The 60,948-nt window shown below is 42.6% G+C and overlaps 2 protein-coding genes across 8 annotated transcripts in view; one reads left to right on the top strand and one right to left on the bottom strand.

Moving 5' to 3' along the window:
- Positions 1-17,056: 17,056 nt before the first annotated feature.
- ANKRD66 (ankyrin repeat domain 66) lies at positions 17,057-30,526 on the bottom strand. The gene is made up of 4 exons (XM_029944910.1): positions 30,461-30,526; positions 25,325-25,498; positions 23,077-23,305; positions 17,057-18,349 (listed from the first exon to the last, which is right to left on the bottom strand). The coding sequence occupies exons 2-4, from the start codon at positions 25,485-25,487 to the stop codon at positions 18,148-18,150; spliced, it is 594 nt and encodes a 197-aa protein (XP_029800770.1). The 5' UTR covers positions 25,488-25,498; positions 30,461-30,526; the 3' UTR covers positions 17,057-18,147.
- Positions 30,527-42,303: 11,777 nt separating this feature from the next.
- PLA2G7 (phospholipase A2 group VII) overlaps positions 42,304-60,948 on the top strand; it is a 40,064-nt gene continuing 21,419 nt past the window's right edge. For 2 of the 7 annotated variants that reach the window (XM_029945668.1, XM_029945666.1), the window contains exon 1: positions 42,304-42,467. The gene's annotated coding sequence lies outside the window, so the exon portion shown is untranslated. Of the gene's footprint in view, positions 42,468-42,920; positions 43,088-44,828; positions 44,976-45,046; positions 45,193-60,948 lie in introns of those variants that run through there. The other 5 variants (XM_029945667.1, XM_029945665.1, XM_029945669.1 and 2 more) reach the window with 4 other exon arrangements.

Raw genomic sequence — 60,948 nt, 5'->3', positions numbered from 1 at the left:
TGGATAGATCACCCAGAAAACCAGTTAAGGAAACATTAGTCATAAATAACATATTAGAATAGACAGATTTAATAAATAAATACAGAATATTCCATCCCAAAGCAGCAGAAGGCATATCCTTCTCAAATGGATATGGAACATTCTCCAGGATAGATTACATGTTAGGCCACAAAACAAGTCTCAGTAAATTTAGGAGGATTGAAAACATATTAAGCCTCTTTTCCAACCATAATGATATGAAATGAGAAAACAATTACTAGAGAAAACTGGAAAAATCACAAATATGTAATTAAATAACATGCTACTGAGCAACCAATAGGTCAATAAAATCAGGAGAAATCAAAAAACCCCTTAAGATAAACAAAAACAGAAATACATAGTTATTATAATGTACATCTGAAACTAATATAACACTGTGTATTTACTAACTGGAATTAAAATAAAAACCTAAAAAAATTTTACAACACCCAAATATGGTTCATTAGAATCACTATACTTAATACTATGATTAAATCACAACAAAGACCATTAGAGCTCCTCTTTCCTATCCCAAACTTTAAATAGTGAACTAAGTGGGAGACTTTCAGTTGAACATCTCAACAAAAACTATCCAAGAAAAATGTTTAATACCATAAGTAATGCTATTTATCAACTGTTGTTAACAATTGGAAAATGATTCTCAGTTGCCTGTGTAATGAAAATCCCGTGGAGTTCTGGATCACAAACTCATTTGTTACGCTGCCAGAAGTTCCACTATTGGCGCACAAAGAGTTACTAGTGTCTATAATGTTGCACAGGATAAAACTGAAACTACCCAGGCTGTAAGACTCTGAAAAGGCCCAGCAATTATTATCGGATGTTTAGGTTGTAAAGCAGGCTTAAAAGACTATTCAGAATTTTTGTTTTTAAACAAGGAAGCATTGTTTTGAATTACTCATTTCTCTTATGGGTCTCTTTGGCTCAAAATGACTAAAAACGCAAAAAGAAAAAGAAAAGGAAAGGAAAGGAAAGGAAAGGAAAGGAAAGGAAGGGAAAGGGAAGTAAAGGAAAGAAAAGAAAAGAGAAAAAGAAAGAAGAGAAAAGAAAAAAGGGAAGGGAGGGAGGGAGGAAGGAAGGTAAGAAAAGAATGACAAGAAAGAAGAAAAAAGAGGAAAACAAAATAAATGTACTATGGTTTTGTGGCTTACAAAAGTGAAGAATATTAGGACTAACAGACAAACATAGACCTAGACAAAGCAAGGTCCATTCTTCCATTCTTCATTAGATGCTCCAATACAAGTAATAACATATTTAGCAAGAGTGGCAAAATGTGTTTCCTGTAGTAAATCCTACAAATGGAGTGACAAGTATGGGCACAATAGATATGACAGGTCTCTTAAGGGGCAAAAGAAGTCAACTTCTGTTATCTGTGTGTGGCAACTAGAACAGAGTCAGTTTTTAACATCAATATATTGCTTCATCTTCACTCAAGCCTTTGATATATGTGAATGTGTGTCCTTCACCACCACCATTACATTCAAATGCTGAAGCCCTAACCCCCAAAGTGGCTGTATTTGGAGATGGAGCCTCTAAAGAAGTAATTAAGGTTAGATGAAATCATAAGGGCGAGCCCCAAATCTTATAAGAGACATCGGAATTCACCCTCTTTCTGAATGCATGCATTGAGGAAAGTTCATGTGAAGAGAGAGGAAGAAGTTAATCAATCTAGGAAGAGAGTTCACACCAAAAGCCAAATTTTTCAGTATCTTGATCTTGGACTTCCCAGCTTCCAGATCTGTGAGAAAATAAATTTCCGTTATTTAAGCCCCCCTGCCGCACCCCAGTCTGTGCTATTTTGTTTTAACAGCCCCAAAAGGCTAATACTATATGGGTATCATCCCTATCTATGTTATCGTTGAGAAAATTTTGACCAAGAAAGGTTAATAATTTGTATGAGGTCACACAGTAAACCATAGCCAGCTTTTTCTTCTCAATTTTTATTAATTTTTATTTATTTTTGAGAGAAGCAGAGAGAGAGAAAGAGAGAGAGAGAGAGAGATGACACGAAAGAGACACACAGTCCAAAGCAGGCTCCAGGCTCCGAGCTGTTAGCACAGAGCCCAATGTGGGGCTTGAACCAACGAACCATGAGATCATGACTTGAACCGAAGTCAGATATTTAACCAACTGAGCCACCCAGGTGCCCTGACCCAACTTTTAAATTCACCTCTGGGGGCACCTGGGTGGCTCAGTCGGTTAGGCATCCGGCTTTGGCTCAGGTCATGATCTCACGGTTTGTGGGTTCTAGCCCTGCATCAAGCTCTGTGCTGACCGCTAGCTCAGAGCCTGGAGCCTGCTTCAGATTCTGTGTCTCCCTCTCTCTCTGACCTTCCTCTGTTCATACTGTCTCTCTCTTTCTCTCAAAAATAAATTTAAAAACATTTTTAAAAACAAATTCACCTCTGTCTAATGCCACAGTGCATATTCTATCTGTTTTATTCCCTTCACTCTAGGAGGGGGAAATGGTAATTAGTTCAAGTGTGATTTGAGACACTATATTCAGCCCTTCTGGGCCCCAAAACATGTTCTTTATCGGGTGTCTCAGTTCCTGAAAATCCACTATTAAACGATCTCTGTCCAATGTTCCAAAGTCTTCTCCTTTGCTCTTGCTCCTCTAGTACCTGCCTCTGTTACCACCCACCCAATGGCCCCAAACCAGAAAGTTAGGAACCATCCTTGCCTTTTCCTTCTCCCAGCAATCAATCTCAGTAAGTCTGTGGATTCGCCTCCATAAAACCAACTTCTCAAAGCCATCTGCTTCACACCCTTCCCAAGAGCCTCCACCCCATGTCAGGTGAGTCAACCACTCCCTTTCATGACTGGATCAGCCTCCTAACCTGCCTCCCCACCAATTCGCTCTATGTGGGGTGGGAAACATCAAGAATGTTTAAGCAATGCAGAACAGTAGGGTGTCAATAAAAATGTTTACATTTGCCATGCTACATATATGTATCTCTCTTGACATGTATGTCTATGTCTTTACTCAGCATGTTAAGGCTATTTTCATGAAAGGTCTTCAAATCTTGTAAGGACATTGGGCTTTGATGTTTTATGATTTGAGGACAAGTGACTTAACTTCCTTGAGCTTTGGCTTCCTTATCTATAAAATAATGTTATACCTCGATGACATAACCCCTCAAATTCTAAGGTTCTATGATGTCTTGAATAAACTTAATGATCTACTTTCAAAATTTTATTTTCTCTTATACTCCAATGCTAGGGATTTGGTGTGTGCTTTGGTGAAGGGTATCTATCCAGTTTAGACTGTAACTTCCAGACTGAACTCTGTCTTTGGTGATCTACAGTCCACCAGGGGGCGCTGGCTTTCACACAAATTGGACACATCAGCGCCTTGGCCTCACAGAAATCATCTAAATTTCAGGGAAATTACAGCCAGTACAGGATTACAAGCAATTTAAGAAACTGCACTTAGAACTTATTGAGATATGGGCAAAGATAATTGCTAGTACAAATTGATTCCAATATCTTAAGAAAGAGCATCTCCACAAATGGGTTGAACTTGATAGTTTTCCCAAAATATTGGAGTTATGAAATATATGAAATTTATAAGAAGTTGGACTGGAAGCTCTCTTCCAAACTCTAGCGAATCATCATTCCTTAGCCACATTCCTACTTAATGGCTGTGTTTCCCACTTATTTCTGTTTGATCTACCTTGGAGGGTTTCATGGAGATTAAGTAAAAAAATATGAAAATGGTTACCTACATGTATTGTTACTAGGCAACAGTTTATTGCTGAAAAATCAAGACTCATAATGTGTGTTAATTGTTTTAACTATAATGAGGTATTTCCATAAGAAAAAGTATTTCCAGAAGAAAAGAAAATGAAATCAGAACAAATCCAGGTGCTTTTTCTTCCCCTGGAAATGCATTTATTTGAAATCCCCATTGGATACAAGAAACGTATCCACATAAATAGCATGTCTGTATTCAGAAGCATCATATTTTTCATGCTGCTTGGTGGCTTCACCAATATAAGGACAATGAGTCAAACACTTTCATTATAAAAATGATTCTAGGTACAATTCTTCACAAAAACAACAAAATACTTTGGAGAGCAAATAAACAGTTTTGAACAAATAAACAATTGAAGATTCTTCTAACCATTGAGAGTGTGCACCAAAGTACACACTCAATCTCTTAGAAGATTCTTCTAACGATTGAGAGAAGTCAATGTTTATGGGCTTTAGGTAAATTATAATGGGGTCTGGGGTGGGATGTGGTAATGATGGAGGGGTGGGAGAAGTGGGTAGGGAAAAGGGAGGGGAAGAGAGAGGGGTGTGGAGACCAACTGGAGGGGGTCAGAGGAAGGTAAACAAACTAGTTGAAGGGACCCTGTAGGCAGGCAGACATTGTCGGTACTTCAGACACCAGAGGACAGCTCCCAAGCAACTGGACACAACAAGGACTCAAAAAGCAAAGCAGCCACCCAGGATGGGCGGGGCATCGGGAGAAGATAGGAGAGATGATGTCCACAGGACTTGTTATATGAGGTGGTGCAATTAGTTGAAAAATATGGGCTTTTTCAATATGGGTTTGAATGGCCTTGAGAACATTGATTAATATCTGGGAGCCGCAGTTTTTTCAACTGTAAAATGAGAATAAATAATACCCTCAGTGTTGTTGTAAGGATTTAATAAGTTAATACACTAAAGCTACACATGGTAAGTACTGCAAAAGCATCACCATTATCATGATCCTACTCTCTTTCTCTTTATCATCATTTTAACCTTTTTTTTTAAATAAGACAGACAAAGAGAGAGGGAGTGGGTTAGGGACAGAGGGAGAGAGAGAGAAAACGAGAGAGAGAGAGAATCTCAAGTTCATGCTCAGCATGGAGCCTGACCCAGGGCTTGATCCCACGACCCTGGGATCATTACCTGAGCTAAAATCAAGAGTTGGGCACTCACCTGACAGCACCATCCAGGTGCCCCCATAATTTTTATGTTTATCATTATCCCCACATATTGTTTTCCTTCTAAGGCCTATTGATGAAAGTCTTTTTTATTTTCCATTTTTTTTTTAATGTTTTTGATACAGAGAGAGACAGAGCATGAGAGGGGGAGGAGCAGAGAGAGAAGGAGACACAGAACAGGAAGCGGGCTCCAGGCTCTGAGCTAGCCTCAGCACAGAGCCTGATGCGGGGCTCGAACCCACAAATGTGAGATCTGACCTGAGCTGAAGTCGGAGGCTTAACCGACTGAGCCATCCAGGCGCCCCATTGATGAAAGTCTTTAAGTGGCTGTCCTATGTGCTTCCCATGCATGAAAACTAAATTGAATAAAGTACCAACACAATCGATACGGTAGATGAATCTCAAATACATCATGTTGAATGTGAAAAGCCAGATGCAAAATAAGGCATACTAATGATTTCCTTATATGACGTTGAATCTGCAACCTAGTTTATGGTGACAGATATCAGAACAGAGGTATAGGCAACAAGGACTAGGGTGGTGCAGGTGGACTGGAATTGTGCATGGGGACACTTTCCTGGGTGGTGAGAATGTTCTAATCCTGTTTATGGTGTAGATTTCACAGGTATACCCATTAAACAGTTCACGTAAGCTTTGTGCATTTGACACATGTAAATTCTACCTCAATAACACTGCAGTTCCTCAGAAAAAAAAAGACAAAACCAAACAAACAAGTCTATGGTATTTAGCCAAGAAGCTCTCACCAAGCAAAGCTGGCTACCAAGATCTAGGAAAGGCAGCACGTGTAGCGACAGCTTTCCTGGCAATCAGACAGAAGCATATAGTGATGAATAAAGCGAGAGCAACTTTCCAGAAGAGTGAGCACATCCACAGCCATTTGGAAAAACCGTCAGCTGACAGAGGCCACCCCAGCAAAAGGTTTCCCTGTGTGAAAGCTGAATTGTCATCAAGCACAATGGCAGTCTGTGAAAAGGGTTGGTGGGGCACATCCTGATCCTGAGGATTTGTCCATTGTCCATTAAAGTGTCTATTTACCCTACCACCCGGTCCTCCGCTTTCCCCCCAAGGTATGTCTGTAATCTGGCTGCTTCTCACAGCCTTCCCTACAGCCTGAGCCACCATCATCTCTGGCCTGATTACAATAAAGTCCGTTACTGGTGTCCCCACCTCCACTCTCGCCCCTCTACAACCAATTCTCAGCTGGGACTCAGAGATGTGGTTAAGACCCTGCAGTGGATTTCCGTGGCCCTTAAAATGAGATGCCCAGTGTTCACCCTGCCTCACAAGGTTCACATGAACCTGCCACTGATCACCTCTTCAACCTCAGCTCCTTCACTGAGGTGCCCCCCCACCAGCTTCCTGCTCTAGCCATAGTGGCTTCTTACTGTAGCTCAGATGTTCTGGACTTGCCCTATATACTTATTCTTCCCTCTACCTGGAATGAGCCACCTCCAAAGCATCTTGCTTTTAATTCATTTAGGTTACTGTTCAAATGGCTTCTCCTTGGAGATACCGTCCCTGACCCCTCTTTATAAAATGGTACTCCTACCTACTACCTTTCTTATTAATCCAGATGATGGTTAATTTTTACTGGGCCATGGGATGCCCAGGTACTTTGTTAAATATTATTCTGGGTCTTTCTGCAAAGGTGTTCTTGAATAAGATTAACATTTAAATTGATAGATTGAGTAAACAGATTGCCTTCCAGAATGTGGGTGGGCCTCATCCAATTAGTTGAAGACCTGAATAGAAGAAAAGGCTGACTCTCCTCCAAGTAAGAGAGAATTTTCCTACCTGATGGCCTTTTCACTGAGACATCCACTCTTCCTGGTACTACAACAGCTTTCCAACTTTTGAACTTGAATGTTAGTTCTGCAGATTTTGAATTTGACAACTTTTGTAATTATGTAAGGAATTTCTTTATTATTTTTCTCTCCCCACCCCCAATAACTATTACCCATCTGTATGTCTTCTTTGGAAAAATCCAAAGTTTTTAACCACATGGCTATGCTGCCTCCCAGTGGTATCTCTTGCCTAGGTTATTCCAGCACTTTTCTAGCTGGTCTTCCTGTCTGCATTCTTGCCCTGCTCCAGTCTGTTTGTGATGTCACATCTACCCCTGCCTAAACCTCCTCGGAGCATCCTTGTTGCCTTCTGAACACTATCTGATCATCACACCATGGCCAACTGTTACCTAGCTTTACATATCCTCCAAGACCAACCGCTATGGTCACCATGTCCCCTGACCTGCCCTGCTCCTTCACACACAATATATTTCAGCCTTGTCAAACCTGCTTTGGGCCCTTAGATTCAACATACATCCTCTGTATGTCTGGGCTGCATAGTTCTCTCCCAACTCTCTTGTTTACCACCAGCCTATTCTTGGGTCTTTCATTCATATGCCACTTCCTCCAAGAGGACTGCTCTGACTTTTCCAGACTACTTTATGAACTCCAGAGAGCATTCCCAGAGAGCCCTGGGCCTCCCCTTCCATAGACTATCAACTTTTCTTGGTTTTAGTTGTTTAACTTCTTGCCTTTCTAGATGGAGAGGAACTAGTCTGTTTCACTCACTTTAAGACAAGCAACTGGTATGCATAATACATATTGTTAAGTGGTTGATTAAGAAACCATCTACCCATTTGTATGCAATTTTCTAAAAAATGAAAATCTATAGAGAAAGAAAATAGATAAGCAGTTGCTGAGGGCTGGGAGTGGAAATGGAGAGTGCCTGCCTAACAGAGGGATCTCCTTGGTGGATAGAAATGTTGTCAAATTGGATTGGGGTGATAGTTGTACAACTGTAAGTTAACCAAAAATTATTAAGCAGTAGGAACACTTAAAATGAAAGCCATAACAATGGCATGTAAGTTATACCTCAATAAAAAAAAAAACCATTTTTTCTAAAAATACATCTAGGGGTGCCTGGGTGGTTTAGTTGGTTAAGCACCAGGCTCTTGATTTCAACTTAGGTCATGATCTCACACTTCCTGAGTTTGAGCCCCATGTTGGGCTCTGCACTGACAGTCTGGAGCCTGCCTAGGATGCTCTCTTTCCCTATCACTGCCCCTCCTCCCTCCTCAAAAAACATAAAAAAAAAAAAAAGAATGCATCCACTGTCTGCTGGCTCATTGCCAGCCAGTTCCAGAGATTTTTTTTTTTCAGATAACAGGAAAGATATCCCCAAATCTGATGTAGCTTAACATTTTCATGAAAACAATGATATCCACACCTCACATTTCATGGTTTCATACACAACTTTAACTTCTCTGTGGTAAGTATTTTCCTAATTTAGATTCTTCATGGTCTATAATCATCAAGTTTCATGGCAACCAATAAGGAAGCCCAGAATCATATTGCAGTGAGAGGTCCTGTACTGAACATTAAAGAAGAAATCTTTGTCGATTAATTTTCTCAAAGACCAGCGCGAGGTGTGCCTGGGTTAGATAAGGCTGGAGAAGTGCTCCAGTGTGAACAGGCCAGAGATAAGAGAATGACTCCGACAGTAGAAGCTGTTTTCTCCAATTTCCGAATTCTTGGTGGGATGTTGCTAAATAGTCATGTGGTTCTCGGAGTAGAAGTTCTTTGATTTCCCTTCTGCAAATTCAGCAAGAATTTGGAGTTTTCTAGCCCAATGTGGGAGAACATATGTGGGAACAGGCAGGCCATGGGACCCCAGTCATATTCCAGGAGAAGCTGCTTTTTTGCCCTGGTCTGGTCAAATGCGACAGGACAAGGAATGTTTGGGTAAAGGCTGTGGGGACACCTGTGAAGTTATCACGTGCCTTGTGCCCCAATGGGAGACCAACCCCTCCTGCTTCCCAGGCCCAAGATCCCTGGGGGGCTCAAAGCTAGAGCTCCAAAATCTCTTGATGCCATGGATGTGGGACCACCTGAGGGCAAATCAGCAAAGCCGGCAGGGGAAGAAGAGGACTCTACCATTCCCGCCTTGGGCTGTCCCTCACTGGGCATTTGCTCTTTTGGTAGGGATTACTTGATTACCATGGAGTTTATTCATGTAATTTTATAAGATTTAAGAAACTAGCCTCAGGAGAAAGAATGATTCAAGAGACGGATTATAGGACTGGAACACAGAAGATCTAGATTCAAATTTTGATTCTACAACTAACCAGCTATGTGACTTTGGGGAAATCCCTTTTCCCCTCCGAGCATCTGCTTGTCCATCTGTAAAATGTAGGTTTTGAGTTAGATGAGTTTTAAGTTTTTTTTGACTCTGATAATGGAATAATAATAACTTTAATTTCCTAACCATTTTCCTAATCATAGGACAAGTCAGACTAACAACATTGTTCAAGTTCAAAGTGCTTGGAAACAGAATTACTTGGACTTGCCCAAATCCGTCTACTCTACACTGGGCCCTAAACCCAACTACACAGCAGAATGTGAGGGAACTGTTCCTCATTTCCTGGCACTGTTGACATTTCCAAAGGCCACTTGCTGCAGAAAAGCCTCTAGATTATTTTCCCCAACACTGTATTTAGAAAACTTTTGAGCATACAGAAAGATTTTGGCAGAATTTTATAGTAAACACCCTTACACCGATTTTCTACGAGTTCTCACTGCTTACCTTGCCGCACATCAAGTCACCTAGCCATACATCCCTCTCTTCCTCCATCCATCTATCTTATGTTTTATGGAATCCTTCGATTTTGATTAATTTTGAGAAAGTTCTCTCCCATCAAATTTCCTCAGTCTTTTCTCTCTGGCCACGTACCATTCAATCATCACAAGAGCCAGTGTAGCAGGTACGATCCCGCCTTATGGATAAAGAATAAGGCTCATGAAGGTAAGCAGCTTGCTCGGTATCACTTAGCTAGGAAACAATAGAGTCTATGTCTCTCTCAGGCTAAAGGCTAGACTCTTACCCTTATGTTCTTACACCCTCTGACGCTACTTTTCCAAAAGTAGGCATTATGCCTTCACTTCGACCAAACTTTGCTCATTTCCACTAGGGATTTTTTTTTCATAGGCAGTTAACATCTTTTACAGCCAAATGAAACACAACAGCAACGATAAAAACACCTCATGGTTTATTCACTGTGCTATGACCACAACCTTAAATATAGTACCTTAGGGGCACCTGGGTGGCTCAGTAGGTTAAGCTGCTGACTCCAGCTCAGGTCATGATCTTGTGGTTCACGGGCTCAAGACCTGCATCAGGCTCTGTGTTGACAGCTCAAAGCCTGGAGCCTGCTTCAGATTCTGTGTGTCTGTGTGTCTCTCTTTCTGCCCCCCCGACTCGGCTCATGCTCCCTTTCCCTCTGTCTCTCAAAACTAAATAAACAGTAAATAATATATAAATAAATAAACATAGCATCTTAAAAGAGAATATACAAATTATGGGGCCCTTCTTCTATAGAGCTGAACATTTACAGTTTGACATGTGTTTACGTGTGTTTGTGTACTTGTGTGTATTCCATAATATCTGTTACTCTTACATACCTATGCCTTTGAACTCAGTTTGCAGCCTTGGCTGAGTTTTATTTATTTCTTTGTTTTGTTTTGTCCTGCTCTTGAAAGATTAGGAGAAAAACAGGTTTCATCAGGTGCATGTGCAGATGTATCAACACTTGCATGATATAGGATTGCTCAGATTTTGCTCAGCATGCCTCTCAAGCCCCAGGCTTCTTACCTTCAACTTGTCAACTTGTCTCAAACAAGTAAACCCTGGCCACCCTGATTGAGCAGAAGGGCGTTGTTTATCAGAAATACTTTAGATGACCCAAATGCAGTGACTGTTTGTATTTTGGACTAGTCTTCCCCTCTGCTTTTATTTAAAAATTGGTGTGTCTGCATTTACAGAAGCCATCATACTTCAAGAGTGCTTAAGTCTTTTGTGCCATGAGCCCCTTCAGTCATCTGGTGAAGCATTGGACCTCTTCTAGAGAAAATGTTTAAAAATTTTTTTAATGTTTTTTAAATTTATTTTTAAGAGAGAGAGGACTAGTGGGGGAGGGGCAGAGAGACAGCAGAGGGACAGAGGATCCAAAGCAGGCTCTGTGCTGACAGCAGTGAGCCCAAAGCATGGCTGGAACTCACTAACCATGAGATCATGACCTGAGCTGAAGTCCAAAGTTAACCAACTGAGCCACCCAGGCACCCCTAGAAAAAGTGTTTTTAAATTAATAAAATAAAATGTAAAAGACTATAAAGGAAACTAATTTTATTAAAATGCAACTGTCAAAATGCTAAAATACTAGCTTGTGGTATAATATGTATGCTTATTAATGTGTTATATAACTAGACACAGGATAATTCTAAAAATTTTTTTAATGTTTTTTAATTTATTTTTGAGACAGAGAGATTTAGAGAATGAGCAGGAAGGGGCAGAGAAAGAGGGAGACACAGAATCGGAAACAGGCTTCAGGCTCTGAGCTGTCAGCACAGAGCTCAACATGGGGCTCGAACCCACGAACATGAGACCATGACCTGAGCTGAAGTCGGAGGCTTAACTGACTGAGCCACCCAGGTGCCCCAGGATAATTCCAATAGTTATCATAATTTCCAACTAATGATGAGTGTTAATGTTATTTCAAGAGGTCTAACATCTCAAGATATTTAATAATCTGAAATACCATGATTTATACTATTATGTTAATAGGTAATGTAAATACATGAGTTGTCTGTGTGCAGTGAAGTCATAGAAACTGCTAATATTTGAGTTTTGTTACCCAAGTCATAGTTGAAGAAAATGCTAGATATCAGTATTAGTAAAAGTAAAGTTTTTTCCCCCAGAGAAGTTTACATATATCCTAAATTCTATGTGGTCATGGGAATGCTTAGTTTGGAAAAGACAGTAGTAATTATGTCTCAGGGGTTCTAAACCTAGACAGACTTCACAATAATTTAGTTAATACTGAAGAAATAGAAATTCCTGGGACTTTGGAATGACTTGACTTATTGAATTAGAATCTCTGAAGTAAAATCCATGTATATTTTTATAAATCCCAAAGGTGATTCTGTTGCACAGCCAATCAGGGATTTAATTGAACGCTTAGTATTTCCAAGGAATTTCTACAAAAATTTCTGATATATATACCTTTTCCACCCTTAGCTCTCATGGACATTGTACCTTGAGTGATTTATCTCAATGTATGAGTTAAGTAGTCATTAATTCCTTCCTACTTAAGGTGTCATTTACATACAGTAATATTCACACTTTTTAGTATATCGGATAATCATACAACAACTATCAAGACATGGAACAGTTACATCACCCCCTAAAACTTGCCTGTGCCTCTTTGTAGACAGCACTTTGCCCTCTCTTCAGTCCCTGCCAAGAGCTGATGTGTTTTCTGTCCTAGCTGTCTTTTCCAGATCTTCCTATAAATGACTCATACAGACCTTTGAATCTGGCTTCTTATATGTATCGTAATGGATTTGGGGTTCATGCATGTTGTTTCTGTATCAGCAGTTCATTCCCTTTTATTACTAAATAATACCTATTCCATGGGATGGACGCTAAGTTTGTTTATCCATTCACCACTTAAGGACATTTAGATAGACCCCATAAGTTCTGGCAAGTATGACGAAAGCTGCTACAAATACTTTCAGATTTTATATGAACGTAACTTTTGTTTCACTTGGGTACATACCCAGGATTGGAGTTAAATGTAAGTGTACATTTAACTATATAAGAACCTGCCAAATTATTTTCCAAAGTGGCTGTACCATTTTGCATTCACACACACGTGTGCACACACGTACCAAACATGTTCATAACAAAATGAGAAGGAATACTCATGGGAATCACAGTCTTTATCTATGTAACTGGTCATGTGGTCATAGCTGGTGTTTGTTACTGTCTACTTCCATTATTGACTCTATTTCCTTGCTCTTCAGGAAGCACCACAGCTGGTCATGCTTCTGAGAACACAAAGAATAAATGAGGGTAAACATTACTCAGAGGATTATTTAAGATGGAGGATGTTGAGAAAGTTCATGCCTTCTGTCTCAAATTCTCAGAACTGTTGCAAACAATTCTGTTAAAATTCAGTTAACAGGTGAGGGCTCTGGAGAAGTTGAGCAATTTGACTGAGATTCCAGAGCCTAAATGGTCTGAACTCCTTCCAGGGTGACTTTCAAGGCTCTATGGGTGTTAGCCAAGTGGTTTGGGGCAAGTCATGCAATCTCTCAGAATTTATGTTTGTGATGTCACAGGAAGATAGTAAGACCTGCCTTGCAAGTGAGTCACGCAGATTAGATACAACACATGCTTAGTACAGAATCCACATTACAACAAAGTCTACAAAGTCCTCTTCCTATTGCCCTCATTTACTATACACAAGCTCTTCTTTCTAGTGCCTCAATGAGATTAACAATGAAAGAGGGACTCAGCAAGGACGCTGGGAGGCCATGGGGTTATAGCCATGGCAAAGGACCCTGAGAACGTTTCTTAGTTTGGTCCGGGTCTATGGAGCTAATGGATCCATGCCGTGAAACTAGACCAGGCATGTTTATGGACTGGAAAATGGAGAGCCTCAACTGACCCATACAACACATTATTCCTAGACCCCTTTGGGATTCTCAGGAGAAAACTGAGCTCACTCCTATAGGAACATAATAGCCATCACATGGACCTCTTACAGAGTGCCAGTGCCAGCATTAGGCCACACATCTCATTTCATTCTCACTGCAACCCCAAGACGTAAGGATTCTTTTGCCTATTTCATAGAGGAGGATATACACCTAAATCTACTTGAGTCCTAAGCCCATGACCTTATAATATGGTACTTTTTAGAAAAGATTGCTGGTAAAAAACAGACAGAGGGAGAGAGAGAGAGAGAGAGAGATATGGAGGTAGGGATCAACTCAATATACTGTCAGCAAAAGAGGAAATATTATTATGAAAGTAGTATTTCACAGATTTCCTAAGTAAGAAACCAGAACTGGAAACTAGAAAGCTGTGCATGTGGGTGCGTGTTCCCACTGCACCCCACCCCCCACCCCACTCCCACTCTCATCCCCCTATACCCCACACCCACCATCTTTTGCCTCAGTCTTTTCTTTCTCTCTGTGGAGCACCTCCGGCCACTTCTTCAGCCCTATGTGGAATTAGCCACTCCACAGTTCTGAGGTTATAGGCTACTGGTCCATCCTTTCATGGAGATTTCTCTTCAAGTTACCAGGAGAAGAATCTTTTGAGTACGTATGTATGTATGTATGTATGTACGTACATATGTACATATGTATGTATGTATTTATGACCCAGTTGTGAAATCCGATAGGTGTGAAATTTGAGCAGGGCCACAGAAATTCCCGAGTCCAGCCTACTCCTATATGAGAGTCTCGTATATCCCCACAGTGTCTCATCTGTCTGTTTGGACACCTCCAGGACAGCCAGCTTAATTGTGGGAGTCCTGGGTGTTCAAATATCCTCCTTTATACTGCTCTTGTCTCTATTAATTCTCCTTTAAGGGGCCTACCAAAGCTGAGGCGACAGTCCTGGGAGGCGCCTCAGTCCCATGGTTTCCCAGTTCCTCCCACCCCAGCCCGTGGGCCACAAGCTCTGGCCATCAGTGCTCCTCTGAAACAGGCACCTGACCACACCAGGCGAGACTGTCACCCTCAAGCTCCAACCTCTGGGCAAGATTTCCCCACTGTTCTTCAGCCCAGCATGAAGTGGCTGGTGTCAGGAGGACATACTGCTCCAGAGGAAGACCCATTGTGAGATGCTCAGGGGCCAGTGGCGATGTTGAGGGAGAAGGTGGTAGTGGAGACTCTTCTGCTCCTGAGGACTCACAGGCTGGTAGGGGTTCCGAGAAGGCCCAGTCAAGAGGGGAGGTGCAGAATGCAACCCCGACCATGGCCAGCTCAGTCACAGGCTCTGGCTGCAATTTTTCTGAAGGTGTGGCCAGGGCTGAGGGTGGAGGGGAAATTGTGGAGAGGGGATTTTTTGAGGGGGTTGAGGGCTCTGAAATGGAGGGGGCTTAGTGAGGGGAATGAGGGTTCAATGAGGGAGGGAGCTCATTCGTGAAGGGTCTATCAGTGGTGACAGTGGGGGAGGTGGGGGGAACTAGTGAGAAGACCGGATCTTAGGATAAGGGATGAGTGATGACAGAGAACTACAGGCCTTTCTTTTTCCCACTTTGGGGAGGTGGGGAGGACTCTGTGTTATGGCCTGGGAATTTTTCCACCCTACCTCCACTCCCTCCACCTACAATCCTCTGCATGTGTTGTGGCTCACGATGGGAAAAGTGTGAACTCGAGAGACAGAGAGGATGGGCTCTGCACAGACATCAAGGACAGTGGTGGAGGGAGAGGTGAGGTGGTGTCAGGACAGAGTCAGAGACACTACTCCACCCAGAGCTTAGTCTCATACCCCAGAACTAGCTGGCCCAGGGCCTCCCTTTTGACACTCCCAGGAAAAGAATCTTATTGGACCAGCTTGAGTCAGGTGTCTTCTAAAGTTCATACTGGTTGAGGACCAACAGGAACAATGTGAGCAGGAACCTCTGTGCACCTCTGTGCACCTCTGAGCAAGAAGAAAGGAAACTGACTCTCAGGATGGAATAAACACAAGAAAGGGTGTCCTTCATGGCTGTACTACTTTCCTATAAGATGTCCAAGCACTTATTCATTTCAGGTAACTCAAACCAAGCATGGCCTGTATTAACATAAACCTTAACTGAGGAATGTGTAATGAAGATGTTAGATCCCTAGAGACATTGAGTTAGGTAGAGAAACTAGTAAATCTAGAATGTAGAGTGGCCAATTGGAGTGCATTGGGCCATCTGCCTGGTGGAAGCTGTAAATATTTTCTGGATTCTACTGCAGTGCAGTCTGATACGGGGGAGGGAAGGCAAGCCACCTATGTAATTGTAAACATTCTAGCAACCACATATTTTCTTTTTTTTCTAATTTATCTTTGAGAGAGAGAACGCACATGGGGTGAGAAGAGACAGAGACGGGGAGAGAGTGAATCCAAGCAGGTTCTATGCAGTTAGCACTTAGCCAGATGCAGAGCTCCAACTGAACTCACATGCCAGGAGGTCATGACCTGAGTCCTTAGCCAAAATCATAAGTCAGACACTTAAGTGACTAAGTCACCCAGGCACCCACAGGCAGCCACATAGTTTAAAAAGCAGAAGGAAAAAGGCAAAATTCATGTTAATAATACATTTTATTTTATTTAACTTAATGTCTAAAATATTATCATTTCAACATGTAATCAATAATATTATTGAGATGTTTTACATTTTTTCTGAGGATTCAAAAACCTGATATGCATTTTACATTTGGAGCAGATCTCAATTTAGATGCAATATTTTCATTGGACACACCTGATCTGCATTAGAGTTCCTAAAACGTACATTGCACTGCCAGAGTCCAGCTCCAGCAGGTCCAGGGTGCCCTGAAAGGATGGACGGTGTCGGCAAAAGGGAGTGAGAGAGCCTTACGTTTCTTTCTGATCACCAGGCTCTGCTCTGTTGGTTTTTGTGTCTTTATTTATAGGTTAAGTGATAACAGGACATCAGCAGGTGGAACTTTTACAATGAATAAATCTCTGTGATAGGAGGCTTTGAAAAGTGTACAGACACAAGTTTTACAGAGGCGTTCTGGCAAAACAATCCTAATTACAGTGAACTAGTAAATTCTACACCTAAGAGGAAAACAGGATGTTCTAAGTGAAAAGCAGATAACATATACATTTGTTTGAACTGGTAGTAAATCTCACAACTAAGAAGACAACAGGATGTTCCCAGTGAAAAGCAGATAACACGTACATTTGTTTATATCAGTAATGCTAAGGTTAAGTCATAGGTTGAGTGATATATAGACCGGCTAGGAGGCATCTTGTCTGGTTTCCAAGAGGAAGAATGTATTTGGACTGCTTAGTAGATTGCTTGTGTGAACCCTTTTGTTTGATACTGAGGGTGCAAATACCATAAGGACCCTAAATGTGTCAACCTTCATATATGGGTTTATGTTTTAGTTACTCTTACCCATCCTCATTATCCATCCTCATTATGGATGTCAGTGTAAGGGAAGGTATTTGTGGCTCCAATTAGCAAAGGTGTATGTAGCAACTTACGTCCGGTCCTTGTCTGTTTCTTATCTCTAAGTGAGGCTCTTCTTCTCCGGGCCAGAGTTAATTGTAACTCTTGTGTTCTTAACCTCCCTTATAACTTATGTCTCAGATCTGGAAGGCTCATTAGAAGAACCTTTTGGCAAACATCTACAGTGCTTTGATCTAAAATCTCTTATGTAGGGGCAAGAATATGCTCTTTCTTATGGGGTAACTGTGTGGGGAACATCAGTCTGATTTGGAACACTGTGAGCCCTAATTAATGACAATAGGCTTATTTTCAACATGAGCAGTAGTAGCAGAAGGAGATACCAGTTTCGCTTCTCATGGCAGGAGCTGTGCAAATGTCTGCCATTTCCTCACCATGACTATGTCATCCAGAGAGGCCAATGCGGCTCCCAGCAACGCACAGATAGAGGGGTAATCCCATGGTTCACTCTTTATGCTACATCTCATTTCTTATATGGGATGAAATTAATTCTTTTCAGGCTTTCCAGTTATTGCTAACCCAGACTGTTTTTCTTAGGTAGTGAACACTGGTAAAAATGACCAAGCTGAGATTGTGAGACTCTACTCTACAAAGGAAAAAGAAATAGCTGAAAACTGGGAGCCAACCTCTTTGGTTGGTTTACATAAGAACAAGAACAAATACATTTTTCTCCCAGAGACTGATTCAACTGAGTAGGTTGGATATTTCTGACATTTTATTGCTACTTTTTTTTATTGAGACAATCAAATTTCCTTAGGGAGAGCTCCTTTTTTGCCCCCTGTAATTCTATAATCACATATAAGGGGTCAAGGGATGCTGACAGTGCAAAGGACTGGTGGCCAAATGCAAGCAGCTAATGCTTGTCCCTTTGTCTCTTTCTGGCAATATGTGTAGATAGCAGGATCAGGAGGCAGCAGCTCCTGTAGGGAACACCCAGCAAGGTTTTGGATTGAATGACAGGTCAGGGGACATCGGTAGAAGGCCGGTCTTCAGAAAGGTCTTACAGAGTGGTCTCTAGAATCAGGTAAAAACAGCACAGATCTAACCACTCCTAGTCTGGTGCCAGGGAAGGTTACTCTACAGAAAACATGAGTGCCAGAACCGTCAACACTGTCCTCACACTCTCCTCTCCTTGGGATTGCTCAGCCTGGCAGGGCCTCGAATTTTTTTAATCTTTTTCTTATTAGTGTTTTGATTCGAGGAGGGAAGAGACAGCTCCAGCGCCCTTTTCTTGGCATCCCAGTCTTCATCCCTCTCGTCCAGAGGTAGCCCCTTCTGCCTGGCAGTGCAACGGTGGTCCCGGCACTCAGGCTCAGCCCTGGAGAGGGGCAAGATGGCAGCTCTCAGTACCCGCATGGGAGAGGCTATGCAGGCAAGATGGCGTCTCTCAGTCCCTGGATGGGAGGGCCTGTGCTGGAGTCAGTCTGGGGGTCTCTTCCTGCCCTCTGCGGGCAACCTGGCCACTTCAGTAGGGCAGGTGGGAAGGAAGGAGACCAAGGTAAAGTATCTCTAAGTGTACTCTTAGGGACCTCAGACACTAAAGAAGCTACTGAGGTGGAGAAAAATGGCTTGCCTGGAGTGGGAAGTTCACAGAAGCAAGGATGGGTGCTGAGCATGAAGGCACTGATAATGCTTAAGTGCTCACATTTACAGAGGTACTAGCGTATTACTAGGACGCTGTTTTCCTTTGTTTCTTTTTCACTTGTATTTTTTCCTAATTATAAAACCATGTCTGTTTGTTGTATAAGATTTTATATTTTTATTAAAATTTTTAAAAATATTATTTATTTATTTTTGAGAGATTGAGACAGGGCACATGCAGGGGAGGGACAGATGGAAAGAGAGACATAGGATCCATAGCAGGCTCCAGGTTCAGCTGTCAGCACAGAGCCCCACGCAGGGATCCAACCCAAAACTGAGAGATCATGACCTGAGCCATAGCTGGTGCCTAACCAACTGAGCCACTAGGACACCCCTGTTGTATAAGAATTTAAAACATGGAGACATTTGAAAAGGAAATAAAATTATTCATAAGCACATATGTATTATATGTATGGAAGGATTTGTAAAAAGAATACTTACATGATATGCAGATGGGGGATAGTTACAGCACAAAAGGATAGATAGAAGAGAAATAGGTGAATAGGTCTTCACACACACACACATGGATGAAGGAAAGCATGCAACAGTATGGATTGAAGTAGTTCAAGTACAAAGCTTTATGAAAAGCACAGTTCAGTAAGAAGATAGCAAACCTGCTTGTCTCCTTAACAAGAAGTGACCGCTCCGTACCTAAACTACATAGCCTCCTTCCTCTGCCCTGCTTTTATTTAAGCTTCTTACTTTCTATCCCATAGTAGTGCTATTATTTAAACAAGTGTCTCCTCTCTCACACAGGGAACTTACTGTCCAGCACTGTATCTGATTTTACTGTAAATCCTTTTTGGTATCTAGATCAAAGCCATGGTCATGGTAGGGCTACAAAATATTTGTTGAATGAGAGAGATTTACTACTTACAGGAAACTGAATCAAAAGTTGAATTGTTTCATTAGGACCCCCTAGGATATTCAGAAAGTTGTTAAATATTGTCTAGGCTTCTGAAATTCCCTAATATCCTTTCTTTTCATTATCCTATCCCAGAAGCGAACCTGCTCACAACATGAGGCATTAAGAAATTTCTCGGTTATCTCCCTCCTTATAGTCTAAGTGCCTCCAATCCTAGTTGCACCCCACCACTGCTGTCTCTTCCCTTACAGAAGAAACTTCATTAGAGCATCTGTTTCATCTTGTTCACACTCATCTGCTTGCTCATCCCACAATGGTCACCCACCCACCCAGCCTTATTCTCCACTTCTCTCTAGCATGAATGGTGTACTTAGCCAGGCCACTCACTCATCCTCCACTTCCTCACATGTACACACAACCTCTGCGTACTTTCAACTTCATGCCCTTCTCTCCAAATTAACAATTTTTCTCCCTCCTCCATGAGTTAGGCCTTCATTATCTTTCAAGATCCAGATTAATTTCCTCTTAACTAGGATTCCTTCTCTCTGAACCCTCTTAACCCTCAAAAGGGAAGTTTCTAATGCAAGATGACAATAACTAAACATGACTTACATGTGATGTGGCTGATCTTTGCTGTTTTTGTCTGCTCAGCACTGCCTGCCAACCTTTCCTGGTAATAGCAACCCCCTCCCAAAGCTTTTTGGAGGAACCACCCATCCACCACTTCAGTTATGCTGGGATCATGTATCATGCTTATCCACCTACTGGTCACTAGGGAGGGATGAGATTATGCAGAGAGGTTCAGCAGAGGACAGCCAAGGATAAGATCCTGAAGAATTCCAGCATCTAAAAGGCATGCAAGAGTAAGAGCTCAAGAAAATCATGAGAAGAAATGGTCAGATAGGTAAAAGGAGAAATAGAAGACAGTAGCATCAGAGAAGAGAAAAAATTATCCAAGGAGACATGCCAAAAGTGAACAGCAGTCAAATACCAAATTAAGTAGAGGTAAGATGAGAAGTGATAAGAGATCACTGATTTAGCAACAGGGACCTCCCTGAAGAGCACTGATTCAGTACTAGTGCAAAGGTGGGTGAGGAAGTAGGGCCGGTTACATACATGAACATTCAAGTAGCACAGAAATGCAGGAAGAGAAAATAAACAGCAGACAGTAGAAGGACCTCTAACTGTGTGTTTGTTCAGTAAGATCTATTTGAACATGTTCAAAGGCCAATGAGGACTGAAGGAAAGAATAGAAAAAAAGCTAAAAATGAAGAAGAGAGAATAAAAGATGCAACAGAGAATATGGAAACGATGACCTTGTAGGAGGTATAAGGTTTGGGCCAGGGCCTATACGAAAGGATAACACCTCTCCCAGAAGAATAGACAGGAAGGTAAGAAGGAACAAATGTAGGTGTATATACCAGATGTAGGTGTAAGAGGTTGAAATACATATGGTCTTGGCTTCAATCTTCTCTATGAAGGAGAAAGCCTGCTCTCTGAGGAGTAGGTGGAGGTATGATGGGGACCTGAGTTGTCAAGAAAGGAGCAGGACAAGAGATAGTCAAACTGTTCTGAGGACTAGGCTGGAGACAGAAATCCCAGAATTTCTGATGGTGTCTTGTGTGCTTCTCCGTGGGCTTTTCTCCACTACGCACAGGAATGGAGAAGACAGACACTGACTCAACGGAGGGAATTCTGGGTCAAATGGTACAGAAGGCCAAATGATTAGAAACCTAAGGATTATGGGAACAGAGTGGAATAAATGGTGTATCGTGGTGTCCAGACAGGCAGACAGATGGAAGATTGTGGAACCTTCAGCAGGTGATGGATCGGGGTGGGGAGCGGGGCGGGGGGGGGGGGAGAAAAAATTGAATGAGAAGAGGTCTGGATGCACTTAAATCCCCGGGGGGGTGACCCAGGAACTGGCAAAATGAAGAGAGGGAACTATGGTTGCATAGTGATATTTTAGAGTTTTTAAAAATTCAGAGGCTGGAGCTGTAGATGCTGAGGTCCAAAATGGATGAAGGTCACTGAAGGTAGGAGATGACGCAGGATTGGGTAGAGTCAAGTTCAAGTCAGGCCTTAAGGTTCTGCCTCTTTACCCCCCAAATCACCTTAATTATGATTTTGAATATTTTTTAATCTTTTTATTTTATTTATTTGTTTGTTTATTTTTGAGAGAGAGAAAGAGAGACAGAGCACAAATGTGTGTATATGTGGGATAGGGCAGAGAGAAGGGAGGGAGAGACAGAGAGAGAGAGAGAGAGAGAGAGAGAGAGAGAGAGAGACAGACTCCCAAGCAGGCTCATGCTCAGCACAGAGCCCAACACAGGGCTTGATCCCACAATCCTGGGATTGTGACCTGAGCCAAAATCAAGAGCCAGGCGCTTAACCGACTGAGCCACCAGGCAGTCCTTGAACATTTTTTAATGTGGAACACGTTCTTAAGAGAAAGTCTCTTTCATTACTTCTACAGATATCTAACCTCATTGTAAGCAACTATTTTACTTTACAGAAGATAACTTTATTTTCAAGTTCTTAGAAGGGCATTTCACGGTCATCCCCCCACCCCACCATGAACTGCCCTGCCCTAGAGACAGATTTGCTCTGAATCTTATTTTGGTTACTGCCTCTTATATGAATTATTTATTAACCGAGCCAGATCATAAATTCTTAAATTTTATTTCCAACCCTCCCATACTCCCAATTACTGTCACGTGTGTAATTGATACTTAATTCTTTAAAAAAAATTTTTTATGTCTTTATTTTATTTTGAGAGACAGAGACAGAGAGTGAGCAGGGAGGGGCAGAAAGAGGGAGACACAGAATTTGAAGCAGGTTCCAGGCTCTGAGCTGTCAGCACAGAGCCTGACACAAGCTCAAATCCTTGGACTGTGAGATCATAACCTGAGCCAAAGTCTGACACTTAACCGACTGAGCCACCCAGGCGCCCTAATGGATAGTTAATTCTATTTGAATGCATGGGTGAGAGAAAAGATTCACAAATGCTAGAAAAGTCATCTTTGGGGAGTACGAGAATAGATAGAAGGGACCTTACAGCAGATAGCCTAATTCACCAAGTTCATTTTTAATGAGAAAACTGAGCCAGCAAGGTGACTTAACTTGCCCAAGGCCACGGAGCTAGTATGAATACCTTTCAGAGACCTGAAGGAGCTCCATGAATCTTGTACCATGTCTCATTTTCAAACTTGGTGTCTCACCTCTCTTATCTGAAATAATTTGTGTATAATCTAAAATAGTAATTACAATAATTATATATTGCTGTTAACATTAGTGTAGGTATGTAGCATTAAAATAATTATAATTTTGGTACAATATAAAAAATAATAGATTTCACATAATCTAAAGCAATATAGCTTCCCCCAAAACCAGTCATTTCTGAAAAATTAATAAAAACAACCCAAACAACAGTCAGCTGGATTTGCTTATTCATTTCCATGACCCCGAGACCACTGACTTGGCAAATATCTTGACCACAGGCTCTGCCATTTCTCTAGCTGGAAATAAATGAAACTCACTTCTCCAGAAACGCCACACAGGCGGTCTGCCCGTAGATCTGTGCAATCCTCCTTGGCGTGTCTCCAAAGAAGTCGGGGGCGTCGATGGCGGCGTGCAACGCATGGAGAATTCTGAGCACATTCACATGGCCTGACTCAGCTGCGAAATGAGCTGGGGTCCAGCCCACATCAGTTACCAGGCAGGGCCTGGCTCCGTATTCGAGAAGGAGCTGCATCACCTCCACATGCCCTTCGATGTAAAAGGAAGAAAGAGGTCGAGGTTAAGATTAAAATGTCTCTGCCCTCCCTGAGGCCAGAACTAGCCTAGGGAGTACAAAAGAAAGGACGACATTCGCCTGGAGGCACCTCCCGTTTTCTAGTGTCATCTTCACCCCCACCTGCTCCCCTTCCCAGTCTTCTTACCAGAGACTCAGTTCACCACCTTACCCCATGCACCTTGCCCCACCAGAGGCCTGGGTCCTCCAAGTATTCCCTCTACTCCACCCTTCAGGGCTTTCCCTCCCCAGCCCTCTCCATTCTTAGGCATCTGCTTTCCCTCCTAAATCACTGTATGCATGCTGTAGGGCACTTGTCAGGCTCACTGTTTTTGGCAGTCTCAACGGTGACTCAAAAACAAATATTTAGGGGTGCCTCAGTGGCTCAGTCCATTGAGCGTCCAACTTTGGCTCAGGTCATGATCTCATGGTTTGTGGGTTCGAACCCAGCATCGGGCTCTGTGCTGACTGCTAGCTCAGAGCCTAGAGCCTGCTTCAGTCTCTTTCTGTCTCTGCACCCCCCCTTGTTCACTCTGTCTCTCAAAAACAAATAAGTGTAAAAAAAAAAAAAAGATTTAAAAAACATTTTGCAACAACACGGATGGACCTTGAGGGCATTACACTAAGTGAAGTCAGATAGAGAAAAAGAAATACCGTATGATCTCACTTGTATGTCAGATCTAAAACAACAACAGCAATAATAAAAACAGCAAAAACCAGGCACACACAAGAAACACACCCATATCATCGGTACGGTGAACAAATTGGTGGTTGCCAGAGGTGGGGGGTAAGGGGTTGGAAAAATGAGTAAAGACTGGCAAAAGGTACAGTTCTAAATAAGTCCTGAGGACGTAATGCACCACACGGTGACTATAGCTAATAAAACTGTTGTGCATATTTGAAAGCTGCCAAGAGAGTAGATCCTAAAAGTTACCACAAGAAAACTTTTTGGTAACTACAAGTGGTGACAAATTTTAACTTCATTTACTGTGATGGTCATTTTACAATACATACAAAACTTTACTTGCTGTGTTGTACATCTGAAACTTATACAATGCTGTATGTCAATTATACCTCAATATAACTGTCCCACTGACTTTATGGTTAGCACAGATGAAGAGCACAGGTCTTTAGGGAAGATAGATGTGGGCTCATTCCTGCCGGTGAGTAACAGCTGCTAACTACGGCGTCCCAGACAAGAAACAAAGGTCTGAAGTTCAGTTTCCTCATTTGTAAATTAAGAATATTATCACTTCCCCCCTCACTGAATTCTCGTGAAGTACAAATGAAATCACAGACATAACATAAAACATAGTGCCCAGGATACAGCCAGTGTTCACTAAAAGGTGCTTCAGTATAGCTACCATCTCTTTGTACTTAAATTTCTGCAAAGTTCTACCAACTGATTTGTCTGCGTCCTCTAGTCTTGCTTCCTACCAATCCATTCGCCATACAGAAGTCATAACAAAATTTTAAAAAGCAAAATTGAGTATAATACTCTCTTACTTGACATTCTTCAATGGTGTTTGATTGCTGAAGGCCTTGACAAGCCCACTGGCTGAGTTTTTAGCACTATCCTCCTTGAATTCTATAACTGAGCCACGTGAGGCATGCAGGATACAGCAATGAACAAGACAGAGTCCCTGTCCAGCAACAAAGAGTCCCTGTCCAACAAGAAAGGGATGCTTTCTTGTTGGAGGTCAAGAGGTCAGAAAACTAATATCGAGAGCAAATTATGTGCTAGGCACTGTACACTCATTATCTTAGTGAATCCTCACCACAAGATTCCAAGGTAGCACCAATGTTCCCATTATATAGATGAATAAATTAAGGTCCAGAGACATTAAATACTTTGCTTAAAGTACTACAGCCAGTACGCGGTGGTGCGAGGGTTAAAGTGTTCCATTTTGCTCTCAAGAAATGTTCCTTCCACTAGCCCACACAGACCAGTAAGTTCACAAATAATGGCTTCTACCCAGGCACTGCCCACTCACCTTTGATTGCAGCCCAGTGAAGTGGAGTTCGGTCATTCCAGTCCACATCCTTGTAGTTTGGGTCACAGAGACCTTTCTTCAAAATCTTCTTCACTAAACTGTAATCGCCTGCAGCCACAGCTTGGTGGAGCTTTGTCATGTCTGACATTTTGGTCAATTCCATGACTAAAATAACTGGGAAAAACATGCCACTTAGGAAGTCCTCTACAATTCTTTGTTCTCAGTAAGTGATTCAACAGGACTATCATTTACTTTCCTGCTCACCTCACAAATGTGCATGTGTGTGCTCTGCTGAGGGTATCTTTGGATCTCAGCTGCTGTGGTTAGTACATGCAGGTCCACTACCTAAGAACTATCAATGGCTCCCCTCTGCCTGCAGGAATATAGACTTACCTCATGGGCTGGCATTTTCTATTTGGCCTCAAACCACTTTCCAGTGCTATTTCCAGTTCCTGTTCCAACATGCTGGTAGTGTGATTCCAAATGAGTTGTGTGATTCTGTGTCTTACCTTTCTCGTCTGTAACATGGATATAACTGCCAGAGTTGTTGTGAAGGCATGATGACAATCCATGTGAAAGGTTTACTGACTGGATACAGAGGAGGTACTCCATAGAAATTGAATGCTATTGGCACACCAGTTCAGATGGACAAGATATAAACATGCAAGTAATATGGCTGCAAGTTATTTACAACATGAATATATAAACCCAACAGTGCTCAAACTATAGTTTCCAGATGCTTAGGAATCTCTAGGACTCTTTCAGGGGCTCCATGAGGTCAAAACTATTCTCATTATCATATGAAAATGTCATTGGCCTTGTTCACTGTGCTGACATTTGTGCTGATGGTTGAAAAGCAATGCTATAGAATACTGCTGGTGCCTTAGCACGAAGCAAGGCGGTGGCAGTGACACCAAACTAGACTAGCAGTCGTGGTGTTCTTCACCATCACACACATGGAATTAAAAAAAAAAAAAAAAAGCTAGTTTCAATAAAGAAACTATGGGGCACACCTGGGTGGCTCAGTCTGTTAAGCCTCCAACTCTGACTTTAGCTCAGGTCACGATCTCACCATTTGTGGGTTTGAGTCCTGCATTGGACTCTGTGCTGACAGCTCAGAGCCAGGAGCCTGCTTCAGATTCTGTCTCTCCCTCTCTCTGTGCCCCTCCCCTGCTCGCACTCTGTCTCTCTGTCTCTCAAAAATAAATAAAAATTTTAAAAAATAATCTACAGTAGTAAGAATTATAAATGTTGACCCTTAATTCCATAACTTAATAAAAGTGATTTTAAAATATTCTGTAACAAAATTTGTCAACATTTGGAAAGTCTGCACAACCCTATGAACTGATATTTTCAAAATGACCAGTGTATGATGTTACAAAATCATGCATGGGTAAAGAGTACCATTTAAGATAGAGTCAGTCAGACACATTTTGGCCCAGTAGCAGCAGCACACAAGAATTTATTAGAGATGTGAATTATTGAGACTCATATCAGACCTACTAATGTAGGCTGAAATATGAGAACAGCCCTACAGGGAGAAAGAAGTGCATAACATTATTAACATGCAATGTTCTAAATGTTATAATGGCAATGATTTTCTGGGGACAGAAGGAAGGGACCATTCTTCAGGACCAGGAAGTGAAAGGGACTTTTTTTCTGAAAGTGACCTAAGTCACATCCCAAAAAGATGAATAAGAGTCTTCTTGGGCATGGCAGTGGTGGAAGATCCAATTCCTGCAGCCATGCAGCTGTGGTGAGGAAGAAGGCACATTCAAGTGGCTCCAATTTTGATGTATAGACCAAGGACCCACAAATGTTTCCTATAAAGGACTGGATAGGAACTATTTTAGCCTTTGTAGGCCAAGAAGCAAAAATCAAGACTATTATTTAACATTGCGTAACTATTATGTAACAAGAGTAAAACTCCTGCCAGGGGCGGCCATCTCGGAATAGGAAGGATTGGTAGGAGTGGTGGGTGAGCGTGTTTTGTGCTTAGTACCTCAGGATAAAAAGCAACTAGTCCAGGGCAGAGGGATCTGGCTGGAAGGGGTCACTTTTTCCTGTTCCCCAGTGATGACCACATCCCAGCATGCCCTCTCTCCTCTCCAAGAGCCCAACCATTTGAAGTTGACAGCTCGTGGGAGACAAGGTAACTTGACTGGACTACTTCTACTGCTCAAAGCCCAGAAACTGCCTACAGCAGAGTCTCCAAAATGTAGGTGCTGACCATCAGGGTCCTGGGCAGAGACTAGGCACAGCAGTGAGCTCAGGAGACAAGTGCTAAGAGTAGACAAGGTAGCAGTTGTCTCTCCAAAGCTCACCGTGCTTGCCCACTGAGAGCCACCAACATAAGTGGTGACCACGTGCCTAAAAAAATGGAATGAGCCACCATTGGCCTGTAGACCATAGTTTACCAACCTCTGGTCCCTATAAAGCATCTGGGATCTTGTTAAAATTCAGATTCTGATTCAGTAGGTCTAGAGGAGACCTGTGTGCCTGCCTTTGTAACAAGTCATCACAACAACTTCCAGTTCACAGACCACACCGAGTAGCAATATGTCTCTGGCTACAGGCAGAGGAGAGAGCTGAAGTAAGGGAGAAGCAGTAAGGATGCCGCCGTTGTTCTTCGTTGAGGGACTGCGTGACAATTACTGGTGAGTTTTAAAAAATAGATGCCGGGACCTCAGCCTGAGGTGCTTCCGAATCATTAGATGCGTCGGACAAGGACATGCCTTTTTGCACGAAGTGAGCACTCAGTGTATGTTAGGTAAGAGAAGATGGCATGGGATGTGTTTTACCTTGTTGGCTTGTTTGGTTTAGTAGAAAACCCTTTTCTGGAGCATTTGATCAATGACAAAATCAGTAAACAGAAGTACTAGAGGATTTCTAATCTGCAGGCGTCACAAAAAGCCAAACCGTTTCTAGAGTCAGTGTCGGGAAGGCCCGGCTTACACTGCACACAAACCTTTAAGCAGGTTTAGCCTTAAATCAACCCTGTTAGTTTCACATTTGTGTCCACACCAAGGAAACTCCACAACTTCCCACAGATAAGTTGCAACTCAAGTAGAAATTTCCAACGAGTAGCTACATTTATTTGCAGAGAAATTGATAAACTACTCCTAAAACTTCAGATGGAAATGCCAAAGACTCAGATGAGGCAAAACAATCTTGCCAAAAAACAAAGCAGGAAGACTCAAACTTCCCCATTTCTAAAATTACTATAAAGCTACAATAACCAAAAAGTGTGATACAAATTACATTGCGTGGGGTAAAGATAAATTTAGAGGGAGAAAGGGGCCAGAGTTGAGAGTCCAGGAATAAACGCTTACATTATGGTCAATTGCTTTTCAGCAAAGGTTCCTGGAAAATTCAATGAGGAATACGTAGTTTTTCCAAATGGTTCTGACACAGTTGGGTATTCACATAGTCCAGAATGCAGTTCATCTTCTCCCTCATGCCACACACAAAACTTAACTTAAAACGGGTTACAGACTAAAACATTTAGAAGAAAACATGGGAGTGAATCTTCATTACATTGGGTAAGGCAATGGTTCAGAGACAGGACGACAAAAGCACAAGAAACAAAAGAAAATAAATAAATAAATTGGATTTCACCGAAATTAAAAACTTTTTTCTATAAACAATACCTTCAGAAAAGTGTAAAAGCAAATACGGAATGGGAAAAAAAATCTTTGTAAATTATATACCTGGTGAGAGATTTGTATCCAGAATATATACAGAACTCTTACAATTCAACAATTTAAAAAAGCTTAGTTAAAAACAGTCAAGGAATATAATCTGAAATTTATCCAAAAGAATATACACATGAAAAAATGCACAAAATAATAAGCACCTGAAATGATGCTCAGCATCAGTAGTCATGACAGAGATGCAAATCAGAACCATACTCAAACACCATTCACACCCTCTAGAAAACTGTGATCAACAAGACAGACAATACCAACTGTCACTGATGATGTGGGAAAATTGAAACCCTCATAGATGTGGTAGGGATACAAAATAGTGCAGCTGCTTCTGAAAGCAGTTTGGTAGTTCTTCAAAAGGTTAAACGTAGATTTATCATATTACCCATAACTCCACACTTAGGTATTTACCTAATGAAATGAAAATATATGTCCACACAAAAACATGTTACACAAATGTTTATAGCAGCATTATTCATAATAGCCAAAAAGTGGAAACAACCCAAATGTCCATTAGTAGATGAGTGCATGAGTAAAATGTGGGAGTTCCTACAATGTATTTGACAAAGAAAAGGAATAGAGTTCTGACACCTGCTACCACATGAATGACCCTTGAAACCATGGTAAATGAAAGAAGCCAGGCACAAGAGTCCACACATTGCACAATGCCATTTATGTGAGCTGTCCAGGATGGGCAAATCCACAGAGACAGAGAGTAGCTTATTGATTGCCTGGACTGAGATGAAGCAGTGGTAGGAATTGACTACTAATGGGGATAGGATTTCTTTGGGGAGTGATGAAACATTCTAAAATTAGACAGTGGTGAGTGATGCTTTCATAACTTGAACCTATTAAAAACCACTGAATCATGTACTATAAATAATGAATTTTATGGTATGTGAATTACATTTCAATGAAGCTGTTTAAGAAAAATGAGGGGCACCTTGGTGGCTTGGTCGGTTTAAGTGTCTGACTTCAGTTGAAGTCGATTTCATGGTTCGTGAGTTTGAGCCCCACGTCGAGCTCTGTGCTGACAGCTTGGAGTTTGTTTAAGATTCTGTGTCTCCCTTTCTCTGCCCCTCCTCCGTTCATGCTCTGTCTCTCTCTCTCTTTGCCCCTCAAAAATAAATAAACTTAAAAAAATGTTTTAAAGAATAAAACATTTAAAAAATGATATTGCTAGAGGCTTTCTTTAAAAAATAATTTATTTGTAGAAAATGTCCGACTCACTAGCCTGCAACTGACTACTGAAATTTAGCAAACTTTCCTTCACATGAATCTTCATACATTTCATTGAGTGCACCTGAATTTCTGTCTTTCTGGTACGGGTGTCCAAATGTAAAGAAGTAGCCAGTAAATGTAAGTGTGATCTATAATAAGTGTAGCAAAGAGTTGAAGGCAGGAGTAATAAAAAAAAAAAAATACTTACTATCTTGCTTGAGATCTGAGGCGTTCAGCACTGGCAGGCTTCATAGGGGCCAGAGCTTTGTTGTGTTCGCACCGTGGAAACTAGCCCCTCCTTCACCATTAAAGCCTGTCAATCAACGTCAGCTTCCGGGAGGTGGTGCCCACTGGAAGAGATAGGGCTGCCCTTTACTTTCACTGACGTTGGTCAGCGGTCCCAGCCTGTTTCTGTAGAACCAGTATGGTCCATGACAGCTTCTCTTCAAATAGTATTTCGTCAAAATGTATGAAAATTGAAACAGATTGCCAGTCCACCAGCGCACTGTGAAGGAGATACGCTGCTTGGTAGCCACCTGGGGTGGTGGAGAGGCCGTGCACCCCTCACTTTCAGAACCAGCTTGAGATCTTGGGCAAGCCCCTTAACTTTACTGAAACTCAATTCCCACCAATAAAATGAAGTTTTAACACGTTTCTCATGAGGCAACGAAAGATGAGTAGCTGAAATAATTTATAAAGCATCTTTTACAGGGTGGAGGAAAGGGAAAACCTTCACATGATTTCTCCTTGCCTCCTCTTTTTTGATCCTTTACTCTATCTTTATAGTGATGCTAGTCTAACAGGCCTTCCTGTCCCCTTCTTCTCTCTCTCTCTCCCTCCTTTCCTTCCTTTCTTCTTCCTCCCCCTCTTCCTTTATCTCTCTCTCCCTCCCTCTCTCTTCCTTCCTCTTTTATTCTTTTCGTTCTTTCTCCTTCCATTTGTTTACTACTTTCCATCCCACATGTATTTCTAGGAATGCCTTACATACTGTACTAGGCTCTGTGGAGAACGAGATTCATGTTCCTTTCTTCTTTGAGCTGAGCGTCCAAAGTAAAAGACAGACAATATTGAAAGCATTTACTACACAAATTCAGTATCCCGTTAGCAGATTCTATTTCTTGCAGTGTACAAAGAATATTTTTGAAAGATCAGAATTTATCTTTATCTTATTTTTATAAAAGCCTTGTGTGCTATTTCTATCAAAATGTTAGTTTTTTTAGATTGTGACTGGATGAATGGCTTCATCTGGAGTTAATGTCAAAAATCTACCCTCAAGGGTCTCTTGCTTATACAGTGATAGACCACAGAGGCCACCAAGCAATGTCTGTGGGCCAGACATTTATCTTGGGTCACACTGTCTCAAGCACTGGGACTAACATTTCTGGCTAAAGTGATTGCTTTTAAGTATTTTCTCCAAAGAAGCCATTTTTAGATTAGGAAGGAACTCTAGAAATCGTGATTCAAAAATTCATTTAGAGATGAGAATGTTGAGCTCTGTTGACATTATGTGATTTGATTAATTCATACAGCTACTGTGTGTTAATGCACCTCTTACCATCTCCCCCTGTCACAGACTTTGAGTCTGGAGTTTCCTCTTGTCCAGCAAAAGAGCGGACACAGAATTAAAATTCGAGAGAGGCTAATGTCCAGGAGGAGACAGGAGTCCCGAGTAAAGGTCCTTGCTCCATTTTTATTAGGATCAGAAGGCTTACAAATGTGATGAGCCTGCAGAAAGAGACAAAGAAACCGTGAACATTAACTCGTGTGTGTGAGAGAAAGGGGGTTTTGAAGACATCCTGGGTTAGGAGTTTGGGTCAATACAAAACAAAATCCAGGCAGGCACTGGGCAGATGGTTGTTTACCGCAAGCCTGAGGAGAGCCATCTGTTTATCTTAGCTAGCCTAGGGGATAAGACAGATTGAGCATGCCACCTCAGGGTCAACAAGGCACCTTCCCTTTGCTAATTAGCAATTTCTGCTCCAAGCAATTTCTCCCTGCTGAAGTCCACAGCCCACTTTATCTGTTTACCTATTCTGGACCTTCCTTCCCGTGAAAACAGCTTTCTGCTTTTGTACTATGTTGGGGACGCTTTCCACCCTCTTCACCTAATCCCCAGTCTTTTCATCCTAAGCCTTCTTAACCCATTGGTGCAAGTGCAGGGAATTCCTAAATTTATTCACCACATCCCCCACCCTAACGAAGCGCAGGATATAGAAGAGAAGCGCAGGATATAGAAGAGATTCGCAGTGACCACAGGTTCAAGGGTGGGCTGGACCACTTTGTCACTCCATTGCATATTTACTGTTTACTGTTGACATCTGCTCAGAACACCGTGACTTGTTGTAACAACAAGCCTATATCAGACTTTGTGCTCAAAGCAAAACTTGTGAGGAGACAATACAGTGAGGTGGACAGAATGGTGATCTGGCATCTGGGAGTGACAGGAAAGAAGGAGATGTTTGTTGAATGCCTTTGTACCTCAGGCATTATTCTAGGTGTTTGGGATATTACTTATCAGTCATTTTTTTAAAGTTTATTTATTTATTTTGAGAGAAAGAGAGAGAGACAGAGAAAAAGAGCAAGCTTGCACTCGAGCAAGCAGGGGAGGTGCAGAGAAAGAAGGAGAGAGAGAATTCCAAGCAGGCTTTGAACCCACAGCATAGAGCCCAATGCCAGGCTTGAACTCATGAACCATGAGATCATGACCTGAGCCAGAATTAAGAGTTGAAGCCTGACGGTAATTACCCTCCTCTCTCTTGTCTTTCAACCCACTCAGGTAATCAGTATTTTTCAGTTCTTCTTGGTTATTCATGTTATATATGTATGTGTGTATGTTTATATGTGAATTATCTTTCCTACATGAATTGCAACTTGTTCTGTGTATTTATATATATGAATTATCTTACCTACTGGGATTGTGAGTAACTTGTTCTGCAAGTGTTCCACAAGATGGGCAAACATTTCTAATATATTTTAACTTGATAAAGGAGCAATGTCTTGCAATACGAGTAGGATGTGATGCCGAATGTCACATGATCATAACCGAGCCAATGGTTCATTTCTCTCTCACTGTGAGATTGTGTGATTGTGGAATCTTCTCCCATGCTCAGATGCTCTGTCTTAGGCCACGGTGTTTGGCAGAAATCTGGCTTTTCGGAACATTTGGAAGGTGCCTGTAACTGGCACTAGTGTATTTTTTGTCACTTCAAAACACTTACATGGACAGTCCTTTGCTTTTCCATACAAGAGGAAGCTTAGGAATGCTTTGCTTCATCCTAGGTCAGGCTGCCTGAAGATATAGACCCTTTCCTCTGCTGCCTTATTGCCAGTTACATTAAATACAGTATATGACAAGAGTTTATTAATACTGTACTGCCGTAACCGGAGCTCAGGGCGTTACTTTACTGAGCCCCGCGTTGAGGCACCAATTGTCGTAACCGGAAGGCCGGGGCCAGTCGTCCCCGGCGATTGGCGATACCTGTTTCGACCGCCCCAACCGGCGGGGCGGAGAATCGTCGCGGGTCCTTCTCCTGAGGGAGGGAGAGAAAAAGGGGGCAGGAGAGGGAGACGCAGAGAGTAAAGACAGAACTCACGGTTCTCCGATCAGGCGAAAGAGCGCGTTTATTCAAAGAACTGTTCTTTATATAGTCTTCAGGGGGGGAAGACAAGGCAAGCTGACCTAGGCAGGCTACAGAGTGGAATGCATATCAAAGAAGCGCCCCGACTTTGCCTCAGCAATCTTGGGGGATGGAGAACTAACATTGAATACGGTTTTGATCTCTTGTGCGCCTTGGCCACTCACGTCTAGCTCAGCAAGACAGACGCCAAAAGTTCTTTTGACCAGGAAATGGCAATCTCCAGCCTCCAGATGCAAATCTTGTTTACTGGCTCACTCAACGTAGTGATAATCTTTGCCTGAGGCAGACAGAAAACTTGGCGGCCCGACGCTGTACTATAGTCAACATCCGTGAGAGCGTATACATGGACCCTATGCAGAAAAGAAAGATGGTAAGAGGAAGGAGGTGATTACGGTGGAAGTTAAAAAGGAAATCATTGAGAAGTACAATGAGGTAAGTGAATGGCTGAAATTGAAAGATTTTATAAGAAGTCTACATCTGTGTCTTGTCTGCAGAGGAGGAGAAAAAGGCAGAGGAATCCCTCACTTCAAATGAGATTAGGGAGATGTAAAATGTGGGAAATAGTACAAAATTTTGTAGGAAAGCACCACCCAAAAAAGGCTGTACCAGTGCAAGTGATGAATCTCTTTAAAGATAATGCAATGTCACATTTTTGTGAAATCCTAAAAGGGAGACAAAAGCAAGTGTCGTTGGATAAGTTCCTTGTCAACGTTGCACAAAAAGAAAAAGATTCCACTGAGTCAATAGATAGAAGTGATTCTGTTAGTGATAGTGAACATCGTCCTACATAATAACTCTCCTCTCTTGTCTCCCTCACACCAGCCAGGAAGGCTTTCAAAGGTAAGTGCAGGTTAATTTGTTTATTTTCCTTAATATTTTGTATTTTCTTTATTATTTTATATTACATTACAGCATTGTAATCATTTTATATGAATATTTTTTGGTTGTGGGATGAAACATCTGAGTTTCTATTATTTCTTGTTGGGAAATTTGCTTTTGATACACAAGTGCTTTGGATTACAAGCATGTTTCTGAAATGAATTATGCTCCTGAACCAAGATCTTACTCTAAGTATATATGTATAGTGTGTATGTGTACAGATATACACATTTCAAATGTTCACTCTGCTTGCCTAGTATTGTTCTAAGGAATTTACATGCATTATCCCTTTCAGCTTTTACTGCAGTCCTGTGATATAAACGCTATTATTATTTCTATTTTACGGATTGGGAAATTGAGGGGTTAAAAGACTATGCGACTTGCCAAAGTCCTTTAGAGCTAGTAAAGGTAGAACTGGATTCGAGCCTAGGTCTGTCTGACTCAGCCCTCTTAGTTACTGCACTATGTCTGGGAACATGTCAGGAAGATATGCACCAAATGTTAAATAATTACTTAATGAAGCTGGGGTTGGGTGACCCCCCATTTTCTATGTTTGCTCTTTTGTTTAGATTTCTAACAACAGGAAGGTATTACATCTTAACTAGGAAAAAAATCTCTTTTCAAATTACCATCAATTCCCTTATTTTCTTTGCCTTTGGCCAATCTGCTGTCCAATTTCTCAAGACCAGATACACCTCCACTCTGGCCTTGTTCCTGGAATAGCCAACATCATACGGGACTGCTCATCACCCGACAGACTGACTCCATGACTAAGGAGTGAATTCCAGCCATCATGGTGCTCAGAAAGCTTCAAATAGCCTCAGGCAGAGCCCAGAACTACCTTCCACATTATCAGTCTCTTCGTGCTTTACTCTTACCCAAGTTGCACCCGTATCTCCTTCCTTTTCTTCACCATCAAATATCTTAAAAGTAGGTACACTCATTGTCATTGCATCTCCATGTCTACTCCTTTCAGACTCTGACTTCACCCTTCTATTATGATACTATTAGTTTAGGGGTCACCACGCCTTCCTAATTGCTAAGCCTCATGACCCTTTCCTCAGCCTCCTTTCATTCTATCTAATCAAGAGTGTTGGTCATACTTACCTTTTAAAACTTCTTTTCTCTCTTGATGTTCACAGAGTTTCTCTTTCTCATTTTCTATCCTCACTTTGACTAGCCTCTCTCAACTTAATTCACCAGCTTCTCCTCCTACTATCCATGAGTGTGATGTTCTTTAGAATTCTTCTACCTCTGCTCTTTCTGCAAACCCTTGATGGCCAACCCCATGAGTTCTCAGCATTTTCACTTTCAAATAAATGTCCTCTGCCCAGGCTTGAGACTAAGTTTTGGACATGCGTAACTAATGAGATGGTTCCACCCAGATGTGCTAGCTCACTGGAAGAAAGGATCATTTTGTAGTGTTTGCTGATTTCTGTGACATGAAGCCCCCCTTTGGCTGATCTCAAGCTACCAGAGTGAAGTCACTGAATACAGAGCTGGAAAGAAATGTGTATGGGCAGTGGTTGAATGAATAAGTCAACTTCACACACCTACTTGTTCTGCCTGGTATCCAAAGGCAAAGCCTCTCAAACATTGTATTTTAACACGTGGTAGAAAATACTCTATGTTAGTTACCTACTTACGTATACAATGGAACAAAGCTTCTGTGAAACAACATAACCTTATCACATGTGATATACTTTGAAATCTATCATGTTCCATTTCATTAAAAAGTATTTGCCTCAACTCACCAAGCACATTTAATAAGCCATTAATGGTTCAACACTCATAATTAATTTTTTAATTTTATTTAAAAAAATGTTTAATGTTTATTTTTGAGAGAGAAAGAGAAGGTGGGGGAGGATCAGAGAAAGAGGGAGACACATAATCTGAAGCAGGCTCCAGGCTCTGAGCTATCATCACAGAGCCGGACATGGGGCTTGAACTCATGAACTATGAGATCATGACATGAGCCGAAGTCAGACACTTAACCGACTGGGCCACCCAGGCGCCCCAAGACTCACAATTTAAAAATACCATCTTAGGGTCTTTCAAACTCAATTGTACAGAATTGTGTTTATTATCTCACTTTTAACAACCTGTTCCTTTTCCTGCTTTTCCTTTCTCAATTAATGGCTCCGTCACCTACGTGGTCTCCCTGCTAGAAATCTCGGGGCCATTTTGGACTCATCCCTCTGCTTTATCCTTTACGCCTTGCTAATATCTCTTAAGTAGATCTTCCTGTCTCAGTTCCCACTGTCTCACTATCCCAGTTTATAGCACCACCTTTTGCCCCAGTTTCCCAATTCATCCCGTTTTCAATTTCTCCAATCTCATTTTTTTTTAGTTAAATATTTTCCAAAAATCAGTAATGCTACTGTTCTGCTTACAAATGTTGGTGGTTACCCATTGCCTCAAGATGTTTTTCATTCATTTAAATATTTGGGGGGGGCAACTAGTGCATTCTAGGCTCCATACTGGATGCAGGGGAATACAAATGACAGAATCCTTGTCTTTAAGGAGTTCACACTCTACACAGCATTGCATTACTCAGAAGGTTCTTAGAGTAAGCCCAGCTTATCTTGTCATTCTTACCTTCCGGACCACCCCATCTATACACCTGTTGCTTGCCACGGTGGGGAACTTGACCTTCCCAAGGAATATCATTCACTTTTAGTTTCCTATGCCTTTGCTCATACAGTTCGGCATTCTGTTCCAGCATTCTATGTGCTCTTGCTTTCTTTCTTCCAGATGCTATGGTTTCTTCCAGACAGCCTCCCACTCATTCACAAAAGCCACTATCTGCGAAGCCTTCTTTTTGAAAAATTCCCAGCTTAGGGGCACCTGCATGGCTCAGTCAGTTAAACTTCCGACTTCAGCTCAGATCATGATCTTGTGGTTGGTGAATTCAAGTCCCGCATGAGGCTCTGTGCTGACAGCTCAGAGCCTGGAGCCTGCCTCAGATTCTGTGTCTCCCTCTCTCTCTCTCTCAAAAATAAATAAACATTAAAAAACTTTTTAAAAAAGAAAAATTCCTATTTTATTAGGGTTTACATATTTATTCAATGTAATCATGCACAAATTTCAAATAGTTAAGTTGTTCTAAAGTACTAGAGCAGAAAAGCCAGACTCTCCCACCTCAGCCCATCCCAAACCCATTCCAATTCCCCAAAGATAATCAATCTTAACAGTGTTTCTTGTTGGATTTCTGGTGATCATCAGGTGTTTCCAAAATAATATGTGATACTATTACTTCTTAGTGGATCATCTCAGGCACTATCTATCTGATTTCTACTAAGAGAATGAGCATTAGCTCACAAACACACTGGCCCCATCTTTTCTCTCCCCTGAGCCTCCTGATAGAACTATTTCTGTACACTCATGCCCTCCACTGCTCTCTCCTGCAGTTAGTGTACATCCAGACCTTTGCTTCTGTCCTAGCAACTGTAGACAGTATCTCTCAGTTTTTTTAAAATGAGACCCTTTGTAACCTAACCTTCTTTCTAACCTGCTCCCCACTTCTACCCCCTTCTACCTACCTACCTTTACTTTTACATTTAAAAATTTTATCTATTTACATTTTCTTGTATATTCAGTTTATTCTACTTTGGTTTGTTTATAAGGTGATTCTAGAAGTTGAAAGCCAATAAGCAATGTTCCCATAATTAGACTATCTGAATATTGTCTCCAATAGTCTAATGGAGTGTCCTGATCATACATTTCCCCCCCCCCTGGGCCATTCAGAGAAGTATACTCTTGGATTTATTATTTTTTCTATGTTTTTCTTTAAAAAAATTTTTTTGAGAAAGCGAGAGAGACAGCATGAGCAGGGGAAGGTCAGAGAGGGAGGGAGACACAGAATCCAAAAACAGCCTCCCGGCTCTGAGCTACCTGTCAGCACAGAGCCCGACGTGGGGCTTGAACTCATGAACCAGGAGATCATGACTTGAGCTGAAGTCTGAAACTTAACTGAGTCACCTAGGTGCCCTTACTCTTGGATTTCTGGTTTAAATATAGTATTTAAACCACTGTGTTTAGACACCACCCAGTAGTTAAGAATCAATTTGTTGTAAGCTGTGTCACAGTAGCATTAGGACTTTCCTGGACATTTCCTCCCTTGGAGCTCCTACTTTTAATTTATTTTTAAAAGTTTATTTAAATCCAAGTTAGTTAACATATAGTGTAATAATGATTTCAGGAGTAGAATGTAGTAATTCATCACTTACATATAACACCCAATGCTCATCCCAACAAGTGCCTCCTTAATGCCCATCACACATTTAGCCCATCCCCCCCACCTGTCCAGTAACCCCTAGTTTGTTCTCTGTATTTAAGAGTCTATGATGTGCTAAGCGAAATAAGTCAGGCAGAGAAGGACAGAAATCATATGTTTGCACTCATCGGTCTAACAGGAGAACAGGAGAAACCTAATGGAGGACCAGGGGGAGGGAAAGAGGGAAAGAGAGTTGGGGAGAGAGCGGGACACAAAACTTGAGAGACTATTGAATACTGAAAAGGAACTGAGAGTTGAAGGGGAAGGGGGAGGGGGGAAAAGAGGTGGCGGTGATGGCACTTGTGGGGAAGAACACTGGGTGTTGTATGGAAACCAATTTGACAATAAACTATTTAATAAAAAAGAATTATAATGCTGAAAAAAAAGAGTCTATGATGGTTTGCCTCCCTCTCTATTTTGATCTTATTTTTCCTTCCCATCCCCTATGTTCATCTGTTTTTTTTAATTCCACACATCAATGAAATCATATATTTATCTTTCTCTGACTGACTTATTTCACTTAGCATAATATATTCTAGTTATATCAACATTGTGGCAAATCGCAAGATTTCATTCTTGTCGATCACTGAGTAATAGTCCATCTTCTTTATCCATCTTCTTTATCCATTCATCAGTTGATGGACATTTGAATTCCTTCCATAATTTGGTTATTGTTGATAGTGCTACTGTAAACATTGGGGTGCATGTGCCCCTTTGAGTCAACATTTATGCACTGCTAGGTATTTATCCAAATGATATGGCCAACAGGCACGTGAAACAATGCTCAGCATCACTCATCATCAGGGAAATACAAATCAAAGCCACACTGAGATACCACTTCACATGGTCAGAGTCGCTAAAATGAACAAATCAAGAGACTATAGATGCTGGCGAGGGTGTGGAGAGACGGGCACCCTCCTACATTGTTGGTGGGAATGTAAACTGGTACAGCCGCTCTGGAAAACAGTGTGGAGGCTCCTCAAAAAACTATTGATAGAACTCCCCTATGACCCAGCAATAGCACTGCTAGGGATTTACTCAAAGGATACAAGAGTGCTGATGCATAGGAGCACATGTACCCCAATGTTCATAGCAGCATTTTCTACAATAGCCAAATCATGGAAAGAGCCTAAATGTCCATCACCTGATGAATGGATCAAGAAGATGTGGTATATATATACAATGGAGTACTACATGGCAATGAGAAAGAATGATATATGGCCATTTGTAGCAAAGTGGATGGACCTTGAGGATGTCATACTAAGTGAAATAAGTCAGGCAGAGAAGGACAGATACCATATGTTTGTACTCATAGGTCTAACAGGAGAAACCTAACAGAGGACCATAGGGAGAGTAAGGGGGAAAGAGAGCTGGGGAGAGTGAGGGACACAAATCATGAGAGACTACTGAATACTGAAAAGAAACCATGGACTGAAGGGGGAGGGGGAGAGGGGAAGTGGGTGATGGTCATGGAGGGGGGCACTTGTGGGGAGAAGCACTGGGTGTTATATGGAAACTAATTTGAAAATAAACTATTAAAAAATTTTAATTTAATTTTCTTTTAATTTGTTTTCATTCTGTCACCATCTACGAGCCTCAAGGGTTTCCAAGTTCCCAATCATACCTTCAGTTTTATTGAATCCCATTTCCTCCTCTAGTTTATTATTTTCATCAGGATGGGTTGGTTTCCAGGCTCGGCCTAGCTGTCATCCAGCGACTCCCTTTCTCTGCTCATTTATTTCCACGTTCCCATGGAACCTACTTATACATATATATAAAGCTTTTTAGCTTCTGTTGTTTATCTGAAATTCAATTTAATTGAGTATCCTGTTTTTTTGTTTCTAAATCTGGATATTTCTCAGGGTATTCACCTGCAAAATGCCTACCACTGTCATCCCATCAGAGAATCTGGTCTGATTATAATGGGAAAGGCATAGAGTTGACATTGAAAGAAACAAATAAAATATTTCATACTTGCCTTCCAGACCTGCTTTCAAAGCCTTTTCAGTTGTGGCGTTGAGTTTACTTGAGGTCAAAGGGAGGAGGTCCTTAGCAATCTCTTATGTAGAGAAAATGTACTCTTTTTTTTTTAATATAGTTTATTGTCAAGTTGGTTTTCATTTAACACCCAGTGCTCATCCCCACAAGTGAAATGTACCCTTTGACATGAATATTCTGGGGCAGTTTGTTTCACAGGAGGTCAGCTCAGGATGCACGGGAAAATGTCATTAAGCTGATAAAGTTAAATTTAAATTATCATTTATTGTTAGATTTAAATAAGTCCCAGCTTCCTTAAAGATACAGATAGGAGATAACAGCTGACTGTTTTCCACGTGACTGCTCTGTCCTTGCATTTCACATGCACATGCATTTGTCTTCCAAGAGGCTCCAACTGATGTATTTGGCTTATCTCCATTTTACTGATGAGGAAACTGAGAAGCAGAAGGAATTAAAAAAAAAAAAAAAACTTGCCCAAAGTCATGCCACTAAGTGTGAAAAATAAGTTATTATCTATGTCTTGTTACTACAGAATCCTCAATAAAAATAAAATAAATTCCGTCTACAGTTCCATCACCTCACCAAAACCCCAAAATCACAATTCTAAAAATGCAGAACTTTAATAACACCACGCAGGAATTTCAAACTATTTCCCCCGAGTCTCTAAATGAAGTTTTAAATGAGTGTGTTTTCTTTCATTAGAGTGGATTGAGGAGAAGGCATTGAGAAACGGAGGAAATTTCAGTTAAACCCCAAATAACTGGATAAAACTGAGTTAAGAGCTTGGCGCTTCTGGCAGCATTTCTCGTCGCAAATGCTCCTCTGATAGGCCTCCGCTGCTTCTCCCCGCAGAAATGAAACCGACCCTGGGGCAGGCCTTGCAAACCTGAGCGTAGCCCACGCATTTCTCGGTTGGAGTCTAACGCACAGGGTTGGGAAATGAGGAACGCGCAGGATATTTCAGATTACAGATGAAAGCCGAGTAACTGGAAAGTCAGTCAGTAGGACAAACAAGGTTGGCTTGAAGCGGAGTAAAGCCGCGAGCGGATCTGATCAGAATCGAGTCTGAGAACAGAAATTGGGGGGCACAGGCACCCCCCCTAGGCACGTCTGGGTCCATCCCCGGGGCGTGTTATCCAGCGGGTGCGAGATTCGGGCCCTGGGGCCCCGGAGAGGGTGCTGGCTGCGCCCGGATGCGCTGGCTTCCCACGTGCCTCTGCCAGCTGGAGGCCGGCGGCCACACGCTCCGCCCCGTCCCTCCCCACCCCCCTACCGCGCCGGGGCAGACTGAGGGCCCAGCCGGCGCAGCCCACCCTGCCGCCGCGTGCGCCCCGGGTGACTGCGGCTGGCGGCGGCCCGCAGCGCTGGCGGCGAGGAGCGGACGGGGCTCCTGGTCCGGACGAGCAGCTCACCGCAGCGCCCAGGTGAGGAGCGATCGCGGGGCGCTGCGGGACGACGGGGATCGCGGTGCGCTCCGGGCTCGGGCCTGACCCTCGCGGCCTTGGCGCTGGAGACCGAGGATCCCGGAGCGGCCACGGGCGTCGGGGGAAGCGGGGGAACCACACCGCGTCCTGCCCGGGGCCGGCTCGCAGTCTCTCTCCCCCTCGCCACTGCGCTGGGATCTGGGATCTTTGCGGGGAGGGTCACGGAATTCGAGCCCAGCTCTCCCACTCCTTTTCCCCCTGGAGGAGGCGACCGTAACCTAGGAATAAGGTGCCGAGAGGGAGCCAGGGAACGCGGGGAGGCTTCTTATCTCCGGGTCTCCTGTGCTGGGACAAAACGGACACCTCTCTTTGGGGGCGTGTGCCGTTTTCCGGAGCCCAGTTCCGAGTAACTGTTGAACCACTAGAATAATAAAAACAGAGCTCACACGCTCCGCACCTCCCAGAGCTCCACCCCCTGCCGGTCAGATAGGATCGCGCTGGCTCTACTCGGGGTCAAAGGGAAGCTTTGAAAAAGTCAAACAAAACCAGGCGGCGAACATTCTTCTTCCATCATACTCCGGAGCTTCTGGTAGAAGTTTCTGGCTCCATAAAACGAAAAGGTCAGTCTTTCTTTCAGGTCTTTGGTGCCTGCAGTTGCTGCAGAGGTGATGAGGCAGGCAGGAGGAGGGAGAGGTGTGTGGGGCTCATAAAGGGGACCTTACCATTTTTGGAGGACACGCGAGCCCAGGTTTGTTCCCACAAATCAGTCTTGTGCAAATTACCTTTAACCCAGGCGAAAATCCTGAACTCAGAGACTGGTATGGAAGTAGGAGCTGGAAAGTGTTGACAATCCAAAAGGCTCAGGGCCAAATCTTGGGCTACCCTTGAACTCAAGAGACCAGGGGATTAGGTATTGGCTACCATAAGGGACTGGTGAGCTGCCAGCATGTGGCAGATTTCCTTATGGAGGGAATTCTGGTGGCCCCCTAGAAGCTGGTGAGAACCTATCTTCTTGGATTTCCCAGCTTCCATTCATTGCACGTGGGCAATGAAGGTTCTCTCCCTTCCCGGGACATTTGAGCCAGGGCTGCTGCTATGGATGGCATGGAGATGCTCTTCGTTGAACTGGACCCTTTGTACTCAATGCTGGCATCATGAGTTGTGAGGATATTAATCTGGTTCAGCCATTCATTCTACAGTTGAGAAATCCTTTCTGAGGTGTCAAAGGGGTTGCCCAGCATTCCAAGGCTTTCCTGTAAACAGAACCCTGAACAGCTGGTTCCTCATTTCTTCTCCATTGTATGTCTTGCACCCTTTGAACTTCAGTAGTGAGGAATCTGCCTTCCCTACCCAGTTAGCTTTTACCATCCTTTTGAGATTCTCATCAGAAAGCATTAAGACAAGTGCTAACTAGGTACCTGAGCACCACGAGTGGAACCTTTGGGAATGTCACCCAGAGCTTAGGAATCTGTATTTCTTTCCGTGACACCCCATAAAATGGATATTTCCTGGAAAGAAAGGTTATCCTCAAGTTATTTGTCTTAATTCATCTGAAGGCTAATGACCCTTTTTTTCTTCTTCCCAAGATCCATGATAATTGGCTAGACTGACCTCTTGAGATATTGAGAAATTTACATGAAAGTGAAGCATTGAAGAAAAACCATTGCGTGAAGAGCAATTTTAGGGGAACATCTAATTCTAAAATTGCATTGTCCCAGAATTCTGAGGAATCTTTGTGCTTTGAAGGGACGGGTCACGGATTCTTACTCCCTCTCATTCTTACTGCCTCTCTCTTTGAAGCCAAGTCCTTATTATTATTATCACTGTCACTTTGCTCCACGTTACAAGTATGACTCCACACACTAACCAAAACAGTCTAATATATATGGGTTTGTAGTTTTTTAAGAAAGAAACTTAGTTGAGAAAGAAAACAATCAACTGTAAAAATCAATACTGATTGGATTAAATGGCTAGTTGATTCCTCATACAAGTTTGTGCATGCTTTCCTTGACTTCAAGAAATATTTATAGAACACCTACTATGTGCCTGGCAGTGAGTATAGAACAGTGAATAAGACAGATGCGGTCTCTGTTCTTATGGAGTTCACATTCTAGAATCGAGAGATGAGCAAGGAAAATTCAGATTCCACTAGACATTTTGAAGTAAAGGAAACAGAGTGCTGTGGTAGAGTACTGTGATGAGTGTGTGTGTGGGGGTGAGAAAGAGAGAGAGAGAGGGAGAGGGGGAGAGAGAGAGATGGTGGGAGAGGCCCAGCTTCTTAGATTGAGTTTTAAGGAGAGATTTTTCTGAGAGATGGATGGCCTCGAGATGAGTTCCCAGAACATTGACAGATTGTTCTGGTGCAAGGAACCACACCCACACAGCCCTGACTACAGGCTCAGTGCATTCCAGATGTAGTTGGAGGACAGTGTGGCTGGCAGAGGTGAGGGAGGAGAACGAAGGAGTCATGCTGAGGGCCAGGGGCCAGGTCATGCAGAGTCTCTTAAGGTAAGGTAAACTGTCTGGATTCAGGTACAGCGGGAAGCCAAAAGCAGAAGCATGCCATAATAGACTTGTATGTCATCAGAGGTTGCTCGAGGTGCCGTGTGAAGAATGGATGGATTCCAGGGAGAGAAGGGCAGGAGACTAGCCCCAGGCTTTTAATGGTGACCCAGTAGCCGATGGTAGCTGTAGGTGGACAGAAGCTGTTTGGGGAGGTAGAGTGGTAAGTTCCTTAATGTTTGTCTCTCTAACTTCCCTTCTTCTTGGTGGGGATGACATTGCTACATCTGGTCCTCTTAGCCTGTAAAATAAATAAGCTAGTGATTATGCTCTTAAGGGTAAGCTAAGATTTTATTACTATTCTTATTTGCCAGTAGTGCGTTACTTTGAATTTTCTGTGCTTCGTTTTCAAAAATTTTACAATACATTTCATTCTTCTCACTTATTTTATTTTTTACAATAAATTATGTATATTATATATAAAAATACTTTGATCTGCTCAGAAGATTGGGATATCTTAACAAAGAGTTACCAATAAAATGTGCCATCTTAGAGTGGAGTCAAAGAATGCTACCATAATAGCTGATTTACTTTTCGAAGTTGAATGTGATCGGGTAAAGTTCAAAACAGAGTGTCTAAATCTGAAAACAAAGTTCAAAGGAAAGTTAGCAGATTTGCCTTTGTCCCGAATATGGCTGTATGCAGATATCTGAGTGCAAAGATCTGTTGATAATTGAAAATCTATATGTGGCAGCAGAATTTCTGGAGAGGGCTGTGAACCATAGTTGAATAGGATCATTTCCCTTAGTGAAGCATTCTCTCTGAGAGGGGGGCTCTTGAACTTTCCCTGATTGATCACTGTCTAAATTTTAGAGGGCCAGGGAGGGGTTTCAAAGTTGTTTACGTACTGGGATAAGGATGACCTTCTCAGGGACGGGACAACTAACTGCCCCAGTGAGGCAACCCTATTTCTCTTTCCTGCCTCATTTTGACATGCGACTTACTAAGAGGAGATACATCTGTTTAGAAGGAAATAGAAGTCCTTCCTCCTTTACATTGTGTATAGGGGAAGCTTCTGCTCTTGCAATGGGCTCTCTCTGCTATCTTAATTTGCCAGACTCCATTAATAATTTTTTTAATATTTATTTATTTTTGAGAGAGAGAGAGACAGACAGAGTGTGAGCCGGAGAGGGGCAGAACGAGAGGGAGACACAGAATTCGAAACAGGCTCCAGGCTCTGAGCTGTCAACACAGAGCCCAACGAAGGGCTTGAACTCACTAACTGTGAGATCATGACCTGAGCAGAAGCTGAACGCTTAACAGACTTAGCCACCCAGGCGCCCCAGACCCCGTTAATTATTTATTGACCAGTGCGTCTGATTTCAGCTTGAAGTGGGGAAAGTTGGGTGATTCGAACTGTAGATAAAATATGACAGTAGTTGTGGGATCTGTATCTCCCCTTGGGGTTGGGAGTAATCAGGGAGTGTTTAATCTTTAAGGGAGAGGTTACAGTTTCTCCTAGAGACGACTAAGTATTCTGTTTGACTTCTGTAAGGTTTTGAAATGTTCAATTCACTGCTATTCTTTTAAAAATCAGAGTCAGTAGACTGTACATACAAATATCGTTTTCCAGCTTTTCTTGAAAAAAAAATCTAGTTCCATGGAGCTCTCAACCCTACATGACAGCAATCAGCTGGAACAGGGTGGTAGTGTCCTTTTTCAGATGGGCTTGTTTGCCACTGTCCCCACCATGGTTTTTTTTTTTTTTTTAATTCTTTATCGCACATGTCCTGTTTAGCTCATCTGAGTTACCTGGCTGGCCCTTACAGGTTTCTGATCCTAAATCTCAGATTCAGGGCCACCTAGCCTAGCCTGTCCATCCCATTTCTACCCTTAGCCAATGCAAGAGTTCCTTTTTCAGTATCTTTGCTAGGAGTCCCAAGACCTGCATTTAAATTCCTCCCCTGATGGAATATGGTAATTGTGGAAAGGCTGCTGCTGCAGAGTTCTCCAGTTTGGGTTTACATACATGTCCTCCTTCCACAGAACTGTGGCGGCCATGTGCCATCTGGGTCCTCCCCAGAATAAACGTCCCTGGTCCCTTGAACAGCTCCTCATAGGACGTGTTGCCTTATTCCCTCATCCATCTGGTTAATGTTCAGTGATTGTCCTTTTGAATAAACTTTGATTTGCTGAAGCTTAAAATCTGACCAGCTCAGTGAGATGTGGTATAACAGGCGTGGGATATATAGATATATAGATATATGTTAATATATAGATATATATAGATATATGTTAATATTTATGGCCTTAAAGCTATGTAGGACAGGGCTCCTAGGTGGTTCAGTCACTTAAGTGTCCGCCTTTGCCTCAGGTCATGATCTCGTGGTTCCTGGGTTTGAGCCCTGCGTCAAGCTCTGTCCTGACAGCTCAGAGCCTGGCGCCTGCTTCGGATTCTGTGTCTCCCTCTATCTCTGACCCTCCCCTGCTCGTGCTGTCTCTCTCTCTCTCAAAAATAAAAACAACAGGGGTGCCTGGGTGGCTCAGTCGGTTAAGCGTCCAGCTTTAGCTCAGGTCATGATCTCACGGTTTGTGGTTTCGAGCCCCGTGTTGGGCTCTGTGCTGACAGCTAGCTCAGAGCCCGGAGCCTGCTTCAGATTCTGTGTCTCCCTCTCTCTCTGACCCTCCCCTGCTCGTGCTGTCTATCTCTCTCAAAAATAAATTAAAAACATTAAAAAATTAAATAAAATAAAAACAATAAAACATTTTTAAAAAAAGCTATGTAGGACACCAAACATTTGGAAACTAGATGCAGATAAGTTTGCATTTTCAACATGAAAGTAGAATTAATTTATTTTATTTTATTTGCAGCTGTCAAGTGTTTACACTTACCAGTGTTTATTAGATCACTCCCACAATGGGAAGTGCTTCTTATCTTTTTTTTTTTTTAATCTATGGCTTTTCTTAGGTTGTGAAATGATTACACAAGAGTTGTATCTGCTGTGCCCATGATATGACGCTTTAGACCCTTTGCAGAAGTCACTTGAGAGTCCTGCATTTGAAATAATGTCCAGATGAAGCTTTGATTCCCTTAGCTAATACGGTAGTACAGAAATAATATTCATAAAGTTGTACTATCTTTTCTCGAGTTTCAATATTAGCAAGTCTGAGGCAAGAACTTTTTCTGGTGCTTTTAAAAGGAGTCCTATATCTTAAAAGAGGATGGAAGCTTGGAGTCCAGCCAGACCAGGACATCCATCCCTTTTGCAGCGCCCCCAGCAGGGGGCCAGTTAGCAGTGCTTGACCCTATAGATAACTATACCTTACTGATAAGGAAACAAAATTTACTTCATTCTGAAATAGGCTAACCATCATTCCAGAGCAGCGACTCTCAACTGGGGCACCCAGAAGATACTTGGCAATGTCTGGAGACATTTTTGGTTGTCACAACTGGGAGGGGACTGCTCCTGGTATCTGGTAGGATGAGGTCAGGGATGCCAACAAACATCCTACAGTGTGTGAAACAGATACCACAACCTAAATATCCGCTCCAGCGAATGCCTGGGTGGCTCAGTCAGTTAAGCGTCTTGACTTCGGCTCAGGTCATGAACTCACGGTTCATGGGTTCGAGCCCCCTGTCAGGGTTGGACCATATCTATATGCTATATGCTAACTGATTTAGCATATAAATGGGTAAGGGGCATTAAGGAATCTACTCCTGAAATCACTGTTGCACTATATGCTAACTAATTTGGCTATATACTAAAAAATAAATGCTAAAAAAAAAAAAAGAACTAAAGAAACCTGGGGGAGAAAAAGAAAAGAAAAATACATGAGGTCATTCATTAGATCCTGAGCAGGGAAAGGAATGGGTGTGTAAAGTTACAGACATTTGGACTTTCAAAATCACATCTTTCCATAATTTTTGAATGTTTAAAGCTGAATATGTATCACTATTATAAAATAACAACATAATATACTGCAATTAAAAAAAAAGTACTAGATTGCATAGAAATCAGGGCTGGAAAATTGACGGTCTCCTGCCTTCACCCTACCGTAAAAGATCCAAAGCAGAAGATTTTATCTTCAATCGTTGAGTTTGATATTGGGTCGATTTTGAGATATTTAAAGCACTTTTTTTTTTAACTTTAATTGAAAGTGAAAGAGCCTATGTTTGTTCTCTGCTTTCATTCTGTAGCTTTATAGGCTCTGAGAGTTTTCTATTGCTGCGGTAATGATTTATCACAAATGTATTGGTTGAAAGCAACACAGCCTTATTATCTTACAGTTCCATAGGTCGGAAATCAAACGTGACCTCCCTGGGCCAACAGCAAGGTGTCTTTAAGGTTTCATTCCTTTCTGGAGGCTCAAGGGGAAAACCGGCCTCCTTATCTCTTCCAGACTCTAGAAGCTGCCCGTATTCTCTGTCTCATGACTCCCTTCCTCCGTCTTCAAAGCCACCAGTTGTGGGCTCAGTCCTCACATCTCATCACTCTGACTTCCTCCTCTGCCAGCCTGTCCCACTTCTATTATTTTTTTCAGATTTCAAATACCATCTTATTCTCTTAATAATGAAATGGAAAGTCAAAAAGATGAAGCAGTTCTAGATTAACTATTCCCAGCTGATGAAATATTTCTAGCAAAGCCATGCCATCTGTACTGGAAATGCTCTGAATGCAAGATTGTTAATTTGTAGTTGTCTAGCATCTCTTCTTTCAAAGGAGATCATGTCAAAATTCCCTTCACAGCATGTCTGCTTTCCCACTGAAGAGCAGTAAAAGTTCTTCAAAACGTTTTTTTATGTTTTATTTATTTTTGAGAGCAAGAGAGACAGTGATGAGCAGGGGAGGGACAGAGAGAGAGGGAGACACAGAATCCGAAGCAGGCTCCAGGCTCTGAGCTGTCAGCACAGAGCCTGACGTGAGGCTCGAACTCAGAGACCTCGAGATCTTGACCTGAGCTGAAGTCGGGTGTCTAACAGACTGAGCCAGCCAGGCACCCCAAAAGTAGTAAGAGTTCATAAAGGCACATGCTACCCATTCATCTGGCCGTGTGGTTAAATACTTCCTGGGAATACCAGAAACAATATCCTGAGACACAGTTTCTATAAACTGCCGAGCATCTTTCTTTTTTTTTTTTTTTAACATTTTTTTTTTAGTAATCTCTACACCCGGTGTGGGGCTCAAACTCACAATCCCGAGATCATCCTGGCTTTACCGACTGAGCCAGGCAAGTGTCCCATAAAGTGCCTGATGTCTTTTTAGCGTTCACGGGCAACATGAGATGGCAGTGGGTCTCGGACCCTGAGAAGCGTTCAAGTTTATGGCCAGGGGTATGACTTGTGCACATGTCACGGGGCTGAGGGGTGTTAGCTCTCAAATATGATGGAGGAAATGTGTGGCACCAGTTATGCTGTGAGTTCACTAAACTGAGCAGTGTTAGTAATGGCGATGATGATAACTGTCAGCAAAGCCCAAGGAGGCCCAGTCCCCTCACCGGTTCTTCCACTGGACCTGGTCCCCCAACTGACCTGTTTGTTTGGTGTAAGCAGTCTTTGGCCACCTCAAACAGGCCCAGCTGCATGTTGGGAATGGGATTGATGGAACCACAAACCAGGAACACCAGTAGGATTTGGTTCATCATCTTGTTGGGCCCAGCCACACCCACTGCAGTGGTCACCCTGCCCATGTGTCTCGGACATCCACAGAGGTACTTGGAGAGCCTCAGGGGACTGCCAGTGACTGGGGAATTAGCTGTGCCAAACCCAGGGTTCTTGGCCCTTAAGGTGGCTCTGCACCCAGACCACACAGCATGGTACCTGGTCTTGAGACCCAAGGCCTTCTTTGGCCACCGTCCCTCTTTCATTTTTAAAAACATATGATTACATTGGGCCCACCTCGATAATCCAGAATAATCTATTTTTTAAAATGTTTGTTTATTTTTGAGAGAGAGAGTGTGAGTGGGGGAAGGGCAGAGAGCAAGAGAGACACAGAATCTGAAGTAGGTTCAGGCTCCATGCTGTCAGCACAGAGCCCAAGGCAGGGCTCGAACCCATGAACTGTAAGATTATGACCTGAGTTGAAGTTGGACACTTAACCAACTGAGCCACCCAGGCGCCCACAGGATAATCTATTTCAGAGTCAACTGATTAGCCACCTTAATTCCATCTGTAACCTTCATTCCCCTTTTCCGTGTGACAATATATTTACGTGTTCTGGGGAGCAAGATGTGGAAACTGGGGTGGGGGAAGTGTCATTATTCTGTCTGCTGTATACTCCCATTCCAGAAATTCATTAGAAGGAATGTGGGGAACAGAGTACTGGTACTTATGAAAGAGCCATTTCTTTTCTCTTTCCCAAGAACAGTAGAGTTAAGGCATATGCCCTAATTTCTCGTCAGGATTGGAATTTACATAAGTTTACTCATCAGCTCTTGACACACATTCTGGACTCAAAAGTGGACATTTTGCTTACTATTTTGGTTCATCTTTTGTTTCAAAAAGGGAAATGATGCCTGAAAAGAATTTACTAGTGATGGGGGACAGAGGGTCAACAGAGGTCTTAGCATTATATAGAGATCTCAACTGAGATTCGAAGAACAAGTAGGGAATTGTGGCTTAAGGGGTAGACAAAAGTACAGAAGAAAAGACAGCATCCACTTCTTTTTTAGAAAAGTAATCTCTGCATCCAACGTGGTGCTTGCAGCCATGACTCCCGAGGTCAAGAGGCTCTACCCACTAAGCCAGCCACGTGCCTCTGGAAGGTATTCACTTTTAAATGGATTTAAAAAGAATGTGTTCTTTGAGCTCTCTTTAAAAGGTCTTCTTGATCTACCAGTAGGACATTTTATGTAGTGATCAGGGAGTCAAAACTGAAGAAAATGCTTCTCAGGTTTTATTGTTTTAAAAGTACTGATTTCTTAGAGTAAATTCTCATTGATTTAAAATATTGGCCAAGAGAAAAGTAGAAAGGATAGAAAATTACCTTCAATTTTTGGCTATACCAACTCTTCTTTTATTTATTTTAAGTCTTCTTATTGTCCCTTCCCCACTCCTTCTCCCTCTTTTATGTATCTGAGATCATGAGTAATCCTCTTTATTCTCCACATGTTTATGTAATGTTAAACATAAACACTTTCCATGGTCATATCAATTCTACTAAATGTTCTTTTAAAATTATTTGTTAGGAGGCACTTGGGTGGCTCCATTGGTTAAGCATCTGACCTTTGATTTGGGCTCAGGTCACGATCACACCATTTGTAAGTAGGAGCCCTCGTTGGGCTCTGGGCTGGCATCGTGGCGCCTGCTTGGGGTTCTCTCTGCCTCTCTCCCACTTGGTCTCTCTCTCTCTCTCTCTCTCTCTGTCTCTCTCTCTCTCTCTCAAAAATAAATGAATCAACTTTAGAAAAAATTAAATTGTTACTAGTAAAGCAATATGTTTTATTGTAAAAGAACATGAGAAACTTTATGGGAAAATCACATGATTCTTTCACCCTTATTGCTTTAATAGTTTTTTTAGTGTGAATTTTTACACAGCAACATTTTATAATCTCTTTTCCATTGAAATTGCATTGTAAACAGTTTCCTAAGTCATAATGAATTGTTTTGTAAATATCTTGTTAATAACCGAATAAAACCCCATTGATGATATTCCCACATTGTTTGAAGTCTGTAGGGAACTTCTGTAGGGTTTTCCTGTGTGGATGTGTGTGTTGCCTCTCATAAATGGAATAGGAATAAACACCACAGTGCATTATATTTTTAGGGTTTTCCTTCCCTGTGAATAAGATTTTTTGTGTGTGCTGATCTCAGCAATGAAGTGAAAGGGTCTAAGAATATGGACAACTTAAAGCTTGTCAAATCGCTGCCTATTAACACTTGCGCTAGAACTGCTGACTCGGCTCTGGCGAATTTCGCAGTGTTAAAGAAAAAGGTAACTGTGTTCTCCAGCCTCTGGCTCACCGGTTACTGCTCTGCCAGACCAGGCGCAGCTTTGTCAATGAAAATTTTGTGTTGGCTGGTGCTGCTAGCGATGAATCTGTAGTAGATTAGCAAGGTTACAGGGTCAAAGGTATTAGTGTCGTCACCTTGGATTCTCGTTATAAATGTCCAGAGTCAATATTCGACTTTTCAGGGGCCCTCATTTTCAAATGTAAATACACTTCTAGTTCACTGAAAGCCTTCGGTTGGGAAGAAGGTTCTTTTCTGTGGAAAAAGAACCATGAGTGCTAATAGACTTATTCTAAATTATGCCTCTGTGTTTGGATTCAGAGGCCTCCCAAGTCCTCTCCTCAGACATCTCAATGGCCATCCAAAGATAAAAGAAGCCAGTGTTTGAGGAAGCCTGAGACTTGTAGCCGGTGATAGTAGCCCTTTGTTCAGAAAAGCAAGAAGCACTTTTTTTTTTTCTTGGCGCTTTTCATGTTAATAGTATGGGAACTGTTACGTCATATTGATCTAAAATGGGTAATACCTCCATAGAGGATTGGTAGTTGCTTATGATAAAATCACACAAAGCAACAAAGCAGCTCACGTAAGAAATAAAGCTAGAGAAATGGATTAGAAACCAAAAGAATGTATTGTAAAGGTCCATAAAACTGTGTCAAATTTGAAAAGGTGAAAGATTTTGGACCGTTTCAGAAGCAGCTTCAATCTGTCTGGGGGAAGAAAATGGACACGATTTGTTTTTAAGTTTTTTTAAATGTCTGTTTATCATTGAGAGACAGAAAGATATAAAGCATGATCATGGGAGGTGCAGAGAGAGGGGGAGACACAGAATCAGAAATGGGCTCCAGACTCTGAGCTGTCAGCACAGAGCCTGACGCAGGGCTTGAACTCACAAACCATGAGATCATGGCCTGAACCAAAGTCGGATGCTCAACCGACTGAGCCACCCACGTGTTACAAAGTGACACGTGAATTAGCTGCACAGTAATGGTGTAGAGTGAGCATGGTTTTGGGGTGCTGAGCAGGTAGTGAGGGAGCAGATGTTACATCAAGGAGCTCAGATTCCCTTGAGAGGAGGAGTGAGGCCAGAGCCGGGGACTGAGAGGGTGAGCCGAGGTCAGGAATTGAACTGAAGGCAAAAAGAAAGCCTTCGGAGGGAACGTCATCCTGGTGTTTCTGTTTTCCTTGGCGAAGAAGCTTTCACGTCTTCAATTGTAGGGAACAGGAAGGCAGGGGGAAGGAGAGCACATCCATTTAAGGAGCCAAGATTTTCACCTAACAGGCAGAGGTGAACTATAGAGTAAAGAAGGGGATGCCATGACATCATGGGGACACAAGTTGTAGACGAAGCTGTGGCCTGGGGACACAGCTGTGTTCAGTGGATGTGCTGAGGCTCTAGAGCTCTGTTCTTTACATCCCGTTCTTTGCATCCCCTGTAAACCCCACACACACACATGCACATGCATACACACATGCACATGCATACACACATCACTGGGCTAAGGACACACGGACAGCCTTGTGCACTGCCGAAGTCATTCCTGTGTTAATTTGGCACATCTTCATTGGACACCTGCTGGTTGAAAGGCCCTCACTGCTAGGCATGTCGGGAAATATCACTACCTGTAGGACGAAAGTCCACATTAGATGTACTGTTGTAAGGGTCTCTGTGCGCTGGCCCTGCTCTTGCCTCTGATCTCCTACCATCTTCTACACCTCACTGATTCCCAGGCTGCATCCCTACACTACCTTTGCATATCGCCTTCTCTGGGGGAAATGCCTTCCTTCTCCTCACCAATCCGTGTCAGTCTGCTACGGGCTCTCCTCTTGGGAGCATTGGCTCCAGCGTGACCTCTTCTTCTAGGGCTTTCCACACCTTCCGGCACCACCCACCCCCTGGAATTGACCCTCCTCCTTTGTGTCCGCACTGAACCCACTTTTATCAAAACATCTCAAACTCCAAATGGTATTTAAAAAATTCCGTGGCTGTCTCTGTGCCTCCTCCGCCAAAGCAGGGTTAATACCTTTAGAAGCTACAAGTGTTGTGAAAACACTGTAGTGTCCCTGTCCTCCACGTGTAATGCAAAAAGAAGACTATCCTAAGCCAAAATTAACACATAAAACCCATGTATATATTAATTTAGAATAATTCATGTATAGATTTTTTTATTGAAATATTCTAAATAAATTTATCACGACTGAAATTTTCTCCTGTCTTTGGAGTCCTTGCCACACTGTTTCCCTTCCTAGAAGGGAAGTGTGCTTCTAGTCGGAGCCAGCCCTACATTTCACACTCAAGAGTTGGCACAACAATGGTGCTTAGGAAATGCTTGAGTACAGGATGGGCCAATGAATGGCCTGGTGTACAGGCTGTTGTGGTAAAATCCATAGTGGGGATAAGTATACAAGTAACTAGACTACAGGGAGAATAAGATGAAAGGCAACTGTGACAGTGTATGCATATCACAAGCTAAATAGATTAATGAAGAATCCACATCTCTTAGTAAACCTAAACCAACCCACCGACCCTGTGTTGGTCAGATGAATCTACCTGCTTAGCAAGAGGGTTCATCATTAAAGGTCTTTCTCTTAAAATAGATGGTTTTCAACTCTGTTCTTTCTGGACTATGTGGTTTTGCCCCATCTCCTAGATAAGGTAGGCCTGTCTTTTTCTTTGCCCACTTTATTTGAGAGAGAGAGAGAGAGAGAGAGAGAAGGCACAAGTGAGCAAAGGACAGAAAGAGAGAGAGAGAGAAGCAGGCTCACCCAAAGCAAGACTCTTGTTTTACCCATTGTGGGCTCATGTTCACCAAAGTGGGGGTCATGCTCACCTTAAGTGGGGCTCGAGCTCACCTGATGTGGGACTTACCCGATGTGGGTCTTGAACTCACCCAGTAGGGGACTCGTGAGATCATGACCTGAGCCCAAGTCAGATGCTTAACGACTGAGCCGCCCGGACGCTCACGCACCTGTTCTTTATGTAGTCCAGTGGTCATCAACCAGGGGCAGTTTAACTGCCCAGCAGACCACTTGGCAATCCCAGGAGACATTCTTGTTGGTCACAGCTCGGGGAAAGGATGGTGCTCCTGGTGCGTAGAATCCAGGGATGCTGCTAAATGTCTTACAATGTGAGGACAGTTCCCACAAGAAATAATTGGTGGGTCCCAAACATCAGTGGTGCAGAGGATGAGTAACTGCGGGGGGTGGGCGCGGAGCCTGCACTACTGAGGTCGCTTTGCACGGGGCTGGCATTCTCTGCACCTCCTCAGCCCAATGCGATAGGGATTGTGAATTCCATCTCATCAACCAGGAGATTTCGGTTTCAGTGCAAACACTGGCCCATGGATCCTTCTGATCGCAGACTCGGGCCTTTCCTGTTGCCCTTGTCTAGAGCTTGACAGGATCCATGCTGTCCACAAGAGCCCAGGTACACCTGCCCTACAGTGTAGGGCTCACTGCCATTTGCAAACCTGATGGCCTGGTGACCCTGGGGACAAGGTATTTTGATCCCAGCTTGCCCACTAATTTGCTGTGTACTTCCAGGCAAGGTGTTTCCCCTTTCTCTGGGCCTCAGTTTCCCTGTGTCTAAAACAAGGGGATTCGATTAGCACCTCGTGGTTTCACCAGAATTGGAGCAGGTTATGTTCATCTTTATCCAGGCCTCAAAACTGGGCACTCCTTGGAGCATATTGTTCTCTTATTTGTCATCCTACCCCTCAAACTGCCCTCTTCCCCCCCATGCTCCCACACACTATCTCTCTCTCTTTCTTTTAAAATTTTGTTAATGTTTATTTATTTTTGAGAGAGAGAGAGACACACACAGAGTGTGAGCAGGGAAGGAGCAGAGACAGAAGGAGACACAGTATCTGAAGCAGGTTCCAGCCTCTGAGCTGTCAGCACAGAGCCTGATGTGGGGCCTGAACCCACGAACTGCGAGATCATGGCCTGAGCTGAAGTCCGACACTTAACCGACTGAGCCACCCAGGTGCGCCCACACTGTAACTCTCTTAAAAGCCTAGCACAATGCCTGGCTCATGGGCACTAATTTGAAATTGTAAGAACCACAAGCTACTGATTTTTTTTTTAAGAAAATACCTACCCAGACTTTCAGACTAAGTCGAAACACACCTTTCTCCTAAAAGTAGTGCTCCAAAGCAAAGCCCCAAATCCAATATTATCTCTGAATCGGGCCCCAGATCTCTACAGGCCCAGCTTCTTTCTGTCAGGAAGCAGTTTGTGTAGATTTGGTTGCCCAAGGAAAGAGATAGGGTTTTGGGTTTTCCATTCCTGTTGCTTTTTTTTTTTTTTCTTACTCAAGCAGTGCATGTTCACTATTGACAAATTAGAAAATTACATGTAAAAAAAAAAAGAAAACTCGGGAGTGCCTGGGCAGATCAGTTGGTTTCCCATCCGAGTACTAACCAGGCCCGACCCTGCTTAGCTTCTGAGATCAGACGAGATCTGAGATCAGACGAGATCGAGCGCGTTCAGGGTGGTATGGCTGTAGACCAGATCTGTCGGTTAAGTGTTCGACTCCTGGTGTCTGGCCAGGTCTGGTCATGGTCTCACAGTTTCACGAATTCAATCCCCACATCAGGCTCTGTGCTGACAGCATGGAGCCTGCTTGGGATTCTCTCTCTCTCCCCGCCCCTCTCTCTCTGCCCCTCCCCCACTCACACTGTGTGTGTCTCTCTCTCTCAAAATAAAATTTAAAAAACTTTTAAATAAAGAAAACTAAAATCATCTATAATTTTACCACTTAAATATAATCACCTAGAACATTCTAGACTTATCTTCATTTAGACTTTTGCTTCTATTTGTGTATAAACATATATATTTAAATGAACATGAAAGCATACTACACTGATAGTTTCTTTTTGAATACCTCAGAGGCTAGACTTGTTGATCAAACATCTGAAACCTCTAAGTCATTTGAGTCAGGAAAGCTTTCCAAGCCTCAGTGTTTCTAACTGTGAAATGGAGGCAGTAGTACCTGCTAACTCTATTCCTTGCTGTGAGGACTAGTGATTACCTAGATAGTGCGGGCACATATTAGGTAAGATAGTCATTTATACCTCGTATCATTTTTAAAATTTCTTAACCAAATCAGTAATCAAGTTTTAGATTCAGGAGATCTGTGTCGCAGTGAACGTACTTCTTTGTTTATCTTTAGAGTTTCTGCTAAAATTCACGTAAACCAAAACCAAAGCCAACGAGTTGAGACACTGGAAAACTAATTCTCAAGTCTCTTCTCAGATGCCTGTGATACGTTAATCAAGAGCATTCATGGGTACTTGGGAAGCATGCTTCAGCAAGCACTTCTCCTAGGCCAGGGAGTTCTCATTGAGGTTTTAAGAAATTGTAAAACTGGACACCTGGCTGGCTCAGTCTGTAGAGCATGTGGCTATTGATCTCCAGGTTGTGAATTTGAGCCCCACACTGGGTGTAGAGATTACTTAAAAAATAAAATATTTATTTAAAAAAAGATAGGAAATGTAAAACCGATTAAAATGCATTTAAAATTGTGTATCAAAATCCACTTTCTTATTACATTATTCCTTAGCTTTTTGCATAATACCACGAGTTTTGTTTTTGTTTTTGTTTTTGTTTTTTTTTTTGAGAAGAGAACGAGAGAGCTTGCTTGTGAGCTGGGGGAGAGGGTCAGGGGGTGAGAGAATCCTAAGTGGGCTGCATGCTCAGCATGGAGCCTGACGTGGGGATTGATTCCATGACCCTGGGATCATGACCTGAGTTAAAGTCAAGAGTTGGCTGCTCAACCGGCTGAGCCGCCCAAGCATCCCTCACTAGTTTAGTTTTAAAAGGACTTCTTGCCCAGAATTGCCTGTTTCATGTTGCAGGGTGATGACGAAAAGACCACCAACGCCAGATAGAATCAGGGCAAGATTTTGTTTACGGCCAGGCCAAAACTGATCTCCCTGGTGTTAAGGAGCAGAGAATGGCCACAAACAAAGGCGGCAGTGAGATTATATGGACAGAATATGTCAATATTTGGTTAACCAGTTACAATCCATAGCATTCTGTGGTAGCCAACTACACTGTAATACACAAACGCCAGCTTTGGCAGGAACCCACCACCTCAAGGTTCTTTGTCCCTTTAAAATGACCAATCATAGTTAGACATCTAAGATACTGCGAGACAGTGACTAAGCGATTTCTCACCAGTTAACTCTGTCTTTGCCAGGTCTTAGTAAAGGGGTGGGGTTGCTTAACAGAATCTTGAAAAGCAAGTTAGTTGCACCTTAGGGGCTTTCCAGAGCCCCGTTGCTCAACCTTTAATTATTTACCAGAACGGGAATTTAAACTGAACTTATATACAGTAAGCTCTCTGATATCTGATAAATTGACCTATAACATTTCACTCTTAAACCTTTTCAGAGTACTGGCTGATACTCTCCCAAATATAGAGGGGAAAAAATGGTTTCAAAAAAACCAATTTTCCCTTGTTGTTTTTTTTTAATTATGAGAAGTTGCATCCCAAGAACAGAACTGTTTGCACCCCTTAAGTACCGTCCATTCCCTATCTCCCTCAAACACAAAAGTCACGTCACAAACGATACGCCGAACAATTTTGACCCCTGGTTTCTAGAGCATCTCTTCAGGGCGGGACTGAAGGGCAGAGCAGAGCTCGCTCGCTCTTGTCTGAAGCTCGGCGGCCAGGGGGTGCTGGGGTAGCCAGAGTGGATTACTGCCCGCAGGATCTGACTTGCAGGACTTTGAGGAGCCTTTATTCTGAAAAGCATTTCTTCCCAATAGCTTAGGATTGTTTCCTTGAGAGTAAATTTTCAGGGGCTTTTATAGGATGCCTCCAGGAGAGCTTGGTTAAAAGAAAGGGCTGTGATTTGTAAGGTGACGGAGGAAAGGAAAGCTGGAAGTTGATCGAAGAAAGGAAAGCATCATGAGCACACAGTACCTTTCAGCAGCTTGTTAGACTAGGGAGCTGTTACTTTGAGAAACCAAGTGAGGAGCTGAAAGGTGGAACATTTGGTAAGTCTTAAGAGGCAGGCTGTAGATGATAAGAGGTGCCTCTGGCATTATGAGGTTGCTCGTAGCCTGTAGAGAGGAAGGCTGGTGAATACAAAGTTCCCCAAGAAATGCAGGAGAAATTCTAATTATAGTGTTTAGGAGATATTGGAACCCTTAATGAAACCCGTAAGATCTATTCAGCAGAACTACCTATGGACAAAGAAGATGATGACCGACTGAGCGTGACTTCCTGTTTCTATCTCAAGGTCTTGATTGCCCAGTAACTTTTATTTGGATAACATTTATTGAGCAACTACTTAACTTGGGAGCACCACATGGTGCCAGAATTGCAAAATGAGTATGCTAATGTTTGCATCTAGCTACCTGCAAAAACACTGTTTTACATATATCAATCATTTAACCCTGGGTAATACTATTATCATCCTCAGCCCTATTTTACAGACGAGGAAATAAGGGAGAGAGGGATTCCACAGTTTGCAGAGGGTCACACTACCAGGATCCAGGCTGGGATTCAGACCCAGGCAGTTGGGCTGGAGGCGCTAAAACCCACGTAATTGACCCCTACCCACTGCGATGTATCGAGAAGTCACACCTGGTGTGAAATCATCAGGGAATGTGTTTCTGGGCTGCCTGGTAGCCTGTGCCAGAAAGGAAACAGGATCCTCACCCTCCTTAAGGAAACATTTACTCATACTTGCTAGATATGGGTAGCAAGTATCTACTTTTAAGTAGTAAATAAAGACGTCAGTGAGAGCAATCCCTGCCCCGGAGGAGCTCACAGGCGATGGGGTGAAACAGTTCTGTAAAGAGAGCATTGTAGTCGAGGCTGCTAAGTGTCCAAAGCAGGACGTGTACAAGATGCTGCTGGAGCTGAGGAGGGCAGACTTCTGTGTTGCTGGAGGCTCCGGGGCACCGGAGCCTCAGTTCACTGGGGCGGGAGGTGCCTTCACTGGTGCCCTTGAGGAGCCAGGCCCAGAGACAGCCTCCTTTCCTGACTGCAGGCCACCCATGTGATGCTTGTCCACTGCT

Source organism: Suricata suricatta, chromosome 7 (genome assembly GCF_006229205.1).
Source record: "Suricata suricatta isolate VVHF042 chromosome 7, meerkat_22Aug2017_6uvM2_HiC, whole genome shotgun sequence".
NCBI classification, from domain to species: Eukaryota; Metazoa; Chordata; class Mammalia; order Carnivora; family Herpestidae; genus Suricata; species Suricata suricatta.
This window is presented reverse-complemented; position numbering and strand designations above follow the sequence as displayed.

Bases quoted from the DNA above. Each gene is read 5' to 3' on its own strand.
- ANKRD66 (XM_029944910.1), bottom strand. From the start codon at position 25,487: ATGGAATTGACCAAAATGTCAGACATGACAAAGCTCCACCAAGCTGTG. The intron at 23,306-25,324 runs GTGAGTGGGCAG...TTTACATCGAAG, and splicing joins TCACTGGGCTGCAATCAAAG to GGCATGTGGAGGTGATGCAG. The intron at 18,350-23,076 runs GTGAGTTTCATT...GCCCCTCTCCAG, and splicing joins TGTGTGGCGTTTCTGGAGAA to GGCTGAGCCTGAGTGCCGGG.